Raw genomic sequence first — 72,089 nt, forward strand, 5'->3', positions numbered from 1 at the left:
TCAAATATTAAAAAAGTCGCAAAAAAAGTCACTTTGAAAAAATTTCAAATTTTTTGTTTTTTGTTAAAAAATTATATTTTTGAATAAAAGCGTTTACGACATTTTTACGATTCTCAGAATTGAAGAAAAATAGTGAGAAATAAATTTTATGTCATTTTAATTATCTCATGTAGCTCTAAAGTTTATTTTCAATTATATATCTGTTTTCAATGACTTCAAAAAATTGTCCATAATTTTGATAAATTCAAATTTTAAAATCATTTTGTGCGTGAGGTTTTTTCACCGAATCACCTTATAATTAAGATTTTATGTAATCTTATGGCAAAACTCATCACGCTATGATACAGGGATATGAGGTTGTAAAAAAGTCATAACCCTAATGATTACATTTTAATTTAATGTTTTATTATACCCTCCACCATAAGTTTGTCATTCCGTTTGTAACTACTCGAAATAATCATTGTAGACCCCACAAGCTACTATATTTATTCTTGATCAGCGTCCAATTCTACATCGATTTAGCCATATCCGACCGTCTGTCCGTCTGTGGAAATCACTCTAGCTTCCGAACGGAAGTAGGTGGATGAAATTTTGGTAAAATCTATTATATATATGTAGGACTTTTGGTATTAAAAGCGGGCTATGTAGGTCTACGTTTTCGTGTAGCCCCCATACAAAGTAACGCGTGACGCGTAGTCGTTTTAAGAAAATTTTTGGGATATTTGTCCCATTTGACCACCGAATTGGTTGCAATTTGGTACTTTGTGTCTCCAGAGGCTAAGAAATATTTCTACCAAATGTTGTTTATATAGGCCCACGTTTTGGTATAGCACCCATATAAGGCCCCATATATAGTGCGCGTCATTTTAAGATATTTTAAATGTATTAGTGCCATTTGGCCACAGAATCGGTTGTAACTTTGCATTTTGCGTTTTAAGAGGCTAAGAAACATATCTACCATAAAATGTTTACACAGGTCCACGTTTTGGTATAGCCCCCATATAACGCCCCATATATAGTACGTGTCATTATACCCTCAGCCTTTAGGCTATGGAGGGTATATACACTTTGATACGATGAAAATGTGCCTCATCGAAATAATAGTTTTAGACCCCAAGTATGTTTGGACGAAATGTGTTTCAGACAATTTGGCGTCGATCTAGCCATGTCCGTCCGTCTGTCTGTCTGTCTGTCCTGCTGGCTGGAGCGCACGATAACTCTCGAACGGATGAACCGATTCGGTTCAAATTTTGGCTTTCGTAATATTTTGCCCAAACTTAGTTTAAGTTTGAAGATAAGCCATATCGGTCCACTCCTTAAGGTACCTCCCCCAAAAAAGTTCAAAAATGTTCGGAAAAATAGTTCGTACGGTAACTCTTGAAGGGAGTGGCCGAATTGGTCTATACTTTACACATCCTAATATATCTACCAGATATAGATCAGGTTCAAATATCGACTATATTTGTCAACTCCACCCGGTACCTCCCACACAAAATTTCGGATAAGTTCACTTTAAGACCTGATATCGAATCACTTTGATTTTTGTTGAAGCAACTTGCATTCGCTGCCTCATTTACGATGGTAAAAGTTTTTTTAGGGGCAAGTCCATACTTCTTGAGCAAACAGACCGAAGAGTGTAAAAACCCCCTATGGCACCATATGTTGCGGCTGGAGATCCACTTCCATAACGGTCAATGTCGATCCATTCCTTTTAGTATCTCCTCCGCAAAACTTTTGATCTTTAATCCTAATCAACATTTTTGTCTGTTCAAACGCCCAACATTTTTAAAACCCCCTAAATACATACGTATTTTGGGAAAAAATTGTTTCAATATACACAGCTGAGGGTATATCTCTGTCGGCAAAGCCGACTGATACTTTTTTACTTGTTTTAAGATATTTTGAATGTATTAGTCCCATTTGAGCACCGAATTGGTTGTAATTTGGTATTTTGTGTCTCCAGGGGCTAAAAAACATTTCTACCAAAGTTTGTTTATATAGGTCCACGTTTGGTACAGCCCCCATATAACGCCCGTACGCGTCACTTTAAGATATTTTGAATGTATTAGTCTCATTGGACCACAGAATCGGTTGTAAGTTTGTATTTTGTGTTTCCACAGCCTAAGAAATATTTCTACCATAAAATGCTTATACAGGTCCCAGGTTTTGATATAAACCGCATAGGACGATATCTCCCGATTTTCGGTTATTTTGAAGGTTTTAGCCTCCGAAATGGCTGATATTTGGTATTTAGTCTTCGTTGGGTGTATAAAACTCTTTCCCGGAAATTTTTAGGTATAGGTCCACGCCTTCATATAGCCCCCATAGAACGGTGCCTCCCGATTTCGGTTTTTTGAAGGTTGTGGCCTTAATATTCCACCGGAATGGCTGAAATTTGGTGGTTAGCCTTCATTTGGGTATAAAACATTCCATATGAAATCTGTCGCTTAGGTCACACACCCTCATATAGTCCATAAGACGATATCTTCAATTTTCGTTATTTTGAAAGTTTTAGCTATACTATACTACCAAAATGCCTGAAGTTTGATATTTCGTCCTGTTTTGGGATGCAATACTTTCTCCCAGAAATTTATCTGTATCGGTCCACGCTTTAATATGCACCCCATGGAACGGTACATCCCAATTTTCGCCTCATTATAACACCGAATTGGCTAAAATTTGGTACATAGTCTTCGTTGAGGGTATAAAACTTTCCACCTGAAATTTGTCGGTATAGGTTAATGTCTTCATATAGCCCCCGTAGAACGGTACCTCCGATTTTCTACATATAGCTCGTTCTCCACTAAAATAGCTGATATTTGGTATTACATTTTTCATAGAGGTATGAAACATTCCAGGCCGAAATGTGCCGGTATAGGTCGACGTCCTCAAATACCCCATAGGACCGTACCTTCCGATTTACGGTATTTTGAAAGTTGTCTCCTTAATATACCACCGATATGACTAAAATTTAATTTAAATTGGTGTATAAAATATTACAGAAGAGAATTTTATTAGTATAAGCCCTTTTCTTCAAATAACCCCATAGAAGCGTACTTCCCGATTTTCGGTATTTGAAGATTGTGTCATCAATATCCCATCAAAACGTTTTATACAGCCTCCATAGAACGGCGCTACCGATGTTGTTAACTGTCCAAATCAGAATAACCAGGTTTAGATCTAGTCGGTTCGCTCAATTCGGAAAATTGTAAATATTGGACCATGTTTTTGGAAAGAACAAAAATGTCGCCCCATATTACTGTTTTGAAGGGAGTATTATTAGTTGAGATATATGTATGTATTACTCCTGCAATAAAAGGAAGAGTTTAGTACTTTGATAAACGAAATAAAACTAATTGTTCCGATTCACTTCAATACAGTTCGTGGTGGAGGGTATAAAAAGTTCGGCCTGGCCGAACTTAAAGCTTTTCTTACTTGTTATTTTTATACCCTACACCACTATGTGGGAGGGGTATTATAAGTTGGTTTCGGCCAAAAAGTTTGTAACGCATCGAAATAATGGTCGTAGACCCATACTTATATATACCAAAATGAATGTCTCGACGAGCTGAGTCGATCTGGCTATGTGTGTCCGTCCGTCTGTCCATCTAAACCTTGTAATCACGCTACAAGTCGCAATTTTGATCGGATCGTCACGAAATTGCGGATATTGATGGGGGTCCCGAAGGGGAAGAAGCTATTGATTTTGGTGATGGTCGGATAATATTTAGGGGTCGGAAAGGGCAAAAAACTTAGGTGGATAAAAAGACAACGTTTTTTTCCAAAGCGAATATCTCAGCTTCTATGACACTGAAAGTAGAAAATATACTTTTCTAATGATGTAAAGTTGGTGCTCGTAGGTGATCAAACAGCAAAGATATCACAATACTAGCAAATAAAAACTTAATTTTCATTTTTGCGATTTTAATTATATTGACGATTATCACAGCTTTGGCTGGAAACTTTCCAAAAGCAAAGCCTGACTATGAAAGTAGAAGATCCCGTCTTTACAATGCTGTAAACTAGGTCGGCGTAGGTAACCAAATAACGGAGATATCGCAATAGCCGATAATGCATCCCATTTTCCGATTTTTTTGTAATCACGCTACAGGTCGCAATTTTGATCGGATCGTCACGAAATTTTGGGGGTTAATGGGGGTCCCACTGAGGAAGAAGCCTACTAATTTTAATGATGGTCGGATAATATTCAGGGGTCGGAATGGGCAAAAACTTATTTGGAGAATGGTCAATGTTTTATTTCAAAGCCAATGTCTCTGTTTCTTTAAGAGGTGTATCAAAATCAACCCTGGAAAGGAAAGTAAAAAATATCACCTTTACAATGATGTAAAGTAGCTTGTCGTAGCTGCTCAAACAGTATGTTGGCGTAAGTGTGCAAACAACCGAGATATCGTAAAATATATTATACAATATAATATATCAATTTTTCCATTTTTTGTGATCACGCTACAGATTGGAATTTTGATCGGATAGTCACGAATTTTTGGGGGTTGATGGGAGCCCTACAGAGGAAGATGCCTACTGATTTTAGTGAAAGTCGGATAATATTTAGGGATCGGAATGGGGAAAACTCATGTGGAGACACATTCAAAATTTTATTCTTTGTGAATATATCGATTTCTAGTAGGTTTATTTCGATGGCAAAGCCTGTCAATGGAAGAAGAAAATATTACCTGTACATTGGTGTAAAGTAGGTTGGCGAAGGTGGTCAAACAAAGGATATACCACAATAGTCGGTAATGCATGAAATTCTTCCATTCTACAGGTCGAAATTTTGATCGGATGGTCACAAAATTTTGGTTGCTTATGGGGGTCCCAGAGAGAAAGAGGGATATTTTTTGATTAAAAACCAAAATATGTTTGGTGGTAGTCGGATTATGTTCCCTAAAATAAATGTTTACTAGTGAAAAGCTTATGCACAGGGGTAGTGGTGTAGGGTATCACATGGTCGGCCCCGTCCCGACTATAGCCTTTGCTCACTTGTTTAAATTAATTTAAAAAGTATCCAAAAATATAGGAGGAGGGGGAGTTTTCAAGGGAAGATTTTTATACCCTCCACCATAGGATGGGGGTATATTAAGTTTGTCACTACGTTTGCACCTACTCGAAATAATCGTTGTAGACCCCACAAGCTATATTTATTCTTGATCAGCGTGCAATTCTACATCGATATAGCCATGTCCGTCCGTCTCTGGAAATCACTCTAGCATCCGAACGGATTGACGTATGTTGATGAAATTTTGGGAAAATATATTATATGTACGTAGGACCTTTGGTACTGAAAGCGGGCTATGTAGGTTCACGCTTTCGTATAGCCCCCATACAAAATGACGCGTAACGCGTCGTCGTTTTAAGAAATGTTTAAGATATTTGTCCCATTTTACCACCGAATTGGTTGTAATTTGGTACTTCTTGTCTCCAGAGGCCCAAAAATATTCCTACCAAAGTTGGGTTATATAGGTCCACGTTTTGGTATAGCCCCCATATAAGGCCCCATATAAAGTACGCGTCTTTTTAATATATTTTGAACGTATTACACCCATTTAACCACAGAATTGGTTGTAATTTGGTATTTTGTGCCTCCAGAGGTCAAAAAACATTCCTACTAAAGGTGGGTTATATAGGTCCACGTTTTGGTATAGCCCCCATCAGGGACGTACGCAGGATTTCATTTCGGGGGGGGGGGGGGGCACAACTTGACCAAAAATCATGAAAAATGCAAATGTTGTGTATCGTTACGTAAAGCTATTTTAAGGGGTTATGGCCACTTAAAGCATGAGAAAAGCCATTTTCATGAATTTTTTATAAAAAATCTATTAAACCTTAAGTTACCTTCTTTTTTTTTTTGAAAATCCTACATTCAAATGCCCGCTTATAAAGCACTGTTTTTAATAAAGCAGTTTGCGGTACCCACTGTAGTTTGAACAAATAAAAAAGTATCAGTCGGCTTTGCCGACAGAGATGTACCCTCAGCCTGTGTATATTGCAACAAATTTTTCCCAAAATACGTAAGTATTTAGGGTGTTTTAAAAATTTTGGGCGTTTGAACCGACGAAAATGTTGATTAGGATTAAAGATCAAAAGTTTTGCGGAGGAGATACTAAAAGGAATGGTTCGACATTGACCGTTATGGAAGTGGATCTCCAGCCGCAACATATGGTGCCATAGGGGGTTTTTACACTCTTCGGTCTGTATGCTCAAGAAGTATGGACTTGTCCCTAAAAAAACTTTTACCATCGTAATTGAGGCAGCGAATGCAAGTTGTTCAACAAAAATAAAGTGATTCGAGAGCGTGTCTTAAAGTGAACTTATCCGAAATTTTGTGTGGGAGGTACCGGATTGAGTGGACAAATATAGTCCATATTTGAACCTGATCTATATCTGGTAGATATATTAGAATGTGTAAAGTATAGACCAATTCGGCCACTCCCTTCAAGAGTTACCGCACGAACAATTTTTCCGAACATTTTTGAACGTTTGTGGGGGAGGTACCTGAAGGAGTGGACCGATATGGCTTATCTTCAAACTTAAGCTGTGTTTGGACAAAATATTACTAAGGCCATATTTTGGACCGAATCGGCAGATCCGTTCGAGAGTTATCTTGCGATCCAACCACTACACTCGGTGTCATAGGGGCTTTTTGCATCTTTCAGGCTATTTTCTCAGGAAGTATGAACTTGCCGCTGATGTAATGTGTACCATCGTATGGAGTTCAGTAAATACAAGTTGTTGCAACAAAAGTCGAAGCGATTCGAGAGATGGCCCTAAACTGAATTTTCCGAAATTTTGTGTGGGAGGTACTCGAAGGAGTGGACCTATTGAGACCATATTGGAACCTGATATTACTCTGGTAGAAAGTTTACGCTATACAAAGTAAGGACCAAATCGGTCACTCCCTTCAAGAGTTATCGTGCGCACAAACTTTCCGAACATTTTCGAACTTTCGTGGGGGAGGTACCGGAAGGAGTGGACCGATGTAGCTCATCTTCGAACTTAAACTAAGTTTGGGCAAAATATTACGAAATCCAAAATTTCAACCGAATCGGTTCATCCGTTCGAGAGTTATCGTGCGCTCCAGCCAGCAGGACAGACAGACGGACGGACATGTCTAGATCGACTCCAAATTGTCTGAAACACATTTCGTCCAAACATACTTGGGGTCTAAAACCATTATTTCGATGAGGCACATTTTCATCGTATCAAAGTGTATATACCCTCCTTAGCCTAAAGGCTGAGGGTATAAAAAGAATAAACCGATCAGCATATGTTTTTGTGGGATCATTACGTACCTAATAATCTTGTCCATTATCGAAAAGGAATTAAAAAATTCAATTTTTAAAAATTTTGAACAGTTAAAATCAAAATTTCAATTTTAACAAAAACAAAACCCGTACATAATTGATATTTTTTCTGACTCCGTCAGCAGTTTTTTTAAGACTCTCTCGGTTAAGCACATGATTTATGTGTACAATAGTCCCACAAAAACATCTAAAGTGCCACTTCGAGGAAAAGACGTTTTTAGTTTCTATGCTACATACAAAACACAATAAATGTTTCCCTTCGAAAGCTCATATCTCGGTAAATTTTTGTCCGATGGACTGGAAATTTTGGCACATATTCTATTCTATATTCTATTCTATATTTTATATGAAATAATGGTACAAAGTATATAAATTCAATAGAAAGAATTCATAATATTTAGTCGCAATTTACATTAGGCGAGTTTACTTGCGGCAAGTTTGTAGGAGAGACACGTAAGGGGTATGGAAGTGGAAAAAAATTGCTCGTACCGGCAATTTTCAGGCAATTCCTTTTATATTTTTCGTATTTGACATTATTTTCATTGTTTTGAAAACAAAACTTGCAGAAACAGAATTGCCTGTATAAACGCAAGAGGCAAGTTTAAAAGAGAACGAGAAAAATTGCCGCAAGAAAAATCGTTTAATGTAAATTGGGACTAAGGATACAATTTTAAATATTTACAGAGTAGGATATTTAGAATTGAAAATAGACAATATCGGGCCACGTTCGGTAATGTCGCCATGTAAAATTTATTGAAGTATATTGAAGTTTTTAATCATACAGGTCCACGTTATGGTTTATCGCAGAATTTTACAACAACAAAGAATTGCCGTTGTCTTTGCTATAGCAAGATTTTCACTATTTCGATGATCTCAGCCTAATATCGGCTGTCGTTGTCGTTGATATGTTTCCAAATGAAAACATTAAGAAAAGTTTAGCAGTTTTGAAGATATGGTGCGAAATGTATACAAATTATGGAATTTTTAGATATATTATAAAATGTATTTTTTTTTTCATTTCTCCAAATATTTTATTTTGGCCCTTATCTACAGGATTATTCTTACTTTTAATATTATGTTACAAAAGAAGCGTTATAATTTGTTTTCTTAATTGTACGGTTAGAAGTTTTTGGACTCGATGACAAACACTTTGATGGACTTAGTTCTATATAGTTTTGACAAATAACAATCGATCCTTATTGAACCCCACATAATTATTCACTAATAATTATTTGAGAGACACTCCTCTCGATAGTTACCGCGCCCATAAGCTTTTTAGTTGGCCACCGTAGTATTTAGAGCTTTGTCAGGAAGCATAAACTTGTCCACGAAAAGTAGGATATCGCTGTAAACAAGACTACAAAATGTCCAAAGAATCATCGAACAGTCTTTAAACTGCAGTTATGTTAGACTTGTATAAGAGACCTGAAGATGTTGTCCAAACATATTTTCTTGGACCTTGATGTACTTTTGGAAGTAATCTTGCGAACCTAAGAAATCGAACCTAAGATTTTAGACCGAATCGGTTAGTCCCTTCGACCATTTTAGTGAACATTTTTGAACTTTTATGGCGGAGGCACCGATATGACTTAAATTTAATTTGGACAAAACATTACGAGATCCATAACTTGGACCGAGAGTTATCATGTTTTCCAACCTGCCAGACAAACAGAGATACAGACGGACGGACGGTGATAAGTACTTCCATCTTGGCTGAAATGAATATCGTCCAAACATATGTGAAGTCTTAAATCATTATTTTGATGAAATATATACAATCCTAGTTATATAATCTCGTAATCTAAAGTTTGAGGTTAATATTATACTTCGGTAATGATAAGTAAAAATCAAGTGACGCACAAAAATTCATTTGCCTTCATTATTTTCTCATACTGTTTAGCAGCAAATTTGTCTAAAACAGAATAACAAAATTTTGGCGATGGCAGTAAAACAAATTTCTATTGGCTTTCAATATGTAGTCCACGAAGGATTAGGATTAATAATAGACATGGGGTATATTCATTAAGGAATTAGCTTTTGATAGTGGTATAATATGACATGAAGAAGTAATTCAGATTTTATTGGAAGGTTCTCTCAAAAACAGCTTACAAACAAAAATTTTTGAAATATTTTCTTACAAAACTTGTTAATTATGTACATTTTCTGTTCAGAAACTTAAGAAAATATAAGTTTTAATTTGAAATCTTCAAATATACAAACATTCTTATGAGAAAAAAATATAATAACTAGTTACAGTAGCTTAAAAAATTTTGTTCGACCAAACCATTTCGGGCCAGTTTTTTGAAGGTTGTGGTCACATTAATCCACCGAAATGGCTGAAATTTGTGGTGGAGGGTATAAAAAGTTCGGCCCGGCCGGACTTAACGCTTTTCTTACGTGTTTTATTTGCCGACAGATGAGACTTAATATAAATACTGAAACTTGTTTAAAATTTTAACTTTTTCTTCCACAATTTTTTTTATTGTTCGACAAATCGAACACCAAGTACAAAATGGGTTAAACAGATAAACAGAGACATCATAACGACATTACCCTATAAACTATGTCGTTATAAGCTATTTCGTGCGTTCGTTAAAAATACATCGATCTAAACCTATTTCGATAAAATCCATCAAGAACCGTGGATGTAGCATCACACACTATTTTTGGGATAAATCGGATACACCGCCCATACCACTAACTTTTAAAACCGCTGTTTTCGCAAAAACGCGAGTGACGTGTCAGTTTCTTCATTGACAAGGAAACGATCCACAGAAAACGCGACTAAACTCGCGATATTTTCTAAAACATTTTTCTCACATTTTTCGGGTTTTGCAGTTGCTGTTTCCGCCGTTCTAGTGGATGGATTTTCACGATCTATGATTTATATGATCCGGACCATAAACAAAGTAAAATATCTTGGGGTCCCAGCACAATCAAAAGGATATTGAAAATACTGTACCCAAAAAATTGTTTTTTTCGAAAAAATATCGCTCTAAATTTTGCCCTTTGGCGGTGGATTACTGTGATGCTGTGTGGGCTACATAGTCAATATACATATAAAATTATGCGTAATCGCAAGTACTTTAATCCTATTAATGATTCTTAGAAAAAGCCGAATGCGCGTCTTTGTTAAATAAAAAATACAAAAAACACCTAAAATCTGGCTTCAAAATGTCAGCATCCATAAAAGGTGGATGCAGTGGAAATTTTTGAGCTTCGATCAAAAACACTTAATTTGGTTCAACTGTGGTCATATTTTGTGATACGCTTGAATAGTGCGCGTATTATAATAGAGCAAACCTTGGCTTCATCAATGTTAACATTTTTTGACTTTCCCTCATATACACTTTCATACGGGCCAAATGTGCCTCATCGAAATAATGGTTTTAGACCCCAAGTAGACAATTTGGAATCGATTAAGCAATGTCCGTCCGTCTGGCTGGTGCGCACTATAACTCTCGAACGGATGAACCGATTTGGTCCAAAATTTGGCTTTCGCAATATTTTGTCCAAACTTAGTTTAAGTTCGAAGATGGATTATATCGGTCGGTCCACTCCTTCCGGCACCTCCCCCACAAAATGTCGGAAAATTTGTGCGCACGATAACTCTTGAAGGAACTAACCGATTTGGCCCATACTTTGCACATCGTGAAATTTCTATCAGGCTTAGACGAGGTTTCAATATGGACTCAATCGGTCCATTCCTTCGGGTACCTCCCACACAAAATTTCGGAAGAGTTCAGTTTAGGATCTGTTCACGAATCGCTTTGATTTTTGTTGTAGCAACGTGCATTCACTGTCCCCCATATAACGGTATAAGCTTCATCAGGGGCAAGTCCATACTTCCAGAGAAAATAGCATGATAGGTACAAAAAGGCCCTATGACACCGTGTGTAGTGGTTGGAGCGCAAGATAACTCTCGAACGGATCTGCCGATTCGGTCCACAATTTGGTCTTTGTAATATTTTGTGCATACGCCAAAAATTTTCAAAACCCACTTAAATATTTTTTTTGGAAAAAAAACAGTATTTCAATCCACACAGGCTGGGGTATATCTATGTCGGCAAAGCCGACTGATACTTTTTTGCTTGTTTTTATTTGCAATTCAGCATTACGGGTTCGTAGTGATCAAAAACTTCTCCGCCAATAGTTGTGGGTGGACATAGGTCCACGTTTTGATCTAATCCCTAAACAACAATACTGCCAAATTTAAAGTATTGTACAAAATTCTAGCTGACCAGATAAAGTTAGGTGATAGGTAATTGCTATACGCAGTGGTCAAGAAAATTCACCTAAAATTGTGGGCGATAGTACTTTCATAACGGAAAAGAAATTAATTATTCCATATTAGTTCAGAATATTTCATGTTGGACGTTTTTTTTTTTGGGTAAGTATCGAAATAAAGGTTTTAAAATTTTGTATGTTAAAACTATACACATCATTAGACAGCGGAATCTTATGCAATAATCTAAAAACTAGTTTTATCACAAATTATGCCCAGAAATGTTTGCATATTTTGCATATAGCGCATATTTTGACATGTTTTTACATACAAGGATTTGTGGTCTCAAAATCCCACCGAAATGGCTGAAATGTGGTATTAAGTCTTCTTTAGGGGTATGAAACTTTACACCTGAAATATATCCGCATGGGTCCACGTCTTCATATAGCCCCCATAGAGCGGTACCTCCCGATTTTCTGTTTTTTGAAGGTTGTAGTCTCAATATTCCACCAAAATTACTGAAATTTGGTACACAGTCTTCGTTGGGGGTATAAAACTTTCCATCTGAAATTTGTCGGCATAGGTCCACGTCTTCATATAGCCCCCATAGAACGGTACCTCCCGATTTTCGGTATTTTGTAAGTTGTAGCCTCAATACCGCACTGAAATTTGGTACTTGGTGTTCGTTGGAGGTATAAAACTTTCCACCTGAAATTTGTCAGTATAGGTCCACGTCTTCATATAGCCCCCATAGAACGGTACCTCCCGATTTCCGATATTTTGAAGGTTGTGGCCTCAACATCACACTTAAATGGCTGACATTTTGTATAAAGTCTTCGTTGAGAGTATAAAAGTTTCCACCTGAAAATTGTCAGTATAGGTCCACGTCTTCATATAGCCCCCATAGAACGGTACCTCCCGGTTTTCGATATTTTGAAGGTTGTAGCCTCAATATCCCACCGATATGACTGAAATTTCGTATTTAGTCTTCGTTGGGGGTATAAAACTTTCCACCTGAAATTTGTGGGTATGGGTCCACGTCTTCCTATAGCCCCCATAGAACAGTACCTCCCGATTTTCGGTGTTTTGAAGGTTGTGGCCTCAATATTCCACTGAAATGACTGAAATTTGGAATTTAGTCTTCGTTGGGGGTATAAAACTTTCCACCTGAAATTTGTCGGTGTAGGTCCACGTCTTCATATGGCCCCCATAGAACGGTACTTCCGGATTTGTGGTATTTTGAATGCAGTGGCCTCAATATCCCGCCAAAACGGCTAAAATTTGGTATTAAGTCATCCTTGGAGGTAAACAGCTTTCCACCTAAAATTTGTCGGTTTAGGTTCAGGCCTTGATATAGCCCCCATAGAACGGTGCCTCCCGATTTTCGGTATTTTATAAGTTGTAGCCTCAATATCCCACCGATATGACTGAAATTTCGTATCTAGTCTTCGTTGGGGGTGTACAACTTTCCACCTGAAATTTGTGGGTATGGGTCCACGTCTAAATATAGCCCCCATAGAACGGTACCTCCGGATTTCTGGTAGTTTGAAGGCAGTGGCCTCAATATCCTGCCAAAATGGCTGAAATTTGGTACTAAGTCTTCCTTGGGGTAAACAGATTCTACCGAAAATTTGTCGGTTTAGGTTCAGGCCTTTATGTAGCCCCCATAGAACGATACCTCCCGATTTTCGGTATTTTGAAGGTTGAGGCTGTGGTTATACATTTCTCTATTTTATTGACTTGTATGAAAAGAATTTTAAACAGAAAAATTGTACATACACACATACCTATTATTGAAATATTTGTTGCATAAGAAAATATGTAAAATTCATAAATTTTGCATATGCAAAAATTTATGCATTTTGCATAATTTTGCATATGTCATATGTTTCGATTGCAATTTAATTAAGCCAAAAATATGCCCAGTCCCAAAATTTGACATGAATCGGACCAAAAATAGGGGTTGCATAAAAGTCCGCTGTCTACACATCATTAAAAAAGAAGTTGCCCACCCCTAGATTTGGTTCTGGCTGTGCCCTTGAATGCTCACGTTCCAATCGTCGGGTACACAAACAAACTATACTTGCTTATCAGTCTGCAGCTTACATTACTCACCGTAATTTAAAACAAACATACAACATGTAGCATTGGAAAACTCTTATCTATTTTTATTTAAATCGACCGCCTACAAGACGAGTGTTTGCTCTCCACATGCTTCTTATATTTATGTGGACCGTACATACACTCCGGTTCATCTGAATAGAACCAACTAAATTTGCCTACAAATACCGTTATATCTAACGATAGGAGAGGAAATGAAAATTTTATTTTTGTGAATATGTAGAGTAATCCGGACATTAGATTTTTTTTACATTGTAGACTCTGTAATCCGGACATCTCATATTTTTCTTACCTCTATAATCCGGACATTAATATTTTTTCCTATCTTGAGCATTAGATTCTTATTTATTTCATTGACGTTTTCGTCCTTAGCAATTGCAATTTTTGAAAATTTTACAATTTTGTCTTAACGACAACAATTACTTCATGTACGACACCGATTTCTTCACGCAGATATATGTATGGTATGCCGACGCGGAACCCTGTATCCTCAACTACTGCTGATATCGTCTTGGACACATTGTTAACGTAAACAATAGAAGAACTCAAACAAGAAAATATTCAATTCCAATTTCTAACAAAATACATATGTAGATGACATATTTGCAATAGTAAGAAAAGGAGAAGAAACAAAAATATTAGAAATGCTAAATAAATACCACAACAAGCTGAAATTTACCATGGGAATGGAAGAGAACAATTTTATACCTTTTTTTGGACATAACAATTCATAAAAACAGAAACAAACTACCCAGCAAACCAATCGTACCGACATCTTAACAAAATTCGGACGACACGTCCGGTGTCTGATCCGAAATCGTAACGATATCTTAACGAAAGTTGTATGAAGTGGTTGACATAATTTCGAAACGAAATGTCGCAGCGACATCGTATCGATTTCGATCCGATTTCGTAACGATATCTGAAGAAAATCCTTGGGAAATTCGTAAAGGAAATGTCTTTCCGAAATTTGTTCCGATATCGGAACGAAATCGGTACAAAATCTGAACTATTTCCGCTCCGAAAAATCGTTTAGAAATCGGAACGAAATCTGAACGACGTTGCTTCCGAAATTGTTCAGACGTGTCGGACATCCGACATTTGGTTTGCTGGGTAATTACAAACTGGTACATGAAACCAACAACGTCTGGAAGACTCATGAATTTCCATTCAACACAACCACTACAGCAGAAAATAAACACAGCCACCAACTTAATAACAAAAGTATTGAAACTCAGCGACTATAAATTCAAAAACCAAAATATAGGAAAAATCAAAAAAAAAAAAAAAATGCTAGCACAAAATACCCAGTTGTTCGGGTAACTAGGGAAGAACTAGCAATTTTGCTGGCTACTGGTAACACCCCTAGTTACCGCCCAATCTACTCGCAATGTTATAGACTGGTGAATTTAACATGGGGATGTCATAGGAAGGGGTCTATTGCCCCCTCACTGCATTACCAGTAACCAGGCAATTCGATAGTCTTGGAAAATCAATTGTCCCTTCATTGCATAACCAGTAACCAGGTAATTGGATAGTCTTGGGAAACTCAATTGTCCCTTCATTGCATTACCAGTAACCAGTTAAATCGATAGTTAGAAATGATAGCCAAAATCACTAGTATGTTTTGATCAGTTAAATGAGTAAATGCATAACGTGTAACGGATATTATATCAGTTTACAAAATATAATTATAACAGTTAATCTGTATATGCCCTAACCACGCTTTATTTAATTACATGACGTGTATATACATACATATATCACAAAGGACAATTTAGTGTTAATCTTTTGATTCTTGTTATTGAAACTTGCATGTGAATCCATGAACTAGAACTGTATATTTGGTCCTGGGAATGTTCATCTCAAGTGTCCTTCAGATAATTCAGAAGTACCTGAAATAAAATGTACAAAATAATGAGATAATAAAAAATCTATTGTCCCAAAAATATCGATACTTACCAAATATTCTTCTGTTCTCCACGTTTGTTGTATCTTCATTTAACAACTACTTTTTGCACATCAACGCATCAAAATACGTATTTTATAAATTCAGAAAAAATTAAAAAAAAATTGACATTTTTTCTATTTTGTTTTCAAAAAGAGAAATAATAATTTTGAAAAGAGGTTACAAATGAGAAACATTGTTGATTACACTATCCATCGGTAGTCTATAAAATAGTCAATATATTACACTCCGCATTACCAGTAACTAGTGAATTGACAGGGTAGGCAGGGAAGCCCATTTTCAGTGACAAAAGCAGGCTATAGGCTATTTTGTGTGTCATTTTTGGGTGTAAAGTAACTAGGATCAATGAGTAACTAGTTACATAACTATGTCAAAGTAGACAATTGCTATTTCTTGAACAACTGGGTAGCTATCCGACCACTCTAATAAACAAACTCGTACAAAAATCAACAATTCCCAAATCGATAGATAATATCAGGCAACACCAAATATTAGAGTTTTTACCACGACTAAGTCTTATGCCACACTATGAAAATTTTCATGTACGTGAAAATGAGTTTATAGGCAAGAGGTGTGAAGGGGGTGAAACTGTGTACACAAGGTTCTGTAATCTGAAATTATTCTTTGTGCTTACAATCGTAATTGTCAAATCAATATCATTTCTTTGATTGCTTTTCATTTTATTTTCGGTATAAAACAGGCAATAGAATAAAAATTATTTTAAAATTGTGCTGGAAGAAATCAAAAATATCGAAGGAAAAACATAAAATTACAATAACATATTACAATAATAATATAATATACTGAGAACAATAATATAATATATTAATATTAAACAATCCAGAAAGTGCAAATAAAAACAGCAAAAAAGGATGACAAAATATGGCAGTGAAATGGACCCATGAGGCTGTGGAACATCTGATTGTATCCGTGCAAGAACATCCCTGTTTATATAACAGTCGTTCCCCTGAGTATTTGGACAGGGTTAAGAAGGCCCATGCATGGTCAATAATTGTGGACAGATTGTTAAAATATGATGGTTCCCTACATGTAAAGGAGGCCCAGCGAAAAGGGAGGAATTTAAGAGTGCAATTTATGCAGGACCAAAGGCTTCTCGCAAATTCAAGGAAAAGTGGCGCAGGAACTAGCGATCTCTATTCACCTAAGTACCAAAGATAATATTGAGGTAAGTTTTCGTTAAAGGCGTCATGATATATGTAATTATAATGTATTTACATTTTCAGAACACATTTCCCGAACACAATGTAAATGATGTGAGCCAAGTTCATGTAGAAGATGTGAGCGATAATCATGCAAAAGATGTAAACGAGGATCATAAATATAGCCAAGAACCACCAAAGAAAAAGCTTAAGGTAAATATTGTATCCTTCAGACGCTTTGCTATTCCCTTTGTAAAGGAAATGCTAAATGCTACATTTGTATTACATCATAAATTTTTTCGTATTTTTAAATAAAATTCGGTCGTGGGGTGATTCGCTTTGGAAATGGGGGAATTTATCCACGTTGTTATTCCACATTGAAATGTACCACCAGATTTTGGATGGTCCTTTTTGCTAATATTATCATCAGATTAATCAAATAGCAGAAATTTGACATTTATAATCGTCAGAGACCCTATAAAGTTCATATATTTTTGATCAACATAAAATTATAAGTCCATATAACGATGTCCGCGGGCTGTCCGTCTATTAAAAAGAATATACAGCTCGCAATACTTAAGCTAGTGCTAATGTCCCACGATGTATGATACTGAAAATGGGCTATATTGGTCCACATATTGATATGAAGGTTTAGCCTCATTATCACACCGAAATGGCAGACTTTGTACAACCACCACGCAGAAAATTATCAATATGTGATTAAAGTCATGATACTCTGCATCACCAAGGAATAAACCTTAACATAGATGAAGAGCTGTGGACTTTCATAAATGAAGGGAAACTGTTCCTATTACTTCAATGCAGCCCGTGGTGAAGGCTATAAAAATTTCGGCTCTGTCGAACTTAACGCCACTCTAGATTTTTTTTTAATTTTTAACTAACATTTATGGTTCCCAGTGGGTAAAAACTTATCCATCAGAAATTGTGTGCATGGGCCCACGTTGTGGTGTAGCCCGAAGTAACTAAAATTATGCATTCGTAGTTCTCATACTTGTGAACCTAAAATTGTGGGTATTGGTAACTGCATAACAATTATTCAGTTTTACCATATAACTCAGAATATTTAATGGTGTATGTCATAAAAAGTTTAACCCGACCGAACTTAACGCTTTTTATTCCCTCAGTCTTTAATCTAAAAAGGGTATATACACTTTAATACCAAAAATGTGCCTCATCAAAATAACAGATAGAAATAATAGACCACAAGTATGTTTGGACGAAATCTTTTTCATGAAATTTGGATTGGGCCATGTCCGTCCATCTGTCGATCTGTCTGGCTGACTGGTGTGCACGATAACTCACTAACGGATTAGCCGAATTGGTACAAACTTTCCATATGGTAATATTAATTCCCGACATATGTAGTTCAAGTTCGAATATGGATTACATCGGCCCAATTTTTCGGACACCTCCCACACAAAGTTTGGAAAGAGTGCAGTTTAAGGACTCGGATCGTTTTGAAATGTTTTTCAACATAACCTTGCGGTCCAGACAAATTGTCCCACAAGCTCAAAATCTTTCTATATATAATTAAGTTTACTTCTTTTTTAAGAACGTAGCTGGGGTATATCTCTGTCGGCACAGTTGACTGATACTTTCTTACTTGTTTCCTTATGTTTAGGTAGAAAGTAAATAACAACTCTTTTCTTTTCAGAACACAATGAATAATTTTAGAAAGACTTAGGAAAGTTTTATGTGAAAAGAAGGAGTTAAAGTTTGCATGGCTGGGCAATTTGGTTGCCGCTCAAATGGAGGAAATTAGTGCGAAAAATCAAAACGAAGCTGCGTGGCAAGTCCAATGCCTTATGCGGGAACTTATAAGCAAACCACAAAATATCAGTTCACAATCACCAAAAGACATTTTGGAGCTCTCTATGGATGGGGTTTTCGATGAAGGTGATTTGCTTACTATTGAATAAGTAAGTCTGTATTTGCATCAAAAATTACATATATTATTAATATTTATTATTTTTCAGAACAAACCAAAAATTTTTATGTGACATATTGTTCTCCTACTGACTGAAACGATATTAAATATCAAAATGCATTGAATTAACATTATATGTGTCTTATAGCTGGTTTACATTACGAAATCAAGTGTGTTTAAACTTTCAATTCCTTTGCATATACGTCAAATGAAAACTCATCTGAAATCAATTGGATTTGATTTGACGTATACGCAATGGAATTGACTGTTAAAATGACTGGATTTCGTAAATGTAAACATACTGTTACATTCATAACTAAATAATTTATTGTTATTTTGTATTTTACCAATTTATATTAGTTACTTTAATTTAATTACTAATATTGATATGAATGAATTTATCTTATTTGTAATTGAACTGAATAGAATAAAAAATACGCAATCTGCATATATTTTTTATTATGACTGACTTAAGTATCGCCATTTGCTTTGTGTTGTTTATGTTTCATTGCACACTCATGCATTGTTCCTCCAACTAAATGCGTCAAAAACAAAAATGATACATGTTTGCTTTTTTACCTGCGTTAACCCACTTAGCGCCGAGAATTTTTTGCAAGAAAACTTAAAATTTTTTATGAAAATATTATTTTTGAGACTTTTTAAGCATTTTTAATAAATAACTTTTTTCTCTAAAACTTATAGTTTTTCTGCAATCGGGCCTTCTTTTAAAAGTGCCGAAAATTTTGGAGGGTAAAATTGGTGTATCGTTACATGCCAATCCCTTGGTTTTTGATGGAGAAAATATTCTTACTATATTCCTAACAAATCCCTGACCCTATATGATTCTAACATTTATGATTAAATTTTTATCGCATATTTAAATTTTTCATCAAAAGTCGAAAATTACAAGGAAGTCGATTTTTGTGAAAAGCTTGGGTTTTAGGTCAATTGCGTGGGAATGCGTAGGTCAAATGAAGCGTTATAAAATGACAGATAACAGACTATACTATAACAAAATGCAAAAAACCCCACAAAAATATTCGAAAGAACCAGAGTTTTACGTCAATTTTTGCAACCATTTTTTGTGGCGTTTAAACGACCAGTGGCTTTATCTGGGTTGAAAATGCGCAACTGCGTTAAGAGACATAAAATACTTCACACATTTGCAGTCATTTGCAAAACAACTGACGATACGGAAGTCAGCCTATATGTACTATCTTAGGTGATTAAAACACAATGAATCGCATACAATAATCATAGAATCACCGAATTGTGATTGAGTACTGGTAACGAAAATAACGCATTGGTCAATATTTTTCTGTAAAATACAGAACTATGTGGTCATATATTTTAAATTTGATAAAAACAAGTAAGAAAATGATACCCGCAGTGCAGTAAATTTTTGGCCTTCCTTGGCATAAACTTTAACCTCGGCTTCACCTCTCCGAGGGTTTTATACAGTGGAAGAACTTCATTCGAGTTGAGGCAAACTTGGTAATTCCTGGTTCATATTAGGTGCATACGTGTCGTCATTTTGTAAAAGGAAATTGTGCAGCGTAACACAGGCAAATGTTATAAGTTCTACCTTTCCCACACATAGATTTATGGGAGCAAAGAAGATGCGAAATCTGTTGGCGAGCATGCTCTACCACATGTCTTGCTCGGGATAAACGTAAGTTATAAATTTGTTTTTCTTTAGTTTTGGTGTGGTAGGGATACGGCTTCATCACATGAGTTTGCAGTGGAAAAGCATCGTCGGCAATCACTACATACGGAAGACAGCGTCCATTACCTACCAAAGCGTCAGGAGGTATTTGGTTTGCATCCGTAAGGACGGTATATAATCGGCTTTGTAAGAATATTCCCGCATCATTATTTCGACCATTACTGCCAATGTCGACAAATATAAATTTGCAATTGGCATCCACCAATGCCATTAGCACGATGCTATTAGTGCCTTTATAGTTGTGGAAGTAGGCTCCATCAGACCTCGAAGGTCGGAAACAGACGTGCTTCCCATCCAGAGCACCTAGGCAATTGGGAAATTGCCATTTGATGGCGAAATCTTTGGATATCGCCTCCCATTCTAATATGTTGTCGGGAAACCATGAGAAGAAAGAAAAATATACATATGCTTTATTTTTAATACATATTCTGACACCGCGGCCTGATACAAGGCCAAAAAAGGTGACATGAGCGTTACCGTTTTTGTCCGTCAGATGCACGCAAATGTGCATCTCTACAGATTTGATGCCCTGATGCGAAACGCTTTACTCGACGATTTACTCTCGGAGGCAAAGATGCAGCTCTTGTCATAAAGAACAAAAATTATGAACACAAACTTTGTAGAGAAAGACGTTTTTATAGATCGAAATTGCAAAGAAAATAAAAACTTTAAACAAGTACAATTCGTGACCACTTTTGCATCAGGACCACAAATCTCTGGAGTGAAATGCAAAATGCAACTGATGGGCAAAAACGGTAACATTCATGTCTCCTTTTTTGGTCTTGTATAAGGCCGCGGTGTCAGAATGTTGTTCAATTTTTCGCGGCGCACAATGTAATACCTTTAGGTAGGGTCCTTTCAATCTTCTCCAAATGGCCTCACAAACTTGGGGTACAATAATGGAAATAGAAGCCCTTGATACTCTTGTCTGATAATTTATGCTCTGGAAACTTTCCCCTGTAAAAATTATTATGTTTGGATATAACTGTGCAATAATATTTTGGGGTAGGGCTTGGTAAATTCCTTTTGTAAAGAATTGTTTTGGTGATTAAACTCCATTGCGAAGCCTATAATGCATAAAGAAATAGCTTAATATGTTTGCAGATATTGTACCTTATTTATACATATAAACAAATTTCATTTGGTACTTTTTTACGGTTGTAGAAACCCTGATTCTAAGATAATATTCTCGATTTGATTGTACATACAGAATGCGCGTCATTTCCAAAATAAGCTACAACTTAAGTAATCTGAGAAATATTAAGCTATTGCCTTAAGCGTTATACGATTACAATCAAAAGGTAATCACATAATACTGAAGCTTTTGTCGATTTTTTTACTTCATAACATAATCACAAAGCGTTTTAATCACTTAAACAATTTTCCCCTCCCATATCTTAAGATTTATTTAGTATATATTGTAATTACCATTACCACCATACCTGTAGCAAGAAATCGTAGCGTTAGAGCTAACTTTTCAGCTGACGGAATTGCTTGCCTCATACGCGTATCACGTCCGGAAATATCTTGATCCGCAAGACTCAAAATGTATGTAAATTGACGCTTTGACATTCTTAAGTAGTTCCTGTAGGACCATTCATCACTCAACAATAGTTCCTTCGTTAAAAAAGCGAATGGCCCGCGTTCGACTCTGGCTAATCGCCATGGCTTTACCCAACATTTTCTTACATTGGACGTGGGCAAATATGAGGCATTTTGACATAGATCTATTAAACCTGTTATAATTGTAATATTGTTAAACATTTATAACATGTTATTGAAATTTTAGTTACCAGTTATTATTTCTTCACTTATATTTTTAACAATAGCTTCCTTAATCAATTCTAGAATTGATTTTATAATATATTCTTTTTCATTCAAATCCATATTCGTTACTTTTATTCCGTTAGGCTTTCTATTTCAATAAGAACAACTGTGTAAAGCAACCAAGAAAATATCAGAAATTTTCACATGAAAATATTTTGTGTGTAGACGTCAATGAAAATTTGGAAGAAAATGGAAAAACGTTTTCAATGAAAATTTTCATAAGCTGTGTTCCTTTACTTACCTGAGGTTACCATTTTAACCATTTGTTACCATTTTTAACCTGCAAAGCGTTCCTTGACCCCCGAAAAGTGGCAAAACTGGAAGCAATTTTTAAGAGAGAGAGAGGGGAGAGAGAGCGAAAATGGCTTTCTCTTCTACCACAGGCTACCAGCAAAATTTCTGCAGGTAGAAAATGGCAGAACTGATTTTTCGACTTTTGTTTGACGATTATTTCACAAAATGGACGAAAAACCGAAGAAAAAGTCGAACACTGACAACACTAAATTAAAAACTGTGAAATAAAAGACGAAAATTTAGTTTTTTATGTTTTTTTTTGACATTGCTGCCGGATCTACCATTTTTCCGTTCCTTTACTTTTCTGGTAAAAATGTTCATGAGAGAGTAATTTTGAACAATTTTGACACTTTTCTCTTTTACCACACTTACCATTAAAAAAGTAAAGGAACAAAGCTATAGTCTGACATAAGACTAACAGAAACAAAACAACTAAAACAAGTCATGGATGAAGAAGAAATTAAGATAGCACACAAACCATACAAAACCACAGCATCATTATACACGCAAACAAAAACAAATATACAAAAACCTGATCAGAACAATGTTGTTTACGAAATTACGTGCAAAGGGAATGAACAAGAAAAATGAGGTAAAGTCCATATTGGAACAACAAAGAGGAACTTAAACACAAGGATAGCGGAACACAAGACGGACATACAGAAAAAGAAACTTACAACAGCTTTAGCACAGCACTGTATAGAAAACGAACACACAGCAGATCTAGAAAATATCAACATATTGGATAAAGAGAGAATCGAAAACAAGAGATTTACGTTACTATAGTAGTGCCTTAAGGTGTTCGAATATGAATTTTGCCTTACTCTGAACTCCATCTACCGTAAATGATGGAACTAATTAAACTATATTTTTTTTTCAGGTAAATTATTCTCAAATATTCTCTATCCAATAAATTAAAGCACTTGTTTCTACCATATCTGCCATAAATAGCGATTTTACTCATTTTTGAAGGGGGTTCGAATATGAGTTTTGATTACTGTACATATTTTATTAATTATTTTTGCATTTATTTATCAATTTAATTGTTTGTGTCGTTTTTATGGAAACACCCCTTCAATTTAACATAACTAAATGTAAAACCTGACGAAAGATTATATGTAAGCTAAACATATCTTAGTGCTAAAGAAAAATCTAATGTTACAATATTGGCGCCAATACATGAAAGAAAAACTAACTCCAAAGCTATGAAACAATTCTTCAATTTTAAGCAAAATAAATAAAAAATAATTAATATATTAATAACAATAACAAAAATAAGATAAACATTGAGCAGCTGACCATTAGCAGATGATTAAAAAACAGCTGACCGAACTTGCTAAATGTTGCTAAAGCTAGGGTCACATTAGGCAAATATTTGCTCTAGCGACCGGCAGTGTGCGCTTACTGAGAGCAAATGAGCGTAAATAATGCTTTGAAATCTATGCTCACTTGCTCTCAGTAAACACACACTTCCTGTCGCTGGAGCAAATATTTGCCTAGTGTGACCCTAGCTTAAGAAAAATTCTTTAATAGAAATTGCAATAATTTTTTAAAAAATGCATGACTCCTTTATTTTCATTATCTATCACCGGCAATTACGGATTGTAATTATACAACCAATATATTTAAATTCCATTGTCTTATTCCAACATTTATGTAATAATTGTTCCACAAGGGAGACTTCTCACATATCAATGAGTGCACCCCGATTCATATTAGCTCAATGATAAGGGACCTACTGTTTATTGCCGAGTCCGAACGGCGTGTCCTAAGACACCACTTGTAGAGAAGTTTCACATGGCTGAAATACTCTGGAAATGTCGCCAACATTGCTGAGGTGTATATTTTAGTCTTGTGGTAAATGGCTACCTGCGAAAACCTTTTTTGTAAAAGCGTTTTGCGGGGCTTTTTTTAAAACCTGATAATCTTGTCTTTAAGCCAAAGAGAATTTATAAAAACTTTCGATTTTAACGAAAAAATATACCGTTTTTTTTGTCTAAAAATCGGGCAAACATTTTTTAACAACAATCTGCCTTGCTTGGAGAACAAGCTTTTTATGTATGTAATAACCTCAGCAAGCTACTTGATTGGTCAATTCATTTTCGAGCTATCGTTGGCACCGACTTCAAAAATGTTATTTCGAAAAAAACGCGTTTGAATTTTCTACACTAAAATAAATTGTTCCCTTCCAATGATCATATCTGAGCAAATTTGGCTCCGGTCCACTTAAAAATTTTTCCCACATACTCTTTACTGCCTTTCCTTCAAAATAAGCCAATTATTTTTTTCTTCTATGTTTAAAAGTAATAAGTTGAGGTAACCCCTTAAAGTACCGTCTGATTTAATACTTTTAAGATTCCCTGGTCAAAAAATTGCTACAGCTAAAATAGTTGTCACAACACTTCTCCACCAAAAAATGGCAACAAAGGTCCAGCCCCCATATAACGGTACCTCCAGATTTTCGGTATTTTGAGGATTTTCGCTGAATGTGTTAAGCGAACTAGCTGTAATTTGGCATTTGAGGTTCTCGGTGGTTACAAAACTTCTTCACTAAAAATCTTCACGATAGGTCCATTTTTTTGGTATATCCCCCATATAACGGTACCTACTGATTTTCGGTATTTTGTTGGTCTTAGCTACATCTGATGGAACTACCCGTAATTTCACCCTGTGGTTCCCTGCAGTTGGGTGCCACTGTGGTGCAATAGTATGCACGCCCGCCTTGCACGCAGAAGGTCGGGGGTTCGATTCCCCGGCCAGGCAACATCAAACATTTTTCAACGGTGGCAAAATACCCCTCAGTAATGTTGGCGACATTTCCTGAGTATTTCAGCCTTGAAAAACTTCTCCATAAGTGGTGTCTTAAGACACGCCGTTCGGACTCGGCGATAAACAGTAGGTCCCATATCATTGAGCTAAATATGAATCGGGGTGCACTCATTGATATGAGAGAAGTCTCCCTTGTCCCGTATGGGATGTTGTGGAACAATGCATGCGGTTCCCTGCAGTCACACAACTTTTCATCCAAAAGTTGTCAAAATAGGTCCACACTTGCATATAGACTCATATTAAGGTACCACCTGATAGAATACATTACAACTTTCCTCCACCATAATATGGAGGGTATAATTACATTTGTCATTCCGTTTTGTAACACATCGAAATATGCATCGGAGACCCTATAAAGAATATATATTATTGATCAAGGTAATAGTTTAAGTCTATGTAACCATGTCCGTCTATCCGTGTGTTGAAATCAAGATACAGCTCGAAATTTTTAAGATAGAGCTTGGTAATTTGGTACACAAGTTTCTATTACTCTTAGGATGTTTGCAAATGGACTATATCGGTCCACGTTTTAATACAGCCCACATATCAGCCCGGGTACCACCAGATTTTAGGTATTTTGAAGGTTTTTATCCTCATTATCACACTGAAATGACTGAAATTTGGTACTTAGTCTTCGTTGGGGGTATAAAACTTACCCCCAGAAATTTGTCGGTATAGGACCACGCATTCATATTGTCCCCATAGAACGATACCTCCCGATTTTCGGTATTTTAAAGGTTGTGGACACAATAATCCACCGAAATGGCTGAAATTTGTTATTTAGTCTTCGTTGGGGATATACAACTTTCCTTCAGAAACTTGTCGGTACAGGTCCACGCCTTAGTATAGCCCCATAGAACGGTACCTCCCTATTTGCGGTATTTTGAAGGTTGTGGCCTTAACATTCCACTAAAATGACTGAAATTTGATATTTGATCTTAATTTGGAGTATTTAGCATTCCATATGGAAAAGTATAGGTTCACGCCTTCATATAGCCCCCATAGAAAAGTACCACCCGATTTTCGGTATTTTGAAGGTTTTAACCTCAATATCACACCGAAATGGCTGAAATTTGGTACTTAGTATTCGTTGGCGGTATAAAACATTCTTCGAGAAATTTGTCGGCATAGATCCACGCCTACATATAGCCCACATAGAACGGTTCCGTCTGATTTCGGTATTTTAAAGGTTGTGGCTACAGCAACCCATGTAAATGACTGAAATTTGGTATTTAGTATTTGTTTGAGGTAAAAGCCTTTCTGAGAGAAATTCGTCGGTATAGGTCCACGTTTCGATAGAGCCCCCATAGAACGGTACCTCCCGATTTTCGTAATTCTGAAAGTTGTGACGTCAATATCCCACCGATAGACTGGAATTTGTCATTAAGCATACCTCTTGATTTTCGGTATTTTGAAGGTTTTACCGAAAAATCGGAAATTTGGTATTAAGTCTCCTTTGAGTCTAAAAACTTTCCGGCAGAAATTTGTATTGATATTTATATATAGATTTGATATAGCCCCCATGGAGCGGTACCTCCCGAATTTCGGTATTTTGAAGGTTAGCCATACTGTTTTAGCGAAATTGCTGAAATTTTGGTATTTAGTCAACTTCATAAACTAAAGAAAACTCATTTAACGACGTTTTTACTTGTTTAGATTGGATTATATTATTAAATTAGATTATTAGATTAAATAATTTTAGGCATTTTTGGACATTAATGGAAACTCATTATTATACCCTCCACCACATGGAGGGTATAATTAAATTTGTCATTCCGTTTGTAACACATCGAAATATTCGTCGGAGACCCTATAAAGTATATATATTATTGATCAGCATAAAATTCTATGTCGATTTGACCATGTCCGTCTGTCCGTCCGTCCGTCAGTCCGTCCGTCTGTCTGTTGAAATCAAGATACAGCTCGCAATTTTAAAGATAGAGAGTCAAAATTTGGTACAGAAGTGTTTATTACTTGCAGGATGGTTGGTATTGAAAATGGGATATATCGGTCCACGTTTTGATATAGCCCCCATAGAAAAGTACCACCCGATTTTCGGTATTTTGAAGGTTTTAACCTCAATATCACACCGAAATGGCTGAAATTTGGTACTTAGTATTCGTTGGCGGTATAAAACATTCTTCGAGAAATTTGTCGGCATAGATCCACGACTACATATAGCCCACATAGAACGGTTCCGTCTGATTTCGGTATTTTAAAGGTTGTGGCTACAGCAACCCATGTAAATGACTGAAATTTGGTATTTAGTATTTGTTTGAGGTAAAAGCCTTTCTGAGAGAAATTCGTCGGTATAGGTCCACGTTTCGATATAGCCCCCATAAAACGGTACTTCCCGGTTTTCATAATTCTGAAGGTTGTGACGTCACCGAAAGACTGAAATATGTCATTATGTCTTCCATGGCGTTATAAACTATTCCAGAAGAGAAATATCAGTATATCTCCCATATAAGCATACCTCTTGATTTTCGGTATTTTGAAGGTTTTACCGAAAAATCGGAAATTTGGTATTAAGTCTTTTTTGAGTCTAAAAACTTTCCGCCAGAAATTTTTAGATATAGATCGACGATTTGATATAGCCCCCATGGAGCGGTACCTCCCGAATTTCGGTATTTTGAAGGTTAGCCATATTGTTTTACCGAAATTGCTGAAATTTGGAATTTAGTATTCTTCATAAACTAAAGAATACTAATTAAACGCCGTTATTAGATTTGATTAGATTAGATAATTTTAGGCATTTTTGGACATTAAAGGAAACTCAATATTCAATTTTAGTTAAGAATATTTTATGGTGGAGTGTATAAAAAGTTCGGTCCGAACGAACTTAACGACTTTTTACTTGTTTTTTACGGTGTCAGTTTGAAACCAAATATTATTATCTGTAATATTGCCAGAGGCACAAACATCTGTTATGCAAACTTAAGTCAAATATTTGCAAACATTTTGTAATGTGGGAATCTTTATTTTACCTTACGATGCAAACTTTTAAAAATTCCTATATTGAGCTCTATTTATAATTCGTTTAGATTTTTCTGTAATTTTGGAAAAGGTGAATTTTGAATTTTATTACGATATATCACGGGATTCAATTACAATATTGGTCAGATAAATTATTTGATAAAATAAAATCAAAAATCTTTAAAAAAATTAATGTTAGTTCAAATATCTAAGAGAAGTTTGATAAAGTATGAAACATAAAAAATGCATACCATATGCCTTGATATATGAAAAAACAATTCAAAACACGTTGGGGTAGGTCGCCAAATTTTTGCACAAATAAGTCTTTAATCTACACAAGTTAAAAGAATAAAATTTTAATTAAGGTGAATGTAAAAAAAATGAATAGCCATACGGCTCATCGATCGTATACTATACTATAAGTATTTATACCAAAACTCATCTGACAACGCCAACTCCTTTTATATTTGGCCACCGTTTATTTGAACTCTCGACATTGTGCAGCGTTTTTTGAGGTTATGTGCCATTATCTCGGTAATTATGGACTTGCCCTCGAAAAAAATTACAATGACGTAACGGGGGCCGCACGAACATGCTGTTACAAAAAATTTCATAACGATTCGTGAGGTGTCACTAAACTGCACTAATTTCAAATTTTGTGTGGGAGGTACCTGAAGGAGTGGACCGATATAATCCATATTCGAACCTGATGTATGCCTAGAGTTAGTATTACCATATGCAAAGTTTGGTTCAATTCGGTTACTCCCTTCGAGAGTTACCGTGCGCACAAATTTTGCGATAATTTTTGAACATTTGTGTGGGAGGTACCTGAAGGAGTGGACCTATATGGCCCATCTTCGAACTTAAATCAAATCTGGACAAAATATTTCGATACCCAAAATTTGAACCGAATCGATTGATCCGTTCGAGAGTTATCGTGCAAACCAGCCAGCCAGACAGACAGACGGACAGACGGACGGACATTGTTCGATCTACTCAAAATTGTCTGAAACGGATATCGTACAAACTTACTTTGGGTCTAAAACCATTATTTCGATGAGGCATATTTTTGGTCGTATCTGAAACGGATATCGTACAAACTTACTTTGGGTCTAAAACCATTATTTCGATGAGGCATATTTTTGGTCGTATCAAAGTGTAAAGGGTATAAAAATCGGACAGAAAAATTTTAAACAAAAATCTGTCTCGCTTAAAAACAAGCTTTTTATGTTTGTAATAACCTCAGCAAGCTTTTTGATCAGTCAATTCATTTTCGAGCTATCGTTGGCACTGACTTCAAAAATGCCATTTTGAGGAAAACGCGTTTAAATTGTCTGTAATAACCTCAGCAAGCAATTTGATCGGTCAATTAATTTTCGAGCTATCGTTGGCACCGACTTCAAAAATGCCATTTTGAGAACAACCCGTTAAAATTTTCAATACTAAAATAAATTGTTCCCTTCCAATGTTCATATCTGAGCCAATTTTGCTCCGGTCCACTTAAAATTTTTTTGCCACATACTCCTTCAAAATAAGCCAATTATTTTTTTCTTCTATTTTTAAAAGTGATAGGTAGAGGTAACCCCTTAAGGTATCATCTGATTTAATACTTTTTAGATTAGATTTGATAATTTGGGTATCCCTGGTCGAAAAATTGTTACAGCTAAAATAGTGGTCACAACACTTCAAGACAGACAGAGCTTTGTAATTTGGTACATAAGTTTCTAGTACTCCAAGGATGTTTGGTATTGCAAATGGACCATATCGGTCCACGTTTTAATACAGCCTCCATAGAACGGTACCTCCCGATTTTCGGTATTTTGAAGGTTTTTATCCTCACTTTCACACCGAAATGACTAAAACTTGGTACTTAGTCTTCGTTGGGGGTATAATTTCCCCCAGAAATTTGTTGGTATAGATCCACGCCTTCATATAGCCCCCATAGGACGATACCTTCCGATTTTCGATATTTTAAAGGTTGTGGCCACAATAATCCACCGAAATGACTGAAATTTGGTATTAAGTCTTCGTTGGGGATATACAACTTTCCTTCAGAAACTTCAGCCTTAGTGTAGCCCCATAGAACGGTACATCCCTATTTGCGGTATTTTGAAGATTGTGACCTTAACATTCCACCGAAATGACTGAATTTTGGTATTTGTCGGTATATGTTCACGCCTTCATATAGCCCCCATAGAACAGTTCCACCCGATTTTCGGTATTTTAAAGGTTTTAGCCTCATTATCACACTGAAATGGCTGAAATTTTGGAACTTAGTATTCGTTGGCGGTATAAAACATTCTCCGAGAAATTTATCGGCATAGATCCACGCCTTCATATAGACCACATAGAACGGTTCCGTCTGATTTTCGGTATTTTGAAGGTTGTGGCTACAGCAACCCTTGGATATTTCTGAAATTTGGTATTTAGTATTTGTTTGAGTTAAAAGCCTTTCTGAGAGAAATTCGTCGGTATAGGTCCACGTTTCGATAGAGCCCCCATAGAACGGTACCTCCCGATTTTCGTAATTCTGAAAGTTGTGACGTCAATATCCCACCGATAGACTGGAATTTGTCATTAAGCATACCTCTTGATTTTCGGTATTTTGAAGGTTTTACCGAAAAATCGGAAATTTGGTATTAAGTCTCCTTTGAGTCTAAAAACTTTCCGGCAGAAATTTGTATTGATATTTATATATAGATTTGATATAGCCCCCATGGAGCGGTACCTCCCGAATTTCGGTATTTTGAAGGTTAGCCATACTGTTTTAGCGAAATTGCTGAAATTTTGGTATTTAGTCAACTTCATAAACTAAAGAAAACTCATTTAACGACGTTTTTACTTGTTTAGATTGGATTATATTATTAAATTAGATTATTAGATTATATAATTTTAGGCATTTTTGGACATTAATGGAAACTCATTATTATACCCTCCACCACATGGAGGGTATAATTAAATTTGTCATTCCGTTTGTAACACATCGAAATATTCGTCGGAGACCCTATAAAGTATATATATTATTGATCAGCATAAAATTCTATGTCGATTTGACCATGTCCGTCTGTCCGTCCGTCCGTCCGTCAGTCCGTCCGTCTGTCTGTTGAAATCAAGATACAGCTCGCAATTTTAAAGATAGAGAGTCAAAATTTGGTACAGAAGTGTTTATTACTTGCAGGATGGTTGGTATTGAAAATGGGATATATCGGTCCACGTTTTGATATAGCCCCCATAGAACGGTACCTCCCGATTTTCGGTATTTTTAAAGTTTTAGCTTCATTATCGTACCTAAATGGCTGAAATTTGGTACGTAGTCTTCTTTAGGGGTATAAAACTTCCCCCAGAATTTTGTCGATATCGGTCCACACCTTCATATAGCCCCCATAGAACGGTACCTCCCCATATTCGGTATTTTTATTATCCTACCAAAATGGCTGAAATTTGGTACGTAGTCTTCTTTAGGGGTATAAAACTTTCCCCCCGGTATTGGTCCACACCTTCATATAGCCCCCATAGAACGGTACCTCCCGATTTTCGGTATTTTGAAGGTTTTAGGTTCATTATCCTATCAAAATGGCTGAAATTTGGTACGTAGTCTTCTTTAGGGGTATAAAACTTTATCCCAGAATTTTGTCGGTATCGGTCCACACCTTCATATAGCCCCCATAGAAAGGTACCTCCCGATTTTCGGTATTTTGAAGGTTTTAGCTTCATTATCACACCGAAATGGCTGAAATTTGGTACTTAGTCTACGTTGGTGGTATAAAACTTCCCCCAGAACATTGTCGGTATCGGTTCATGCCTTCATATAGCCCCCATAGAACGGTACCTCCCGATTTTCGGTATTTTGAACGTTGTGGCCTCAATATTCCACCGATATGAAATTTGGTATTTAGACTTTGTTGGGGGTACTCAAACTTCCCTCTTAAATTTGTCGGTATAGGTCCACGCCTTCATATAGCCCCCATGGAAAGGTACCTCCCGATTTTCGTAATACTGATGATTGTGACGTCAATATCCAACCGAAATGGCTGAAATTCGTTATTTTGTCTTCCAAGAGTTATAAAATATTCCAGAAGGGCATTATCAGTATAGGTCCACGTCTTCCTATATCCCCATAGAAGCGTACTTCTTGATTTTCGGTATTTTTTAAGTTTTAGCCACATTCTCTTACCGAAATATTGAAAATTTGGTATTTAATCTTCTTTGAGCCTAAAAACTTTCCGTCAGAAATTTGTCGGTATAGATCGACGTTTTGAAATAGCCCTCATAGAATGGTGCCTCACATTGTTTTACCGAAATTGCTGAAATTTAGTATTAAGTCTTCTTCATACACGAAAGGAAAATAATTATTCCATTTTACTTCAATACAACTTGTGGTGGAGAGTATAACAAGTTCGGCCCGGCCGAACTTAACGCCGTTCTTACATGTTCAATTTTAGTTAAGAATATTTTTTTGGTGCAGTGTATAAAAAGTTCGGCCCGGACGAACTTAACGCCTCTTTACTTGTTTTTACGGTGTCAGTTTGAAACCAAATATTATTGTCTGTAATATTGCCAGAGGCACAAACATCTGTTATGTAAACTTAAGCCAAATATTTGCAAAAAATTTGTAATATGGGAATCTTTATTTTACCTTACGATGCAAACTTTTAAAAATGCCTATATTGAGCTCTTTTTACAATTCGTTTAGATTTTTCTGTAATTTTGGAAAAGGTGTAATTAATTATGAATTTTATTACGATATATCACGGGATTCAATTACAATATTGGTCGGATAAATTATTTGATAAAATAAAATCAAAAATCTTTAAAAAAATCAATGTTAGTTCAAATATCTAAGAGAAGTTAGATAAAATATGAAACATAAAAAATCCATACCATATATGAAAAAACAATTCAAAAAACGTTGGGGTAGGTCGCCAAATTTTTGCACAAATAAGTCTTTAATCTACACAAGTTAAAAGAATAATATTTTATTTAAGGTGAATGTTAAAAAATTGAATAGCCATAGGGCTCATCGATTGTATGGTTGGCTGTATACACAACCACCAAAGAAGCAGAAAAGAAAGAAAATAACATTAATTCAAATGTAAATGAACAAGCTACAATAGCAGATCATACATCAAAAAGTACTTTTTTCCAAAATTTGCCTATAAAAACTCAATGATTAGTAAAAAATAGGCACAGTCTAGTATTTGACTTCACAAGAACAAATAAATCATCTTAACAGAATGGTAAGAAGATTAAAAAAACTTTACTGTACAATTTAAAACAACATAAAATTCCAAATGTTTGACGTATTTATTTGGAATAACGACATAAATATTTTTAAATAGTCAGGCAAGGTGTCAATACATAAATATTTTTTAAACCAAATTATATTTATTAGTGAAAAAGAAATCATAAAATTTCTTCAAAATTTACAGAAATTCCTTATTGTTGCTTTGGCTTTTGTGGCTTGTGCCTATGCTGATGTTTCCGAATTGGGTTACAATTATGAACAACCTGCTGCTCCAGCTCCTGCACCAGTAGCCCCAGCTTCAGTTGCTCCCGTCAACACATATGTCCCTCCAGCACCTGTTGCTCCTGCACCAGCTAATGTTGCTCCCCCTAAGGCTGTTGCTCCTGCCCCAGCTCCTGTTGCCCCTATTGTTGAACCCACCAACACTTACATCCCTCCTGCCCCCGTTGCCACTGTTGAAGAAGTTGAACAAACCCCGGTTGATGGTTACCGTTACAAGACTGTTCGTCGTGTTGTCTACAGACACCGTGCCTAAGCATCAGATTAAGGAAACTTCATTTAGTTGATTCGTTTATGTTTTAAATATTAATAAAAAATATTAGAAAAAATTGCACATCGATTTTATATTTCAAAAGAAAATTGAAACATTTAAAATACGTATGTATATCAGTTGAGTACAGGGCAATCTAGTTCCTAGTTTCAAAAAGTATGAGTAACGTCATGCAAACTAACGTGTGAAATTACATACACGCAGTTTTTTCATACAAACGATGTGGACGATTTTAACTGCGTAGTGAACCAGATCGTTCAATTGAACTAGATGGGCACAACTCTACAGTTCAGAGGTATTTTTAAATGAGGGCCAATGGAGGTTTTTTGTAAAAATGGATACTACAACAGACAATGGTTTATAATATTAAATAAAATTTGTAGACAGCTATGGACCCTCAGCCTATGAACAGAAGAGGAACAATTTCAAGAGAAATGGACCCTTAAGACCAATGAAAAATCCGACATCTGCAAAGCGAACAAAATGTGTATTCACCTTGAGGCAGAAGTTTCATTTTTTTTTCACTTTTTCAAGAGCTTTAGCAATAAATTATATCCAGATTAACACAGCGATGGAGCCGGTAGAGTTTCTCTAGCTTTTGAGTCTATTTTCACTTGAAGTGTTGCCTTCCATAGTAATAGGGGCTGCGGATGCAACATGTTGCAAAGAAAATTAATACAATCTGAGAAATGTCCTTCAACTGTAAATTTGGGTTGACCCATATTTTGCATATTCGAACATGATCTGTGTCTGGAAGAAAGATTACGATTTATAAAGCTTGGACCAAACCGGTTACTCACGTCTAGAGTTATTGTGATTTGAAAATTTGAACATTTGTGGAGGAGGTACCCGATGAAGTTGACCGATATGACCCATCTTCGAATTTGATCTAAGCGTAAAAAAATATTACCAGTTGCAAATGTTTGACCAAATCGCTTGATCCAACACAAGTACAGATGTGAAACTTCGACTGGAAGAGATGAGCAAGTTATCTAGAATAATCCGAGTTTGCCTTAGTTTCACCGAAATAACCTCAAGGTATATTACGTTTGTTTTCCGTTAGTATCGCATTGAAATAATTATTTGTGATCCTATAAAGTATTCATACTCTTGATAATAATAGGAGTCGATCTAACCTTGTCCGTCTGTTGTAATCACTCTAGCGTCCACAAAAATAGAGATGGAACTGTAAAGTTTTGCGTCTTTTGCGTCTTTTGTTTGCACTCAGGTCAATTTCGAAGATGGGCTATATCGGTCCACATTTTCGGTACATTTGCAGACAGGGGTGGAAAATTAAAAATTTCAAAAAGTACTAATTCATTCAAAAGATACTTTTATTACTTTTTTTGGAAAAAAATTAAAAAAAAACAACAACAACAAAGGCCTATATCTATGAAGTCTGAAGAATGTTGCAAAATAGTATATATTTAACTTTTTCATTTCATTTGTAAGAACGAAATAATCGTCGGAAACCCTATAAAGTATATAACCATATTCGTTCGTCTGTTGAAATCAAGATACTCCTAGGATGTTTGGTGTTGAAAATGGGCTCAGTCGGTCTACATTTTGATATAACCCCCATACAACGGTATCTCTCGATTTTCGGGATTTGAAAGGTTTGATCCACATTATCATACCACAATTGTTGAAATTTGGTATTTTGACTTCTTTGGGGCTACAAAACAGAAATTTGTCAGTGACCGTTCTGATATAGCCCTCATATACCCGAATTTCGATATTTTAAAGATTTTAGCATCATTATCGAATCGAAATGTCTGTAATTCGATATGGGTATAAACCAAACTGCGTTGACGGTGAATATCGACGTCGCATGAACCACGAGCTGTATCTGCTATACAACGACATCAATATTGTTAAACGTATCGAGATGCAGCGATTGCCTTGGCTAGGGCATATCATAAGAATGAGCGATGATGAACCCACTAAAAATGCGTATAAATACGGACCGCTTGGCGGTGCACGCAGAATTAGCAGGCCAAGGAATAGATGGCGCAAACAAGTGGATGATGAGATGAAAAGGCGCGGTATTCCAGAGTGCGAAGCAACAAATAGAGAGAATTGGAGATCTTTTCTTAGTTCGGTTAATGGAACAAATGTTCTGTAATGGGCCAGCTAAGTATGTATGTAAGTATAAAACATGCCAACAGAGAATGATGGGTATGAATGCACGTTGCAATATAGCCCCCATGGGAGTGGTATTGCGGGTTCTCAGATTGGAAGGTACTACGATACCGCACGAAGTGAAGTTTTTTAGATGATTAGTTTACTGTAGTGACTGTAGCTTTGTATTTCGGATTCTCATTAGGTGGAAGAGTTCCACGAAGAAAATGATCAATATAATTTCATATTTTGGTATTTTCCAAACATGAAGGTATATATACCCAGATTTTTAAAATTGCTAGCAATATGCATTTATAAAATTTTAATCTTGGACGTAAATTGTGAATTTTGCATTTTTAGTTTCACATAAAATGATTCAACGTGTGAGACAAGAGTGTGTGAAATGGTACTGAATTGGTCGCGGGGGTACTTCGGTACTTTTTATAGTGAAATAGTACTGAAAATCGTACTATTGTACTGAATCTTCCATCCCTGTTTGCAGACCCAATTAGGTAGAATTTGGCATTTAGGCCACACATGTAATTGTACCGCCCGATTTAAGGTATTTTGGCGTTTTTAGCCACATTTTTAGACCGAATTAGACATAACTCGACATTTAGGGTTCCTAGATGTCAAGAAATGTATCTACTAAAAATTCACGGTGCTCTTGAACCAAATTTAAATGGAAGGTTCTTACACCTGGGAAGTTTTTGCGGATTCTGAAAGTACAATGTTCATAGATGAAAAAATCAAAAAAAAAAAAAATCGCCGGCGCGCTTTTTAAATAAATCGCGATTCAAGTTGATATTTTTAAAGGTTTTTTAGGTTTTCACAATTTTGCTTGTTTTTTTTGATTTTTCTCATCTATGAACATTTTAGTTTCAGAATCCCCAAAAACTTCCCAGGTGTAAGCACCTTCCATTTAAATTTGGTTCAAGAGCACCGTGAATTATGGGCAAACTATTGCACCGTCCGATTTGAGCAATTTTAACGTTTTTAACACATTGGTGGGCACAAAATGTATCCACCAAAAATTGTGGACTGAGGTGAATGATTTGCTATAGTCTCCATAAAACGGCACCCCCGATTTCAGGTATTTTACGTTTTAAGCTACATTTTCAAACCGAAATAACTATAATTTGGCATTAAGTGTTCCTAGTGGTTACAAAACAGATCTACCAAAAATACTGAATATAGGTTCATGTTGTGGTATAGCCCCCATATAAGCCACATTTTCAGACCGAATTTGCTATATATAAATTGGCATTTAGAGTTCCTAGAGATCAAAAAACTTATCCACCAAAAATTTTTGATATATATGTCTATCAGGGTTATGACTTTTTTACAACCTAGTATCGATAAAAAAGCCCACGTCATTTAAAAATTTGTATATGGTAAATTTCAAACTTCTTTACAGTTCCATTGAAAAAAAAAATAATAATAAAATTCTTTTTTGCGAGCACATCCGCTATTTTTGGTACATGGGTTATGAAAAAAATCGTGGTTTCAAATCTGTTCGCGTTCACGAAATTGGATGCTGCGCTCAAAAGTTATGGGGGGGTTTTATTACCTTATAAAGAAAAAATATTTAAAAATATTCTTTGTGTTGTAATAAGAAAATGTATATATAAATCGTGAACAGGATTTATTTTTATTTTCGCGGAAAATAAAAAAATACCGAAGAAATCTTGGAGTAAATTTTATTTATTCTTTCTCAAAGTCTATAAAAATCTCTAAAAAGATAAATTAATCTAGACAACGCGTCGAAAACATCTGAGACCATAATTATAAAGATTGAGTTGATAACTTGGATATTACAGCAACAACAAAAGACAAAACGTAGGTTGGAATATTATTTCACAAATATATTTTTTGGTTTTGCTTATATTTTGCTCTCACACAATGACATCCCCTAAAGTATGCAATACAAAAATATGTTGCCTTCCTTTGTTTTAATACGAAAAATGGGAGATTTTTTTTTGGGAGTTATTCTACTATTTCGCTAAATTTCCACAGAAAACCTGAAGTATTTTGATAAAACTTCTACAAGGAAAATAGTTTGTCATGGTGAAAGTATATTTGCTTTCTATGATAAGCAATACATTTAAAACAGTAGAGAATAGTATTGAAATTACAACCAATGAAAAAACACAAAAGGCGCATGCGCTTTTCGGATATAGCGAGTGCAACTCTATCAATATGTATGCATTTATCCATGTTTCAATCAGCGGCCCAGATGTGCCGTCAGTTACATCTTATCATTCAAAAAACCTTCAAATGGGTAAAAATTTCGCGATTTACATATGCTTCTAAAGCGCATCCGATTTCAGTGACTGCCTATTGAAAATGCGTCATTATAACAAATTTTAAACAGATTCTTTGGGTTAAATGCGATTATTACTCCCGAACCTCAGTAATTTATGACAGGCCCTTTTGGCAAATATTATAATCGCGTCTAAAGGATTCCATTTATGTAAAAATTTTCAAAGAAAATCGCGGTTTAATGCGCGGAATTGTCAAAATATTTTTTTTTTTTGCAGATTTTCCTATATTCAAGGTATCTATATCCGCCGTTTTAGTGGAAGGATTCGAACGCGGAAGCACTCATTAGATCCGGCGCGTAAAAAAACTAAATTCACGCGGTGTTCAAGGCTAACTGTATAAAAATTGGTTTTTTAAGAAAATTTACGCACTAAATGTTCGTCTTTGGACTCCTATTACTAGGAAGTTGTATAGAGCACACTCATGAGATATACATCAAAGGACGTGGAATCAGGAGTTCTACAATCGTATGCATTGTTTATGTCTTTACGAATTCTGAAGGAATTCGTAGGACCACGAAGATCATCATTCCATCTCTTCCACCACAGTGATCTGAAAATTCCCCCAGAAAGCATGGACCTATGCTCACAGTTTTTGGTGCAGATGTTGTGTGACCACTGGGAACCTCAAATGTCGACTTACAAATAGTTCGGTCGAAATTTGTAGCTAAAATCTTCAAAACACCGAAAATCGGGAGGTACCGTTACATGGCGGCTATACCAAAACATGAACCTATATTGACAGTTTTTGGTTGCGGTGTTTTGTGGCCATTGCACAGTGGTCCCACTTGTATGAGAAGGTGCGACAAAAATATTTATAATCGTCGGATCAATCTGATTTTTTCAGTATATGCTAAAAATAAGTAAAAAATACTTTAGCCAAAATATCATCAATATGGGTCCAGTTTTTCCTTTAGCCAAAAAATCATCAATATGGGTCCGGTTTTTCCTATAGCCTCCATGTAGCGGTACCACCCGATTTCAGGTATTTGGATGCTTTTATCTACATTTTCGGCTCGAATTGGTTGTAATTTGCCATTTGGAGTTCCCAATGGTCAAAAAAATTCTCCGCCGAAAATTGTGGTCTTAGGTCCAGGTTTCGGTATAGCTCTCATATTACGATACCTCCCGATTTCTGATATTTTGAAGATTTTATCAACATTTTCGGCTCGAATTGGTTGTAATTTGCCATTTGGAGTTCTCAATGATCAAAAACCTTCTGCGCCAAAAATTGTGGTCTTAGGTCCGGGTTTCGGTATAGCCCTCATATTACGGTACCTCCCTATTTCAGTTATTTTGAGGTTTTTATCTACATTTTCGGTTCGAATTGGTTGTAATTTGCTATTTGGAATTCTTACTGGTCAAAAAAACGTCTCCGACTGGTATCGTGGACAGTAAAGGAAACAAATCATTTTATTTGAGGTCAGAGTATTTCATGGTAGGAGATATAATAAAGTTCGGTGCGACCGAACTTTACATTTTTACTTGTTTTTCATATTATATGTAGAATCATACATATGTCAAAAATATACAAATGTAAAAAATTACACTCATAAGAAGATCGCAAAACAAAAATGTCTAAATCTTTAAAGAAAAAACCAAAACAAACAATTAAAACACAAAACAAAGAAGAAACTGAGAATACAGTAATACGGCATATTCACTGAAACGACCAGAGGCATCGTCAGTATTTTTAATTTCACACACGGAAATGCAAATATATGCAGCTGGAACCAATTTTTTTTTTTGTAAACTTGACACTATTTCGAAAATTCTTCAAGAAATTTGGAGAGTGGCGAATGATGGCGAAGTTAGTAAAACTCTACTTCAATTTTTAGAACTTGAAAAAAAATACTCTAAAAAGTATTATAAAAAAATTGATTTCCAGCACATTTCATGCGAATAATATGTACACATTTTTATGTAAAAGTAATTAGAAAACCTTGTACTAAAACTTCCATTTCGAAAAAAATAATTTTATGCTTTCAATTTTGAGTTACTTGCCTTGTAAGAAGTCACAACCTTATGGCCGCGGCACATACGATCCGTTGTGTGACGCGTTGAAAACAACAACCACATGAAAAAAGTGTAAGTGATGCCAAGTTTGTTCTTGCAGTTTTCATGTGGTTGTTGTAACGCAACGCTCAATGCGCCGTATGTGCCGAGGCCTTTACTGATGTTTTTAAAGTTTTTAAGAGAACATACGCAAATGTCAACTTCTTCTGTTTTGTTTTGTTAAATACCGTTATAAATTACAAAAACAGTGCTGGAATATTAAAATATAATAGGTCTGTACGATAACCCAAAAGTTTGTGCAAATTTGCACAAACTTTTACAAAATGCTGTTCGATAACAAACTTGCAAATTTTTCGATTAGAAAATTTGGCTAAAATTATCAAAAGCTGTGTTCCTTTACTTACCTGAGGTTACCATTTTTACCATTTGTTACCATTTTTAAACTGCAAAACGTTCCTTAACCCCAAAAAGTGGTAAAACTGGCAGTAATTTTTAAGAGAGTGAGAGAGGAGAGATAGCACATATGCCTTTCTCTTCTACCACAGGCACCAGACAAATTTCTGCAGGTAAAAAATGGTAGAACTGATTCTTCGACATTTGTTTGACGATTATTTGAAATAATTTATTTCACAATGAAGAAAAAAATTAACGAAAAACAGGAGAAAAAGGCGAAAGCTGACAAAACAAAATTAAAAACTGTGAAATAAAAGAAGAAAATTGATTTTTTATGTTTCTTTTTGCCATTGCTACCAGATTTACCATTTTTTCGTTCCTTTACTTTTCTGGTAAAAATTTTCATGAGGGAGCAATTTTGACAGTTTTCTCTTTTACCCCTTTTACCATTAAAAAAGTAAAGGAACAAAGCTCAAATATCGAATATCGGGAGGTACGTTTATATGGGACCTATATCTAAACTTGGACTTATAATGAACATTTGTTGCAAGGAGGTATGTATGTTGTTCCCTCAGAACACAAAATGCAAAATTACAGCGTAATCGATTGGAAATTTTCAAAATATAAAAAATCGGGCGGTACCTTTATATGGGGGATACAACTAAATGTGGACATACATTCATTAAAATTGTTTTTCTCTCTTTTGGACTCATTATAAAACTACATATGTTTAAAATTTCGAGGCGCTAGCTCGATGATAACTATTTTTGGCACTCCTTTCCATACAAGTGGGACCATTGTGCCTCCATAGTATGGTGGAGGGTATAAAAACGTATCAAAACGGGAAAATGTTTTTCCTCGTGCTCTTTGTTACTTAGAAAATACCAAACAGTATAATTATTGGTTTTTTATTCAAGTCCGTCCGACTGTGAAAATCACTCTACAGTCCATAAAAATGGAGCTAGGACGCTTTTGGAAAGATGGGTCTTTTGTTTTCTGGTGGATCAACTTCGAAGAAGGTTTATATCGGTCCAGAAAAAGATCAGCAGAAATCAGTCGTGAAAAGAAGAAGTTATGCCCTTTTAAATTTTAAAATCTTAGAAACCTGTAGTGAAAAACGCTACATTTACCGTTATAAAAAAAACCAAAGGGACCAAAGGTATTTTCGTTGTCCATGGACCCCAACATGATAGAAATTTTACATCAGAACGATTGAATATGTTTTGGCCAACTTTTGTAGCACAGTGTTATTAATATTAACTAATTACTAAGATACAAATTAATTAATTATAAAAAATTAAAATGTATGGGCATACCAAATGATAAACATAGCCTATTACATCCGCACAGCTACTATTGAACAAAGAAACAAAGTGAGGTAGGTCTTTTGAATTTTTGCACAAATTCGTCTTCGAAAATATACAAACATTGATCGAATGATAAACGAAGTGAATGTAAATCGTTTAATAATTCAACAGGTCTATTGAATGTATTGGCGACTTGAATGTATAGGCACAATGATTTTTCAATAACAGCAATAAAACAAAACAAAAAAAATCGAAGAAGATTAATGAAAAGAACATAATTTCAAATGTAAATGAACAACCTGCAAAAACAGAGAATACAACAAATTTCTATTTCCAATATTGGCCTATAAATACTCAGTGATTGCTGAGGATAGGCACAGTCCAGTATTTGACTTCTCGGCAAACAAAAACTAAATCATTTTAACAAAATGGTAAGAAGATCAAAATTAAGAAAAAAAAACAAATTTAAACTGAAAAAATCTCCTTTTAACATTTCTAGAAATTCCTTATTGTCGCTTTGGCTTTTGTGGCTTGCGCCTACGCTGATGTTTCCGAATTGGGTTACAAATATCAAAAACCTGCTGCTCCAGCTCCTGCACCAGTAGCCCCAGCTCCAGCTCCAGTTGCTCCCGTCAACACATATGTCCCTCCAGCACCTGTTGCTCCTGCACCAGCTCCAGTTGCTCCTGCACCAGCTCCAGTTGCTCCTGCACCAGCTCCAGTTGCTCCCGCTAAGATTGTTGAACCTTTCCCAGCTCCTGTTGCCCCTGTTGTTGAACCCACCAACACTTACATCCCTCCTGCCCCCGTTGCCCCTATTGAAGAAGTTGAACAAACCCCTGTTGATGGTTACCGTTACAAGACTGTCCGTCGTGTTGTCTACAGACACCGTGCCTAAGCTGTAATTAAGGAAATTTCAGTTAGTTGATTCGTTGATTTTATCGATTTTAATAAAAAATAATTAGAAAGTAAATAAAAAATATTTTTTTTATTTTTGATGGTAGGAGTCCGAAATGTTTTAACTTCACGTGGTGGGAACTTGTTTCTTTACGGAATACGGATTGTAATTGTGAGCGGGGACAAGATCCCTGAACTCGACGACATAATTGAGAATGACAGAGCAGGGGTCTATGAGACCTTATCGAGTAGAAAGTCCTTCAAAATTTCACGAACAAATTTATCACTGATGGACGAGGAGGAAGCTATGACCACTACAATAATCCATGTTTCTGCTTCCAGTCGGAATACTTTATCCAAGAGTTCGGTGAAAATGTGTAGCTAGAATCCTGAAAATGCCTAAAATGGGAGGTACAATTATATGGGTGCTATATAAAAAAAAACATGGACCTATGTTGACAATATTTAGTTGAGATGTTTTGTGATCACTGTGAATCTATAATGTAGGTAGTTCGGACAAAGAGTGTAGCTTAATTCCTTAAAATACCGAAAATCGGGAAGTAGGGTTACATAGGGGCTGTACCAAAACATGGAACTATGCTAGTGGAAAAGTTTTGTGACCAGTAGGAATCTTATGTGTCAAATAACAAAAAAAAAAAAAAAAAAAACAGGTAGTTCAGTAAAAATGTTGCTAAAATCCTCAAAATACCGAAAATTGGGGGTACCGTTATATGAGGGCTGTACCGAAACATGAACCTATGTTGAAAACTTTTTTTAGGGATATTTTACGACTACTCGGAACCTCAAAGGACAGTTATAGGTTGTTCGGTTAAAAAATGTAGCTTTAATGCTCAAAATACCGAAAATGGGGAGGTACCATTACCAAAACTTGCACCTATGTTGACGATTTTTGGTGGAGATGTTTCGCGACCACTGAGAACCTCAAATGTCAAATTATAGATAGTTCGGTTAAAATTTGTAGCTAAAATCCTCAATATACCAAAAATTAGGTGGTACGGTTATATTTGGGATATACCAAAACGTGGACCGATATAGCCCATATTCGAACTTGACCTTCCTATGGCAAAAAAATACACTCGTGTGCAAAAATATAGCGTTGTAGCTCAATTATTGTGGACGCTAGACGGACATGGGTATGTCGACTTAGAATTTTATCCTGACCAAGAATATGTATTCTTTATAGTGTTGAAAATGATTAATTCAATGAGTTACAAACGGAAAACAAATTTAATATACCCTCCATACTACGGTGGAGGGTACAAAAAGGCCAAGACTGCACCGAAAAGTTCTGAAACGATTTCACTACATTCCTCAACTACCTCATGCTCCAAACACTGTAAAAGACAGAGATTTTAATCAAGATCATAAAAGATTTCATTTGTGATGAAGAGAGAGGGCGAGAGAGTTTGAGTCATGTTTTATGACTGGGTAGTTCATTCTCTCTTCAGACCCTTGACAAGAAAACACAAAAAAACAGCGATAGGATCGTGTGTTCACCCATGAATCGTAGCATGAACATTCGACAGAGACATAATAAGTGCTCGATTGTCCCTATTTATTCTTCATCTTCGCATAACCAGCAGTAGTCCGCTATATGCTGGGCATATGTTGGGTATCGTGGCGTTAATTCTGGCTCAATACGAATTGAGGCGGCTGCATCGTCCGGATCTTAACTGAGCTAAAACCACTCGTGTTTGCCTTGGCAGCTGGCGTTCTTCTGCTGCGATGGATTTGGGTAGGTTCGTACTGCTTGCGCAACCATGTTGGTGTGAATGCGATTCAAGCCTGCCTGCAGGTTTGAATCTTCTTCCACTGCGATGCGCTAATCTTTGCAGACCACGCTGGCGCTGCATGGCTTACCACAGACCGGCCTATTGCATTGTAGGTGGTCAACAAGGTTTCTTTATCAGCACCCCAAGTGCTGCCGTTTCCTCTAATCCTCGTAGGAGCGTCTTCAATCACCGCGCAAAACGTGGAGCTATCGATTTGCTCTGCCAGCGCTTTACCCCTCTGGTCATTACCTAGGACGGAGTGCCAAAGTTCATGATGAGCATTGAAGTCCCCTAGCACCAGACGGTTATCGCCCTCTAAAAGCAAACTAATATTGTGCATATAACGCCGGGCACAGCTATTCATCGGCGGTATGTACACATTAAGCGGCTCTACCTCGGCAGTACCACACTTTACTGCTACCCCCATACACTCCATGTATGGGTAACTAGAGCCAAGCTCAAGCGAGATAGGTCTGTACTGGACAGACTGGTGTATTAGGAAGGCAAGTCATCCTCCCCCGCTTCCTGTGGGGTCCTTCGGCAAACGTTGTAACCATCACAACGTAAGCTACAGGTGGCAGTGAGCTTTGTTCCCTGGATCGCGGCGACCATGATGTTTTTCCGACTCATAAAGTTCACAATTTCACTGACCTTATTGCGGAGACCGTTGCAATTGAATTGCAGGAATGATGCATTTCCGGGCCGTTGAACAAAAACATGTGGTGTTAGATGCTGCATTTGTTGTTGTTGTTGGGGATACTGCGGGGGCGTCTCGTATTCCGAGGACGACGAGGAGTCAGACGTAGAAGACGCACTGGGTGATGTGCTGACGCAGCAAGCAGCAACATACCTGTCGCTGTAATCCCGGGTGCTACTAAGGCCAGAGCACCCACGAAAATGCACCCATTCCATACATCCATTACATCTCACCATTGTTGACATGTGGTGGATGCGGATCTGGCAAACGGAACAGATCCATACTGGCCTGGGGTTCATTTCTATCCCGGCACGGACCAGAAGAGCTCGGAGCAGGCATTCCGGGACAAATTGCCGCTCCCATGGTGAAAAAAATACACGAACACAAACACATAATTGTTGAGGTGACGGCCCTTGGTCGAAGATTCCTCCGAGTCAATCCGGTGCATAGAACAGGCCGTCACGGGATTGAGAAAATTAATGTTGTTTGAGTTGTCGACTTCCATATAGACTGACTCCGATCAGCAACGCGACATCCTCCATTTCATTTCCTTTGATGTTGCAATGACCCGGAAACTAGAACAAGATAACGATTGATTTTAGCGTGTCCAAATCGGTCCCCACGTCTGTTTCGTATACGACTATAAAGGATACTGAGTCCAACTTTTATGATCATGACCGAGTAAACGACTGAAAAGGCACGATACATTGGACATTGGACATCTCCTTCGAGTATCTCCTCCAAAAGTGTTATTAGAGCATATTTTTTTTCGTGGGCAAGTCAATGCTTCTTGACATTATCTCGTCAGCGAAGATCTAAAAAATCCCGACTAACTAAAATGACTGGTTGGCACGATAACTATCGCAAGGAATGATTCCAAAACTTAGATCAAGTTCCAAGATAAACTATAGTCCGCAACATTTCCACACTTTTTTGTTTAAAGCCACTTCCCGATTTGTTGATCGCTGTGGAAACGAGTCGTTGGTCGTCATGTATCCTTGCGATCATATTAACACTTTTTCTAGGGGAAACCATACAAATGTCCCAATACTTATAGACACTCCTTTATACACCTCTCACAAAAAATTGAGTTTTTCCAGGTTTTTAGTGCAGGTCTTAGTGGTTTATATCATAACACCATAATTTTATTCTACATACTTCTATGGATAAGTTGCAAAAAGTTCGCCCAAGTGGTGGATTTCCAGTATACATATATAAGATTTTGGATTTTATTCGTAATATACGTGACATTTATTGTGTATTTCACCCAAGTAAAACTGCTCTCAGGTCCTCCCCCTGGCTACGTCGGTGGGTTGAACTAATTGATGGGAGAGAAGTCTCCTTAGTCCTTTCCGATATGTTCGTTGGAAATATTTATATGTAAAAGATTTATCCTCGGAACTTCCATAACTTCTTTAAACACCTATAAAATCATATTTCTTTTTTTAAATGATAAATATTAATATTTAAATTATTTGTAGTTTTTATTAAAAACGAGTAACATTAACGAATCAACTAAACGAAATTTCTGCCTTAGCTCGACGCTTAAGCACGGTGTCTGTAGACAACACGGCGGGCTGTCTTGTAACGGTAACCATCAGCGGGGGTTTGTTCAATTTCTTCAACGGGGGCAACGGGAGCAGGAGGAATGTAAGTGTTGGTGGGTTCAACAACGGGAGCAGGAGGAATGTAAGTGTTGGTGGGTTCAACAATGGGAGCAACTGGAGCTGGTACAGGAGCAACAGGGGCTGGTGGAACATAGGTGGTGCCAGGGGCAACTGGTGCTGGGGCTACTGGTGCAGGAGGGATATAAGTCTTTTCAGGTTGTACTGGTGCAGGAGCTGGGGCAGTTGGTTGTTTATAATTGTAACCCAATTCGGCAATATCAGCATAGGCACAAGCCACAAAAGCCAAAGCCACAATAAGGAATTTCTGTAAATTTCAAAAAAAAATATTTCGTTTAGGTTTCAATTTCAAATCCCCGTTATTATGTGTTTGTCTTACCATTTTGTTAGGATGATTTTCTGTTTGTTTTGAAGTCAAGTGTTAGACTGTGCCTTTGCCTTACAAATCAGTCAGTTTTTATAGGCAAATTCTTAAATTTGTTGAAATAGAATTTCTTGTTCTTGTATTCTCTTTTAGTTTGAAGATTTTCATTTAAAATTGAGTTTCATGTTCTTTTCTTTTATCGTCTCCTTCTTCTTTTGCCTGTTTTTAATATACTTCATGTTTTTTTTGTCATGATGAATATTTAAACCAACAATACAATCAATGGACCTGTTCGATTATCATCAGAATCCATCGATGGTGATTTACATTTTAAGCTTTAGAGTCATGGATATCTCTAAGAAACTCTGTTAAGCGTATTTAAACCTTTGAATGATTTATTCCATTTAATATTTTTTTTTCAAATAGGCTTTGCGTATTTTCTTTGTTGCTGTTGATTACGTTTTTAATTTATTCTTAAGTGTTATTTCTTGTTATGCCTTAACAATTGATTGGTTTATGTCTAAAGACAATTTGTTTCACTTTGTCGTTGTGTTCTTTAAGAAATACGCTTAAGGGATATTTAAAATGATTTTGTCCACAATAATTTCCTAGTTAATGAGGATTACGGAAACGTCTGCCCTTTGAAGTAAGTTTTTCTTACATAATATAAAATTCTTTTAAATTTTAATATTTGTTCTATTTAATACGAAAATAGTTTCTCCTCGCTGCTCTAGTTTCTAACATGAAGTTTAAATGTTTTATTCTTCACAAGGGCTTTCCCGTAGAATTTTTTAACTACCCCTTTTTGAAAACCTTCAGCAGTTTCAAAATCAATTAATTTTTTTGCTGAAAAACTTTTGTCCAACATGATCTAAAGGCCTGCGTACATAAGCCGCTCTGCCTGATTGCCTTGCTTTCCTGCTTCATTTCTGACGTAATAAAAATAATAGAATAAAGACGAAATTTTGAACTGGGTTGCCATCAGTTGGAAATTGGGTCGGCCTTCTTTGTTCTTTTATTTTTTATTGAAGCAGCAAAGCAAGGCAATCAGGCAAAGCAGCTTATGTACGCAGGCCTTAAGAGCTGTTATCGGGAAAAGTCAAAGAAAGTTTTTCTGTCCGTACAACTAAAAATCAATGCACTCACCCAGTTACAAAAAAATATATATATCGTCGATGGCTGGTCAAGAACAAATCCTTTTCAGGCGACTTGACTCTATCTGGCCAAGTGCGTCCGTCGCGCAATGGCTCAGAACCGTGTTTTTCTGGTCAAAATTCTGTAACATTTGAACGGATAAAGATATTTTTATAATTCTTCTTTTGTTCAACAGATAACACAGTCAGCTTTGAGTAATAAACAAATACGGTATAGTGGTTGTAGAGGAATTAAAGGTCAAATTGAAACCTTTTTTTATTAAAAATGGTCAAATTTCAATAAAAAAAAAAAAACTAAAAAAAAATTAAAAAATTTCAATTAACAAAATACTTCTTGGGCCTTAATAAAACTCATATTAAAACTCATATAAATAAAAAATTTCGAGTTGTCTAAAAAAGCTGTAATTAATATGAGAAATGGTATTGAAAAAACACAATATATTATAATATTCAATAAATTTAAAAAAAAGTGTTAAACGGACGGAGGTATATATTAGACGAAAGAGGACACTCTCCGGCATCATTCTGTGAATACCAAACCTTTCCAGCAAAAATTCGGATTCGTTAGTCATTATGTAATAGGTTACAAAGTAATGTAACATTTCACTACTTACTACGTAATGAATACGGTGGCACAGAGCGTATGTGTGCAACGATCACCGTCGGCACGCGTATTTTTGTTGACAATATGGTGGTACACATGTATCACGGTGCGCCTTAAATAATTTTAAATGAAATGTGCTTACACCTGGAAAGTTTTTGCGGATTCTGAAACCACAATGTTCATAGATATAAAAAATCAAAAAATAAAAAAAGCCGGAGAGATTTTCAAATAAATCGCGGTCAAAATTCAAATTTTTGGGGTTATGTTGTGTTTTCACGATTTTGCTCCGAAACTGCAAGCCCTATAGAAATGGGATTTGAGAAAATTTTGTAGCAGTTTACCATTTTTAAGGTATTGAAGTTGAAATTGGGACAATGCACAACGTCATGTACGGTGCGCCTAAACTAACGTTAGATGAAAACCGCTTACACCTGGAAAGTTTTTGCAGATTCTGCAACAGCAATGGATGAGAAAAATCCAAAAACAAGAAACAATCGCTGGAGGGAGTTTGAAATAATCGCGGTCAAAGTTCACATTTTAGGTTTATTTTAGGATTTCAGGTTTTTGTTTGGAAACGGAAAGTCATATCGAAATAGAACTAAAGAAAATGTTTCATTTAAAATTGGTTAAGGCGCACCGTGGTATGGTATTAAACAAACCTTTATGTTCGTACGCGTAGCATAGTGTGTTGTGTGTTCGACTAAAAATCAGAAGTTCGCATGATCGAATCCAGCCGAGGGAGAAATAAAATCAAAAAAAAAAAAACAAGTAAAAAAGCGTTAAGTTCGGCCGAGCCAAACTTTTCATACCCTCCACCATAAAATATTCTGAACTACAATGGAATAATTAGTTTTCATTCTTGTCCCCAACTTTAAGTGGGTACGTTAAAATGTCAGATAATGTACATAAAATGCTTCATTCGGGAGGCTCTTTTTTATGGTGCCTATATCCAACTATGTATGTTGACAATTTTTGGTGGGCTAGAAATTGGGAGGTACCGTTATATAGGGGTTATAATAAAACATGGACCTATTTTGACAGTTTTTGATGGGAGCCTTTAATGTCAAATAACTCCTAATTCGGTTAAAAATTGTAGCTAGAATCCTCAAAATACCGAAAATCGGAACATAAGTGGGAACATCAAATGTCATTAACAACTAGTTCGGAGGTATGTGGGCTATACGAAATATGAACTTAAATGAACAATTTTTGTTGCAGAATTTTTGTTGGCTTTTAAATTACGGAGTTCGTCCAAAATAAAGCTAAGGTACGGAAAATCGGGAGGTTTGTTTTGGGGCTATACCAAAACATGGACCTACGTTCGGTTAAAAATTTTAAGTAAAATATTGGGGCTATGTTGAAAATTGTTGATGCAGATGTGTGGTGACCACTACAACCTTCAAATGTCAAATTACAGTTAGCTAAAATTGCCAAATTACTGAAAATTGGGAGGTACCGTTATATTGGAGCTATATCCGAACATGGACCTATGTTGAAAATTTTTGATGGAGAGGTGCTGTGACCACTAATAACTTCAAATGTCAAATTACTGCTAGTTCGGTTTAATATTGTAGCTAAAATTATCAAATTACTGAAAATCGGGAGGTACTTTTATATGGGGACTTCATCAAAATATAGACCTTTCTTGACAATTTTTGGTGGAGAGGTGTGGTGACCACTAAGAATTTCAAATTTCAAATGTTCAAATTACAGATAATTCTATTAAAACTTGTAAACATGGACCTATGTTCATAATTTATTCGGATATAAATTTTTTGGACTAAAAACGTCAAAATACCTGAAATCGGGCGGTAACGTTATATGGGGGACCTATGTCCACAACTTTTGTTATATAAGTTAATTGACACTTAAGAACCCTAAATGTCAATTTATAGCTAAATCGGTCTGAAAATGTAGCTAAAAACGTCAAAATACCGTAAATCGGGGGTACCGTTATATGGGGGCTATACCAAAACGTGGACCGATATAGCCCATCATCGAACTTGACCTGCCTGCAAACAAAAGACGCATTTTCCCAAAATTTTCAGCGTTCTATCTCCATTTTTGTGGATGCTAGAGTGATTACCACAGACGGACGGACGGACGGACGGACGTGCACAGATCGACTCAGAATTTTTCCCTGATCAAGAATATATATGCTTTATAGGGTCGCAAATGAGTATTTCAATGCGTTACAAACGGAAAAACAAACTTAACATACCCTCCATACTATAGTCGGACGAGGCACCATTTGTCAGTGAAATTTATGTGAAAATGTGTTATTTTCTTTATTTTATATCGGACAGACGGACCGTTTTCATCAAAAAAACTGGGCACCATTTGTATTAACAGCATTTTTATTACCAGTTACAGCTCCCAAAAGTATGCAAAAGAAAATATATCAACGACATCTGGTTAACAACAATTCCTTTTCAGACGACTCGGCTCGATATAATAAAGTCCGCCCGTCGCTCTATAGTCGAAATTACTAGTCTAGCGGCTTAAAGCGCCAATAAAATTGCGAAATGTTTTCATTGTACCGATTACAGACACTGTGCTGACTATAATATCATTGTTACTTCAATATTCACACAGATATGCCTTTTCAAATTCATTTTTTATGCATATGCATCTGTATGAGAGCAAAAAATATTGACCGATCTTAATTTTTTTAGAAATTAACTCTTCAACCCTCGAATCCACTAAAATAATAATTTAGAGCTAGATTGGTTAATAAAAATTCGACAAATCGGGAGATACCATATAAGAGGGGTATATCAAATATAGATTCTTATTGAAAATTTTTTGTAAGAAGATTTTTCATGCAGTGGGATCACGAAATGCAAAATTACAGCCAAGTCGGGCGGAAATGTGTCCGAGAATGGGGGCTATATCAAAACGTACATATAAGTATATCTAAACATTTTGTTGAGAAGCGCTCCTACTCTCTGAGATGTGGAACAGCGGTATTACAACCAATTTGGGTGAACAATGTAGCCGAGAGCCTAAGTACAAATTAAATCGAATAGTACCGTTATATGGATACATAGTACCAATATTGTCTATACTATAGACTGATTTTGTGAAAATTTTCAGAAAGATATCTATGTTAGTCTGGAAGTTATTATATTATGTCTGTTTGTGTGATTTTCAGTTAATTTGCAGTTGATTTACCCATTTCTGCCGTCTGGAGCGCGCAATAACCCTCGAACGGACTAACCGATTTGGTTCAAAATTAGGCTTTCGTAACATTTTGTCCAAACTTAGATCAAGTTCTAAGATGGACCATATAGGACTTCCAACACAAAATTTCCTGCTCTTTTTTACGGCAGTTCAAGTTTTTCAGGGTCCATACATCCTGAGAAAATGTTACTAAAGCTGTAAAAACCAACATGTGTAGTGGCTGTGCGCAGAACCACAATCGAACTGGATACTGTCTTTATGCAAATTTGGATATCGTAATATTTCTGAGAATCTTGGGTAAAGTTCCGGTACCTTCCCCATAAAAGTTCAAAAAAAAAAGTTTGTTAAGTGGTATGTACATGTAATATCTCTTGATGTTCATAGATGAGTAAAATACAAAAACAAGAAAAAAATTGCTGAAGGGTTTTTTTTTTAAATCGTGGTCAAAGGTCACATTTTTAGATTTATTTCATGTTTTTAGGATTTAGCTTGGAAACGGCAAAACCTATCGACATGGGACTAATGAAAATGTTTTAAAGGATGTAGAGGAGATTTTCCTTAGTCCCATTTCGAAACGACTTGACCTTTGAGCGCGATTTATTTAAAAATCTCTCCAGTGATTTGTTCTTGTTTTTGGATTTTACTCATCTATGAAAGTTTCTGTTTCAGAATCCACAAAAACTTTCCAAGTGTATGCGGTTTTCAGTAATAGTTAGTAAAGGTGCACCCTGCATGACATTGACATAAGGAGACGATACAGTCCCAATTTGAACTTCTATATTTCAAAAATGGTAAAATCTACGAAAATACCATTAAAGTCAATCTTGTAGAGAATTTACACTGCTACAACATTTTCTCTAATCCCATTTCAATAAGGCTTGCGGTTTCCAAGCTAATTCGCGAAAACCTAAAAAAGCCCTAAAAATGTGAACAACGCACAGTGGTCGCAGCCATTGGCCAAAATTAAAAAACTGAAAGTATAAATTTTGGCACCACATGTGTTCATATCTACTCCTAACATATTAAATTTCTCTAAAATAAATTTGTTATAGATGACTTTTTACTGTACTCTTTGAGAATAGCATCAAAAAAAGAGAAATTTTAACAGGTTGGAATTCGAGGTGAATTCAATGTGCAAAAGTTAGGTGAAAGTAAAATATTAATATCAAATTAAATGAACTCTATATTGACCAAACTTAATTCGAATGTTGAAAAACAATGTATTAGCTTAATTTTTATGCAGTTTTGCGTTTGTTAATTTTTGGGATTAATTATTGAATACGTGTTTTGACTGAAGGACTTTTGTAATGTAATTTCTTCAGTATAATTAAATTTCATGTAAAGTTATAGTTATGTTCCCCTTCTTTCCCCCCAACGAAATTTTTTTTAGAAGATAAGTAGTAGTCTATAGTTTCTATGTTTAAAATATCAGCTGCAACTTTCCGCAACTTTGGAACTTGTTCCCAAAATACTAAGGGTACCTTTCAGGGTGTTTTTGTCATTTTTTAAATGTGCAGGTGATACATTTCAGTTTTTTAAGTATATAGAAGAGATACTGTGCGGTTCAGTTATATGAAGGATACGTCAAAATGTGGTCCTCAATGCAAAAATTTGGAAAATTCAGACATTTTGATTGATTATTACGGATAGAACCTTAAAAATACCGAATATTGGGCGGTACCGATTTATGGGGACAACATCAAAGGGTCGACCTACACTAATCGACAATTTTCTGGGGGTAGCCTACCTCCAGCCAATTTCATTGAATGATGTGGTCAAGACCCCCAAAATGCCAGAAATCAGGGGGTACCGTTCTATGGGGGCTATACCTAAAGTTGGACCTATGTTGAATTTTTTTTGCTCTTTTTATTTGTGTTCCTAAACTAGCCTTTACTGAAAATTTCGTATTGATATCTGCACAGGAAGTATTTTTGGCCGCTCTTCTCAAGTCTTCTCAAGTTCGACCACAGTGCAACGGTGGCAAAATACCCCTCAGTAATGTTGGCGAAATTTCCTAAGTATTTTAGCCATGTAAAACTTTTCTACAAGTGGTGTCTTAAGACACGTCGTTTGGACTAGGCGATAAACAGTAGGTCCCATATCATTAAGTTAATATGAATCGGGGTGCACTCATTGATATGAGAGAAGTCTCCCTTGTCCCGCCTGGGATGTTTGTGGAACAATTATTAGGTAGAATAATGTGACTAAATTGGGTGGTACGCTTATATGAAGCCTTTGGAAAAACGTGGAGGTATGTCATCTGATTTTTTGCAAGGAATATTTTGTACCCCTAGCTAAATCTTTTAAAATATCAAAAATCCGCGAGTGCTGCTCTATGTGGGCTATTTAAAGACATATACTGACAAATTTGTGGTAAGTTTCATAACCACAACAAACACTTAATACCAAATTTTAACCATATCGGTGGGATGTTGAGGCCACAACTTTCAAACTACCGAAAATCGGGAGGTACCGTTCTATGGGGACTATATGAAGACGTGGACCTATAACGACATATTTCTGGTGGAAAGTTGTATACCCCCAACGTAGACTAAATACCAAATTTCAGCAAATTCGTGGGGTTATTAATGCCACAATCTTCAATATACCGAAATTCGGAAGGTACCGTTCTATGGGGATTATATGAAGTAAGTCCACGTCTTCATATAGTATCGAAAATTTCAGGTTTAATGTTCTATACCACCTACGAAGGCTAAATACAGTCGTACCTCGTTATCCGTAATGGTCGGGAACGGAGGCATTAAGGATTTTCCCGGATAATATAGTAACACTGTTTCTAATATATTTTTAATAAATTTAATAAAAAGGTATCAGTCGGCTTTGTTTGGTGTGATTTCGAACCTGATCTATTATATCTGGTAGATATATTAGGATGTGTAAAGTATGGACCAAATCGATAACTCCCTTCAGGAGTTATCGTGCGCACAAATTTTCCGAACATTTTCGAACTTTTGGGGGGGAGGTACGGGAAGGAGTGGATCGATATAGCCCATCTTCGAACTTAAACTAAGTTTGGACAAAATATTACGAAAGCCAAAATTTGGACCGAATCGGTTGATCCCATCGAGAGTTATCGTGCGCTCCAGCCAAGATAGACAGGTGGAAAGAAAGGACATTGCTAAATCAACTCCAAATTGTCTGAAACGGATTTCGTCCAAACATACTTGGGGCCTAAACCATTATTTCGATGAGGCACATTTTGCCCGTATGAAAGTGTATATGGTAATATTCAAAAAAGTTTTGCAATCGTTGAAGTTGAGGTTTACCATTTAATAAGTCGCGAACTGTTAATATATTTTATAAAATATGAATATATTAAATTAATTGAAGTGTTTTAGCCACGATCTCATAATATGGACCATAACAAATCATTTTCGTGGAAGCTGTGTTGGTGGTAATATTAGAAAATAGGTAAAAATGTGTTGAAGTTTGCAAGTTTTTTTGTGTTCTTTCTTGATTTCTGGTCAAACCACGGAAAATTCAGACATACACTCAAAGAAAGAATTGAAGAATACCCCTTGGGCAACATGGTTCTAATTTATGACTTCTCGATATATACACTGCATCCCCCTAAAATCGATGCTGACATTTTGAAGTTTTGAAAACTGGGTTTTTCGAATTTTTCTTATAAATAGTGGGTGCAACTAGATAATAATCCAAACTAGTTTATAGGATTGTAGAACTCGCGATTCCACGTCGTTCGATGTATATCTCATGAGTGTGCTCCGTACAGCTTCCTAGTAATAGGAGCCCAAAGGCGAAAATTTGTTGCGTAAATTTTCTGAAAAAACATATTTTTTGGCTTTAAAATTTACAATTGTCGTACATGTACCCCTGAACCCCGCGTGATTTTAGTTTTTTTACGTGCCGGATCTAATGAGCTCTTCCGCGGTCGAATCCATCCACTAAAACGCCGGATATAGATACCTTGAAAGTAGGAAAATCTGCAAAAATATATTTTGACAATTCCACGAATTGAACCGCGATTTTCTTTGATTATTTTTGCATAAATGTAATCCTTTATACGCGATTATAATATTTGCCAAAAAGGTGTGTCACAAATTACAAAGATTCAGGAGTAATATCCCTATTTATCCCAAAATAGAATGCGGTGGCACATCCGCAGTTCTTGACGAATCTGTCTAAAATAATTTATATTGACGTATTTTTAATAGGGGGCCATTGAAATCGGATGCACCTTATCATCATATGCATATCGCGTAATTTTTGCCCACTTGAAGGTTTTTTGAATAGTAAGATGCAACTGATGGCACACTTTGGCCGCTGAATGTAACATGGGAAAATACATGCATATTGATAGTCATGAACTAACTGTATCCGAAAAGCACATGCACCTCAACCGATTTAAACCAATTCGCGAATAATTCGGTTTTTAACTTCTATGTTTTTTCTTTGATTGTAATTCAATATTACTCTCTACTTCTTTTTTCTGTTGCTTATCACAGAAAGCAAATATAGTTTCACGATGATTAATTACTTTTCTCGTAGAAGTTTAAGCAAAATACTTCAGGATTTGAATCGAAATTTAGCGAAATAATAGAATAACTCCCAACATTAATTTTTCAAATTTTTCGTATTTTACCAAAAATATATATTTGAAATAATTTCCAACAATAAGTTTTCGTTCTTTGTTGTTGCTGTAATATGCAAGTTATAAATGCGATCTTTATAATTTTGGTCTCACATTTTTCTACGCGTTGTCTAGATTCTGTACGTATTTTTAAATTATTTTTTTAGAGATTTTTTGGACTCTGATTTAGAATAAATAAAATTTATTCCAAGATTTCTTCAATATTTTTTGATTTTCCGCGAAAATAAAAATAAATATAGCAACTATTTTAGCATCTACGGATAGATATCAAATGCTGCTAACGATTCATATATTCATGTTCTTATTACAACACAATAGGATTTTTTAAATATTTTTTCTTAACAAGAGAGTAAAACCGCATATAACTTTTGAGTGCAGCATCCAATTTTGTGAACGCGAACAGATTTGAAACCACGATTTTTTTCGTAACCCATGTACCAAAAATGGCGGATGTGCTCGCCAAAAAAGTTTTTAATTTTTTTTCTATGTAATTGCAAAGGAAATTTGAAATTTACCATATACCCTCGTTAGCATAAATGCTCAGGGTAATATGCGTTCTTGCAAATATTTATAAACAAGAGAAATTCTGAATTTAATATGAAGTATAAAAGATTGAAGCAGTTCTAAAATAATTAATTTGTGCATTGTTTTTGTTCATTGAAATTGGTTCGAATGAAGTATAATACTGAATCATAAAGATTTTCAATGTTAATCGGTGTAAAATGAACAAAAAAATTATGCGTTTTCCTTTTCCAGATAATGAACGAACAGCCGATTCCCGTTAATCGAGGTTCGACTGTACCAAACTTCAGACATTTCAGTGGGATATTGAGGCTGAAATCTAGAAAATACCGAAAATCGGGAGGTGCCGATCTATGGGAGCTATATGAAGACGTTAACCTATACCGACAAATTTTCGATGTAAAGTTTTATACTCCCAACGAAGACCAAATACCAAACTTTAGCCATTTCGGTGTGATATCGAGGCCAAAACCTTCAAAATATCGAAAATTGAGAGGTACCGTTCTATGGCGGCTATATGAAGACGTAGAACTATACCGACATATTTCAGGTGAAACATTTTGTACTCCAAACGAAGACTAAATGCCACATTTCAGCCTCTTCGGTGTGTTAATGAGGCTAAAAACCATTAAAAATACCGAAATCGGGAGGTACAGTTCTATGGGGGCCATATTAAAAAGTGGACCGATATATTTTCAATACCGAGCATCCTATGGTTAATAGAATACCAAATTATAAAGTTTTATCTTAAAAATTTCGAGCTGTATCTTGATTTCAACAGACGGACGGACATACGAATATGTCTATTTTGACCTAGAATTTTATGCTGATCAAAATATATATATTTTATAGAGTCTCGAACGAATATTTCGATGTGTTACACACGGAATGACAAATTTAATTATACTCTCCATATTACGATGGAGGGTGTAAAAATATAGTGCATGAACGCCAGGTAACATTGTAATTAAAATTGGTAACGATGGCCTTACTCGGGATCAATAACCTCATCCCAATGTTCAACATGTCAGATAATATATTAAAATTTTAAAAATCATAATCTCAAACGTCATTATAGTAATTATGTGCCTTATAATTATATGCTTTATAACAATAGGAGCTTCTCAAAATGCACCTTAACAAAATTAAGATTAATGTCTTACTAAGCCTTCCTCCCTACTGGTTTTAAACTAGTTTTCATTAAAAGTTGAAACTCAGTTTGTTTGTTTACCTGCTTGTAATGTTTTACAATGAAGAGTTGAAAATTAGTTAAGTTGTGACGCCAGCTTCAACAAACACATCATCGTTTCCATAAACACCTTTTAAACGGTAGCTACTTACAAGAAATATCTTCTTTGTATTTTCAAAACAAAACAAAAATTTAATTCTTAAAATAGAATTTAATGGGAAATAAAATTGGGCTACTATTTGATTATAAACTATTCTATACAAAATAACGATCTGTTAAGCTAATAAAAACTATTGAATACACAATTGGAATTTTCAATTTTTGTCTTAGATGTAAATCTCTATATTTATTTACACTTTTCTTATAAATTTATTTATAAGAATCATTTGATGTGTACTGATGTCTACATAAAATTATCAAGAAATGTAATTTTACCACTTACACCAAATTTAATGGAAACCAAATCAACACTGACCCATTAAAATGCGTGTTAAATTTGTTAAATTGCTTAATGACATTGTTTGTGGCAAAGTTCACATTTAATGCTTCAAGCATAATACTGTTAATATTATAATGATTATGCGACTAATTATGGTCACAATGAGTACCTCATTATAGCTCAACGCCAACCGCTCACCTATGGTTTTATTGTCAAATGGACAAGTTTGTTTGCCAAAATAAGTTTTATGAATTTATTTAAATTTGTTTAAAACATAATTATAGCAGCTGTGATACAGCAGCGTTTAGGACGCTAACATCAACGGCAGCATCACCTAACACACACTCACTGTTAGAGTTTAAAACAAGATTAAAGATAATAAATAAAAAGATTTTAATATGTAATTATGTATGCGACAAACATGGTATTATTGATATTATTCAAAGTTATTATTATTTAGATAACTTCTTTAGATGATTCGATTTTGTGATGCTGGTTATTAAAATATTGAATTTAAAGTTGTTATAACAATAGTCGGTAGCTTGTATAAAGATAACAAAGTTTATATCGTAAACATTATTCAAAATAGCAAATATGTTATTTAATCTTTAATGTTTCTCATGACTAATTATCATTGGGTGACTAAGTCCAGGATTTATCTTGTCACTCGTTCATTAGAAGTGGACACGGACTTCCTTTTCGCATTTGACATCCATTATTGGTATTGTACTAATCTGACCTAACGAGTGTTACGTCCTTAGGTATTTTTTTGTCATTTTAAATTATTTTGTAACTAGCAGACCCCGGTCCGCGTTGCTGACCCGTCGTAATGATTTTTAATGACAACTTTTTATGGACTTTATGCTTGACAATTCAAAAATAGGTACAGTCTACCTCCCTTCTTCGGTCCATTGTCAAACCGAGGAGGATTTTAAATTTACTTACTACTGACTTAGCTGGCCCATTACAGAACTAAGAAAAGATCTCCAATTCTCTCTGTTTAGTGCTTCGCTTTTTGGAATACCGCGCCTTGTCATCTCTTCATCCACTTGTTTGCGCCATCTATTCTTTGGCCTGCCAATTCTGCGTGCACCGACATGTGGCTCGAATTTATACGCCTTTTATAAATTATATTGATGTCGTTGTATAGCAGATACAGCTCGTGGTTCATACGACGTCGATATTCACCGTCAACGCAGATTGGTACGTATATATTTCGAAGAATTTTTCTCTTAAACACGCCAAGCACTGCCTTATCTGCTTGCGCAAGTACCCAGGCTTCTGAACCATACATTAGCACGGGTAGTATCAGTGTTTTGTAAAGCGTCATTTTTGTTTGACGAGATATGGCTTTGTTTTTAAAGTGCTTACTTAAGCCAAAGTAGCATCTGTTGACTAATACAATTCTTCTTTTTATTTCACAACTGAAGTCGTTTGTTGTGTTTACGGCGGTGCCGAGTTATACGAAGTCTTTTACTACCTCATAATTATAGGAACCAATTTCAACAGTTTGTCCGATCTCAATGGACGCATTGCGCGTCGACACCATCAGCTTGGTCTTCTCGCCGTTTACCGCCAGACTCACTTTAGCAGATTCTCCTTCATAAAGTTATCGGTTACTTCTTTTACTGATCGTCCCATGATGTCTATATCATCAGCATAAACAAGTAACAAGTGGATATTGGTGTGGATTGTGCCACTTTTTTTGACGTTTGCCTCTCGTATAACCTTTTCTAGCAAGATGTTGAAAAGATCACACGAAAGGCTGTCTCCTTGCCTGAAACCTCTTTTGGTACAAAACTCTTCGGAGAGGTTCTTTCCTGTTTTAACTGAAGATCTTGTCCCGGTTAGAGTCATTTTACAAAGCCGTATGAGCTTTGCGGGGATACCAAATTCAGACATTGCTTGAAATACCTTTGAACGTAGCGGGCTGTCGAAGGCTGCTTTATAATCGACAAAAAGGTGGTAGGTGTCGATTTGCATCTCTTGGGTCTTCTCCAGGATTTACCGTAAATAACTGATCAATGGTGGACTTGGCAGGTCTAAAGCCGCATTGGTATGGTCCAATTAGTTCGTTGACCATGGGCTTTAGTCGTTCGCACAATTTCCCTGACACTATCTTGTAGGCGATAGGGAGAAGACTTATGTCCCTATAGTTGGAGCATAAAGTCTTATCTCCTTTCTTATGGACACGACACAGGATGATCAGGTTCCAATCGTCGGGAAGGCGTTCTTCCTGCCAGATGGAGCTAACTAGCTGATGCATACACCTTATCAGCGTGCCGCCTCCGGTTTTAAACAGCTCGGCTGGTAGGCCATCAGCTCCTGCTGCCTTATTATTTTTCAGACGGTTTATTGCTGTCTTTACTTCACCTAGGCCGGGTGGGGGTGGTATACATTCAATACCATCTTCTGAGATTGGATCTGTGGTATCGTCGTCGACTTCGCTACTATTGGATACCAACCGTTTGGAAGAATGTTCGTTCCATATCCTGAGCACACTATCTGTATCAGTTACCAAATTACCTTGCAGGCCTCTAAAGGGGAATGTGCCTGTACCAAAGCCATTAGTTTGATGTTTAACTCTTTGGTAGAATTTTCGGACTTCATTGTGTCTCATGTACATCTCGATTTGTTCACACTCCCGTTTTTCCATCTCTTTCTTTTTCCTGCGAAAAAGACGTTTTTTCTCTCTCCTTTTCTCCCGATACCTCTCTCGTGCGCTACGCGTTGCTACTGATTGTAAAGTAGCCCTATATGTCGCATTTTTCTCTTCTGTAGCAGTACGACACTCCTGGTCATACCATGGATTCCTTGGAGGAGGTCTCTGGTATCCAAGTACTGATTTTGCGCTTGTTTGCATGGAGTGGGCAATGTTTTGCCATTGTCCTGATATGTTATCGGGACGAGGAGTGCTTTGATTAAGCAGTTGGGCCAGTTGAGTGGAATATGCAGTGGCTATCTGTTGTGTTTGCAGGCTATCGATGTCCAACTTCCATGTTGTGCCTGTTCGCACTTTGTTTGCTACGTTTAGTCTGGTACGTACCTTCAACACGCTTGATTCATTTCTTCCATCTATCACAACGTGATCAATTTGATTTCTTGTTCTTTGATCTGGCGACAGCCAGGTGCCCTTATGAATATCGAGGTGCTTAAATCTGGTACTGCTAACTACCATTTTTCTTGCAGCTGCAAAGTTTATCAGCCTCATACCATTGTCAGACTGAATTTCCCGACTGTTCGGCCAAATATATTCTCCTTTCCAATTTTGGCATTAAAATCACCTAGTATAATTTTAATGTCATGGGCAGGGCAACGGTCATAAGTTTCTTCTAAGCGCTCGTAAAATATATCTTTGGTCTGTTCGTCCTTGTCTTCAGTGGGAGCATGAGCGCAAATAAAACTAATGTTGAAGAATTTTGCTTTTATTCGAATTGTAGCAAGTGTGAAGCTGGAGACCATGTGTTTTTTTATCCTCCGACCAACTACAAATCCGCCAGCAAACTCATGCTTTGTGTCATGGTAGCTATAATACAGTGCGTCACCTTTAGGTGTTGTTGTGACGACTTTCCCATTCCAGCGTATTTCCTGTATGTCAGTAATGTCGGCCTTGTACTTTTCAAGTACATGTGCCAATGCGTAAACTGCACCTTCGCTATAAAGAGTGCGAACATTCCAGGTGCAGATTCGCAGATCATGGTCCTTAAAACGTTTGCGGGGTTCGTCAACTTTAGAGGGGTTTGTTTTTCTTTTCTTTTGTTTTTTCATGGTAGGCTGTTTTTTCTAGGTGAGGGTTACTAACCCTACGCCCAAACCCAAGTTTTTAACGTTCTTATGGGTGAACGCGCGGCACATGTTGGCTCACTACCTTTATCGGGTGCTAAAGGCAGTTCCTCAGGTGACACCACGGGGAGGTCAATGTAATTTATACCCTCCACCATATTAAGTTTGTCATTCCGTTTGTAACTACTCGAAATAATCATTGTAAACCCCACAAACTATATATATTCTTGATCAGCGTGCAATTATACATCGATATAGCCGTGTCCGTCCGTCTGTGGAAATCACTCTATCGTCCGAACGGATTGAAGTAGGTGAATGAAATTTTAATAAAATCTATTATATGTACATAGGACTTTTGGTATTGAAAGAGGGCTATGTAGGTCCACGTTTTCGTATAGCACCCATATAAAGTGACGTTTTAAGGAATTTTTAAGATATTTGTCCCAATTTACACCGAATTGGTTGTAATTTGGTATTTTGTGTCCCCATATAACGTCCCATATATAGTACGCGTCACTTTAAGATTTTCGGTATTTTGAAGGTTTTAGATTCATTATCACATCGAAATGGCTGAAATTTGGTATTTAGTATTCGTTGGGGGTATAATACTATCCCCCAGAAATTGTAAGGTATAGGTCCACGGCTTCATATAGCCCCCATAGAATGGTTCCTCCCGATTTTCGGTATTTTGAAGGTTGTGGCCACATAAATCCACCGAAATGGCTGCACTTTGGTGTTTTGTCTTCATTTGGGGTATTAAACGTTCCACATGAAATTTGTTGGTATAGGTTCACGCCTTTATATAGCCTCCATAGAACTTACCTCCTGATTTTCGGCATTTTGTAGGTTGTGACCTCAATATCCCACCGAAATGACTGAAACTTGGTAGTTAGTCTTCGTTAAGGTTATACAACTTTTTACCTGATATTTGTCGGTTTATGTCCACGCCCTCATATAGCCTCCATAGGACGATATCTCCCAATTTTCTGTATTTCTGAAGGTTTTAGCTATATTATCTAACCAAAATGGCTGAAATTTTGATATTTCGTCCTCCTTTGGGATGCAAAACGGTTCATCCCAATTTTCGATATTTTGAAGGGTTTAGCTTCATTATAACAATGAAATGGCTAAAAAGAAGAAGATATGTTCGTTTAAATTTGAAAACGTAAGAAAGCCAAATTTTCACTGTTTTTACCGTTATAAAAAACAAAACGAAGTGACCCAAACGAACTAAAGGCACTCACATTGTCCATGGATCCCAACACGATAAAATTTTGCATCAGAACACTTGAATATTTTTCTGGTCAACTTTTGTAGCACAATGTCATTTATCGACATTTTCCGAAAAGTTTGCACTCTCTCAAGGCCAAAACTGCCTGAAGGAGTATTCCAATACTTTTGCGATGTACTAGAAAGTTCTTGATAATTGTGTTCGCTACAATTTTGGTCTTTGTGTTGGATCGAAAATCTCAATGGTTTGACTTTTATATGCCAAAATATCCAAAAATCGTCAATACAAAACTTCAAGTCAAAATCGGGAAGCTCGATTTTCATCGTAGACATATGGTCCAGTGGACTTTTTTGCTCAGTGACCCAAACGAAATACATATTACATATTTTCATTCATGATGTAGTTTTTTGATACATGTGCAGTTTCTTATATCCTTCCAAAAGCCTCTATTTTGTATACCCTACACCACTATGTGGAAAGGGTATTATAAGTTTGTTTTGGGAAAAAATCATGTAACACCGCGAAATATTCGTCGGAGACCCCCAATGTGGTATACCAATCTTCATATCTCGACGAGATAAAGCGATTTTGAGATGAGTGTCCATCCGTCCGTCTGTCCATTATAAATTGTAAACACGCTCCAGGCCGCAATTATGGACCGATCGTCACGAAATTTTGTATGGAGGTCGGGTTCAGGCCAGAATAGATCCCTATTCTTATTGGTGATGATCGAGAAATATTTAGCGGGTGAAATGGACCAAAAACAAAATTTTTATCCGATTTTGTAGCGGCTCTGTACGTCGCAATTATAGTCCGATCGCCTAGAAATTTTAAATGATGTAAGATTATATGACAAAGAAGAAGCTTGCAATTTGAGATGGAGATCGGATGATGTTTAGAGGGTTAAATGGACCACAACTTTTGTGTGAAACTTGTGAAAATTTTTAATATACCGGTAATATCTTTATTCCTGGACCACACATTTCGCCCACATAAATAATATTTGAAAGGACAACTCTTGCCCTTTCCATTGATGCCAATTATATTGATTTATGTGGTCAGATAACAGAGTTACAGCCTAATATATCCAGTTTTTTGTTTGTAGTGTAGTAATTAACACTCTAGAGGTCGCAATTATAGCTCAATAGTCACGAAATTTTGCACGAGGTAAGGGTTTAGGTCGAAGAAGATGCCTACAATTTTTGATGAAGATCTGATATTATTTAGCGGGTGCAATGGACCATTACTTTTGTATGCTAAATAAAAACCTTTTATTTTTGGTCCATATTTGAATCCCTGGAGGGCATATACCGGCAAAGTCGCCTATATATTGTCTCTATCATAACAGATAAATTCCCAGTTCTTACTATCGTATTACTTGTCCAAAATTTAAAGATGTACCAGAAATTGCTAAACAACGCCAATTTTCAAATTTAAGAATATTTCTTAAAATGTACAGTATATAATTGTTGCACAAACATCCCAGTTGGGACAAGGGAGCCTTCTCTCATATCAATGAGAGCACCCCGATTAATATCAGCTCAATGATATGTAGACAGCGGAATTTTATGCAACACCTATTTTTTTAAAATTTGCATAATTTTGGCTTCTAATTAAATTCCAATCGAAATATATCGCATATGCAAAAATATGCGAAATGTATAAATTATGCATATGCAAATATAATTTTTGCATATGGAAAATGTCTGTATTTCACATATTTTCGTATGCTACATATATTTCAATAATATCTTCTAAAATGTTTATGTGTACATTTTTCCGTTTGAAATTCACTTCAGACAAGTCAATAAAATAGAGAAATCTGTAACCTGAGCCACAATCTTCAAAATGTCGAAAATGGGGAGCTTTCGTTGTATGGGAGCTATATGAACGCCTAGACCTATACCGACAAATTTCAGATGGAAAGTTTAATACCCCCAATGAAGACTTAATACCAAATTTTAGCCAAGTCGAAGGGGATATTGAGACCATTACCTTCAAAGTACAGAAAATCAGTAGGTTCTGGCTATGGGAGCTATATGAAGACGTGAACATATAACGACAAATTTCAGGTGGAAAGTTTTTTTACCTTCAACGAAGACTGAATACAAAATGTCAGCCACTTCAGTTTGATATTGGGCCACAACCTTCAAAACACCGGATATCGGGAGATACGGTTCTATGGGAGCTATATGAGACCTGGACCTATACCGATATATTTGAGGTCAAAAATTGTGATGAATGAATACGTATTACAAATTTCAGCCAATTCAGTGGGATATTTAGGACACAAAGTCTTCCATATGGTTTATCAAATAGTTCAAAATATGCAAAAAATTAGGTCCAGATTAAATGTCTGTTTATCGGCGATAAACAGTAGGCCCCATACTATTGCTGTAATATGAATCGTGGTGCACGCCCTGTCCCTTCTGCGATGTTTGTGGAACAATTATTATATTGTTATTTAAACTTAATGTGATAAGGTTGCAGACTCCAAAAAGTTATTTCTTAAAATAAGCTTATTTGTCCAAAAGAAACTTTGATTTGATGAAAGCTAACTTGCAGGGTAGTGGTGTAGGGTATCGTATGGTCGGCCCTGTCCGACTATAGCCTTTGCTTACTTGTTTAAAAATATGTAAGATTTTTATGAGATGCAAAATCACTTTCCTATTTTTTCCTACATTCCCATTATTTGCTCTCATACTTCCTCTCTTGTTTGGTAAATTCTCTCAACGTTGTTGTCTTTTTCTTTTGAATGGTCTCATCGATATAATAACAATAACAATATATTCTTCTGGTATAGGAAAGAAATACGAAGGAAATATACAAATTGATAATATTCTCTCTACCCGCTAGCAATTAAAATTCCAATTGTCGCAATTTAATTAGTCCAGAAGCTGTAGAAGAGAACCAATTTACACCTTTATATTCTCTTAAATTAAATCCACCACCTTTTTAAACAACAACTGAAGAGAGGAATGATAAACATACTGGTATATGACTGTAAACTTGGAACTAGTACAATACCATCTACAGGTAATGCATAAAAAGTCAATTGGTTACCTCCTATGGCATCCCCATGTTAAAGTTTACAGTTGATTGCACTATGATGGGTCTTAAGTGGAACTAGTTAGTGTAACCCAGAGAATCGACGAGTTTCCGATACCGAACTAGTTCATCTTACTAGCTGAATAGTTCTAAGAGGTACTAGTACACAATTGACCCCTAAGTAATGCGAAGAAAACCAATTGACACCTTTATATCCCAAAGTAAACGACGAGACGTCACACAGTGGGGAAAAAATGGACTTGAAGGAAACTATGAATCGCTAGTACAGTATTGAACTACTGTGTCGACTGTACTCAATGTCATATGTAATGTGAGGTCAATTGTAGATGTAGACGTAAGGTAAATTTTTTCTAAATTCTTCAAATAAAGCAGGGGTTTAGTATGGAAATTAGTCGAGTTAACTTTAATTTTTAAAAGGTTTTATTTAGCTCACCCCGTTTGTTTTATTTATTCTTGGGTCAAATTTAGTAATTCAAATTTCACCCTCTTCCTGTCAACCGATTAATCTGAAATTTTGTATACACTTTGGATTTTGGTGACAATACAATTATGTTTATTCATTATCATTATAAATTCAAGATGGCGGCCGCTACAAAATGGCGGATAACGTAGGTTTTATCAATCCCATCAATATGGGTATCAAATGAAAGGGCTCAACAAGCAGAATACAATATACTATAAAAAATTGAAATCCAAGATGGCGGCCGCTACAAAATGGCGGATAACGTAGGTTTTATGAATCCCATCAATATGGGTATCAAATGAAAGGGCTCAACAAGAAGAATACAAAATACTATAAAAAATTGAAATCCAAGATGGCGGCCGCTATAAAATGGCGGATAACGTAGGTTGTATTAATCCCATCAATATGGGTATCAAATGAAAGGGCTCAACAAGCAGAATACAATATACTATAAAAAATTGAAATCCAATATGGCGGCCGCTACAAAATGGCGGAGAACGTAGGTTTTATCAATCCCATCAATATGGGTATCAAATGAAAGGGCTCAACAAACAGAATACAATATACTATAAAAAATTGAAATCCAAGATGGCGGCCGCTACAAAATGGCGGATAACGTAGGTTTTATCAATCCCATCAATATGGGTATCAAATGAAAGTGCTCAACCAGTAGAATACAATGTACTATATAAAATTAAAATCCAAGATGGCGGCCGCTACACACTGGCGGATAACGTAGGTTTTATCAATCCCATCAATATGGGTATCAAATGAAAGTGCTCAACCAGTAGAATACAATGTACTATATAAAATTAAAATCCAAGATGCGGCCTCTACAAAATGGCGGATAACTTAGGTTTTATCAATCCCATCAACATGGGTATCAAATGAAAGGTCTCAACAAGGAGAATACAATTTACTATGCAAAATTGAAATCTAAAATGGCCGCCACTACCAAATGGCTGATAACAATTTTTTATCAATCCCACCAATATGAGTATCAAATAAAAGGGCTTGACAAGAAGAATACAGTGCACTATACAGTACATCTTATACACCCGAAAGCCATAAAGTTTCTAGCTAAGTACAATTACGGGACGGCTGAAAGAAGAATGTTGCCGTTAATACTATCATGGGTTTCTACAATACATAAAATGCAGGGCAGCACTGTGGATCACGCAGTCGTATACTTAGGTGCGAAAGTGTTTGAAGAAGGTCAAGCCTACGTGGCTCTTAGTAGAGTAAGATCTTTGCAGGGACTACGTATAGAGGAGTTGGACTGCAATAAACTAACGGGCAAGAAACCTTGCAATAATGAAGCACTAAATGAATTAAACAGAATGCGAAATAAAAACTAAAAACTAGAAAATAAAAATAGGTAAAAAAACTTTTTAAGTTAAATGGTATTATGTTAAACATACATTGCAATGTTTAAGATAAATGTACTAAAAACCAAAAAATAATAAAATAGATACAGTCGTGGGAATTATAAACATATGCATAGACTAGACTAAAATAAAACCGTGGGACACGTCAATTGTCTACAATCGTTGATTAAAATGTTTGTTTTGTAATGTTACACTATAATTAGGCAGTTGTTCAACAGTGATGCGTCTCCAAACGAACTGTTAAATATAAGTTTTTATTACCAAAAATGCAGAATTGGGTGCTTTTGAACTCTTATTACACCCTCCACCATAATAAATTATATATATTCAAATCAGATTTCAGCCATTTGGTTTCAATGATGTGGGTGACATTTTACAAATACCGAAAATCGGGCGGTACCATTCTATTGTGGCTATATCAAAAAGTGGACCTGTACCGACAATTATCTGTCGGAATATTTTATACCCTTAGCAAAGACTAAATGCCAAATTTCAGCGACTAAAATCTTCAAAATTACCAAAATCGGGTGCTACCTTCCTATGGGGTCTATATCAAAAGTGGATCTGTACCGACAATTCTGTGTCGGAATATTTTATACCCCCAACGAAGACTAAATACCAAATTTCAGCCATTTCAGTTGGATAATGCGGCTAAAATCATCAAAGTTACATAAATCGGGAGGTACCGCCCTATGGGAGTTATATCAAAGAGAGTCGATTACTGAATTTGAATTCGGTAACATTTTCTAAATGTCATCAAAATTAGGTATAATTTGGTGTGTGGTGAGCTATAAACACATTTAAACCGATAAGTTGGCAAACTTTTTTTTGACCAAATTCCATCACACATTCCAAATTTCATTGAAATTGAGCCTACGGCCGAAAATATATATGGAAGCTATATCCAAATCTGAAGCTATTTTCACCAAAAGCAAAAGCGTTCCTCCTATTTACGGGCAGTAAATGCGACCTGTACGTTGCGAAGGGACGGGCGGACGGATATGCATAAATTGACTCAGAAAGTGATTATACGTATATCTGTAGATATACACAATGTGGCGTATAGTATAAACATACGAAAAACTAAAAATAGCAATAAAAATGCCAAACTTAAATGCAAAATGCAAATTTCTGAATACCAATAATGCATTTCAAACTAAATAAGGTGTTATTTCAGTAGTTAAATCTACTGTTTCACATGAATATGTATGCATTCACACAACGCCAAAAATATGCATATCACGAACAACCAATAATTTGTCTAAATTAATGGATGACCAAAAAAATTATGAGATTGCACCAAACGGAACATATAAACACACAATAAAATTAATTTATGTTTAGCTGTCTGCTCATTGGCGCTTCATATCACTTAAGTCAAATCAAAAACAAGCAGTTAATCATCGCTTCCAAAAAGTTAATCATAAGAGGAGTGTGGCCACTGGCAAAACAGACAGCAGCTACAAGACATCATCTTGTGTCTTGGGGCTAACAATGTGAATACCCAACTCACTGTTAGTCGCAATCTGTTTTATAATACCAATTCATATTAATGACCTACAAAATAGTAAAGACTATTTGAAAAAATATAACAACAAGCTAACAAAAAGACAAACGAAAAACCAAAAATGATTTGAGATAAAAAAAAAAAAACAAAACATAGTTCAAATCAATATTCAAAGTCAAGGTTAACATTTTTGTATTATTTATTATTAGAGGAAGATGATGAATGACTGTATTGCTGACACGGAAGAACAAAAGTGTATAAATAAAGAACAAATTATGTAGCTTAGGCATAGAACATATGAAACAATATATACATATCGCTCATTTACTCAAAGAGTGACACATCTCAAAAAATCCAGTTTCGAGAAAAACTCGTTTTTTAGTTGGCGATTGAAATTTGACTTCTCTTCTTGAAAAGATTATTACACAAAAACTAAAACAACAATTTGGACCATATTTTGCAAACAGCTAGCCAGATATCAGTGCTAAATTTCTGTGCAAGATCAAGCACAATTTGAAGTGTTTTAGTGCTTCATAAACTCCAAAAATGTTTGTGATGAGTTTTAGAGATATCAGCATGAACATGAAATGACTAACTCAGAAAACGCGTTTTTTTGGGTTATGCCACTCTTTGAGTAAATGAGCGATATGTTTTTATTTAATGAACTGTTCTCAGTAGGAGGTTAATTAGTTTATAAAGTTTGAGTTTGTGTATTCTATGCAACACGTGGATAAGTTAGTGAGCATTTGTTTAGTTCTAGAAATGTTTTTGATTTGGATTTTTGGTCTGGAAATACTTTTTAAAAATTAAAAAAAAAATCTTGAAATCGAACGAATTGGTCTTTATTGAGAGGTTAAACCTGTTGGAAGTTTTGATGAAATCAACAAAATTCAATAAATGTAAGGATTCACATGATATACTCGTACATGGTGTTTTTTGTCAATGCTGTAAATGGGGAATTTATTTGGAACAACGGAGTTTATGATTTCGTTATGTATAATACTCATATAAATGTTCCAAATCTGCTGGCGTAACTTAAAGACAACAAGAAGCAAAACATAAGGTTCGACAGGGGCGAACATTTTATACCCTTCACAATAAAATATTCTGAACAGAAATGGAATTATTAGTTTCCTGTTTCCACAGATACCCCAAATAAATTAGGTCAAAAAATATATCTAAAAATGTCTTCTACTTGTTG

General features: G+C 35.9%; 3 protein-coding genes across 3 annotated transcripts; 2 read left to right on the forward strand and 1 right to left on the reverse strand.

Moving 5' to 3' along the window:
- The first annotated feature begins 16,516 nt into the window (after positions 1 to 16,516).
- Positions 16,517 to 18,734, forward strand: LOC141386811 (uncharacterized). The gene is made up of 4 exons (XM_073955721.1): positions 16,517 to 16,638; positions 16,736 to 16,820; positions 16,879 to 17,007; positions 18,470 to 18,734. Exons 1-4 carry the CDS (start codon positions 16,517 to 16,519, stop codon positions 18,497 to 18,499), a joined length of 366 nt encoding a protein of 121 aa, XP_073811822.1. The 3' UTR covers positions 18,500 to 18,734.
- A 4,399-nt stretch (positions 18,735 to 23,133) lies between these two features.
- Positions 23,134 to 43,309, forward strand: LOC141386813 (uncharacterized). The gene is made up of 3 exons (XM_073955722.1): positions 23,134 to 23,181; positions 33,824 to 34,168; positions 42,847 to 43,309. Exons 1-3 carry the CDS (start codon positions 23,134 to 23,136, stop codon positions 43,243 to 43,245), a joined length of 792 nt encoding a protein of 263 aa, XP_073811823.1. The 3' UTR covers positions 43,246 to 43,309.
- Positions 43,310 to 47,279: 3,970 nt separating this feature from the next.
- LOC141386814 (uncharacterized) lies at positions 47,280 to 47,839 on the reverse strand. The gene is made up of 2 exons (XM_073955723.1): positions 47,739 to 47,839; positions 47,280 to 47,666 (listed from the first exon to the last, which is right to left on the reverse strand). The coding sequence occupies exons 1-2, from the start codon at positions 47,739 to 47,741 to the stop codon at positions 47,280 to 47,282; spliced, it is 390 nt and encodes a 129-aa protein (XP_073811824.1). The 5' UTR covers positions 47,742 to 47,839.
- Between the last annotated feature and the right edge of the window lie 24,250 nt (positions 47,840 to 72,089).

The sequence above is a fragment of the Musca autumnalis genome, unplaced genomic scaffold (assembly GCF_047663935.1).
Source record: "Musca autumnalis isolate F117 unplaced genomic scaffold, ASM4766393v1 scaffold_5, whole genome shotgun sequence".
Taxonomy (NCBI): Eukaryota; Metazoa; Arthropoda; class Insecta; order Diptera; family Muscidae; genus Musca; species Musca autumnalis.

Bases quoted from the DNA above. Each gene is read 5' to 3' on its own strand.
- LOC141386811 (XM_073955721.1), top strand. From the start codon at position 16,517: ATGGCAGTGAAATGGACCCATGAGGCTGTGGAACATCTGATTGTATCC. The intron at 16,639-16,735 runs GTCAATAATTGT...CAATTTATGCAG, and splicing joins GTTAAGAAGGCCCATGCATG to GACCAAAGGCTTCTCGCAAA. The intron at 16,821-16,878 runs GTAAGTTTTCGT...TTACATTTTCAG, and splicing joins GTACCAAAGATAATATTGAG to AACACATTTCCCGAACACAA.
- LOC141386813 (XM_073955722.1), top strand. From the start codon at position 23,134: ATGTTGTTTACGAAATTACGTGCAAAGGGAATGAACAAGAAAAATGAG. The intron at 23,182-33,823 runs GTAAAGTCCATA...CAAAATTTACAG, and splicing joins GAATGAACAAGAAAAATGAG to AAATTCCTTATTGTTGCTTT. The intron at 34,169-42,846 runs GCCTAAGCATCA...TAACATTTCTAG, and splicing joins GTGTTGTCTACAGACACCGT to AAATTCCTTATTGTCGCTTT.